Genomic DNA, 72,089 nt, shown 5'->3' on the forward strand with positions numbered 1-72,089 from the left:
TTGCAGAGTCCCTGAGATGCCAGTAAACAGGAATATGCCAGCAAGAGACCCCATTTTAAAAACTGCACCCCTCAAAGAATTTATCAAGTGGTTTAGTGAGCATTAGTTTCCCAGAAGGGAACATGTAAGCTGTACGGAGTACATTGGGTACACTAAATCCCATGCTATTTTCCCACTAGATCCTATGACACGGGTGATGGGGGCATTGTAGGGGGTCAGTGCTGGTGTCTTTTCCCTTGTAAGCTCTAATTCTGTGGTGTACCCTGATATCCACTCATACAGCGTATACATTTCGTTCTTTCTGTAGCCAGTTTTGTCCTAATGATTTGGTGATTTGGGGAGCTTTTGTCTTCAAATTGTACAAGCTAGAGTGTATACGGTATCTTTATTTTCTGGCAATGTGGCCATATGAGGGCTTGATTTTTGTGGGATGAGAAGTACTTTTTAATGACACTATTTTGGGGGACCTAAAATTTGTTGACTAATTTTTATTAACTCTCAGGGTGGGATGTAAAACAAAAAAAAAAATCCAGGATTGCTTTTTACCTTTTTTTTTTTTTTTTTTGCTGTGCTTAGAGCATAAGTAACATGTCACCTATTTTCTATGGGTCCATACAATTATGTACATTACCTGATTTATGATTTATTTATTTATTTTTTTACACATTACTAATTTTGCAAAACATTTTATATGGAAAAATGGGATGTTAGGGGCTTTATTCATTTATTATTTTTTACCACATTTAAATTTTTCATTTTTTACTTTTTTTTTTTTTTGTCCCAATAGGGGACCTGAAGCAGGAATGTTCTGATCGCTGGTTCAAAAGGTATACCTTGCAATACACAGTATGTATTGCAGTGTATGGGAGACTGTCAGCCTATTCAGACATATAGGCTCATAGCCTCCATAATGGGCAGAATAAATCAGGTATGTGGCAGAGCAGACCAGGGGTCACTGATCAGACCCTGGGCTGCCGAATAAGAGCAGCAACCTTAAAAACATTACGGGGGGCAATTGGGGCCTCAATATGTACTAAAACCCTGAGATGCTTCAGTCATGTTTCACTGTGGCATCTCAGGGGTTAACACTCGTGATCAGAGCTCAGCTCCGACTGCAGTGTTACAGGAAAGTGTCAGCTGTGTAGAACGGCTGACATCTGCTAGTCATGGTGCTCACACAGTTTTTGAGTATGCACCATGCTCTCTTCCCCGCTGTGCCGTACTACTATGGCGTATGTCAGGAAGGGGGTGATAAAGGTAAAATGTACTTTACAATATGCCCCTCTCCATGTTGTTCTGCTCATGTACTGCAGAGGGGAGTATAGGAACACTAATAACAAGATCCTATTCAGAAACATGGTAATTTCTAGCCATTGGTCATTATATTTTGGTTTATTTTTTGTTTTAATTAAATTTTTAGTTTTTTTGTAACAAATCTCCTACTCAATCCGCATTATAGCTGTCAGGTCAAAATCTAACTTCAGTGTAACCATGGAGAAATTACAGCTGCAACTGATGCAAAAAATAAATAAAACTCTCATATAACACCCTGAGGTGTTTTGGCCGTGGCAGAAACACTGCATTTCTGGTTAATCCCATTCACACATTACAGGAAAAAACAAATCTGCAGTGGAAATTCTGCGATTTCAAAAAACACTTGCATTTTTTGCAAATGGCAGCATGTCAATTATACCTATGGAAATTGTGGGATGTTCTATATTGGTATTATGGGGAAGTTGACTTGGTAGAAGCAGTGCTGCGGACCCAAACGTTCAAGACAGGGGCACAAAATATGCAGCAAACTGGTTTATTAAAAAAAAAAAAAAAAATACAGGTGGCTCAGTGGTTAGCACTGCAGCCTTGTAGCACTGAGTCCTGGGTTCAAACCCTGCCAAGGGCAACATCTGCAAGGAGTTTGTATGTTCTCCCCGTGCTTGCGTGGGTTTCCTCCGGTTTCCTCCCACACACCAAAGACATACTGATAGGGAATGTAGATTGTGAGGCATATATGGGACAGTGACTGACAATATCTGTAAAGCGCTGTGGATATTATGGTGCTATATAAGTAAGCATAACAGTGGCGTAACTAGGAATGGCGGGGCCCCGTGGCGAACTTTTGACATGCCCCCCCCCCCATCCCAACCAGCGCCGCACCTCCCATGAGGCGACCTGAAGCGAGCGCTTCAGGCAGTGCTATGCCAGGGCCCCAGGGAGGGCGGCATTTTTTCTTACCTAAGCCAGTCCAGGACAAGCTGTCCTGGACTGGCTTAGCATGGAGCAGTGGATTGGGGAGGCCACTGGCTCCAGCAGCCTCCCCTCAGGCAGAGAGCAGGTCTTCGCTGCCCCCTTCGCTAAGCCCCGCCCCTCTGCTCCGCCACGCCCCCTCCTCCCCGGGAGGGGGGGCAGCTTTCTGTCATTCGCTTCGGGCGGCGAAAGGGGCAGGTTCACCCCTGATCCCAACTGACGCCGAAGACCTCGACCGACCCCCTCCTCCGCACTCTATTATGTCCCTTACTGGCCCCTGCACACAGTATTAACCCCAATAGTGTCTCCTGCACACAGTATTAACCCCAATAGTGTCTCCTGCACACAGTATTAACCCCAATAGTGGCCCCTGCACACAGTATTAACCCCAATAGTTGCCCCTGCACACAGTATTAACCCCAATAGTGGCCCCTGCACACAGTATTAACCCCAATAGTGTCCCCTGCAAACAGTATTAACCCCAATAGTGGCCCCTGCACACAGTATTAACCCCAATAGTTGCACCTGCACACAGTATTAACCCCAATAGTGGCCCCTGCACACAGTATTAACCCCAATAGTGGCCCCTGCACACACTATTAACCCCAATAGTGGCCCCTGCACACACTATTAACCCCAATAGTGGCCCCTGCACACAGTATTAACCCCAATAGTGTCCCCTGCAAACAGTATTAACCCCAATAGTGGCCCCTGCACACACTATTAACCCCAATAGTGGCCCCTGCACACACTATTAACCCCAATAGTGGCCCCTGCACACAGTATTAACCCCAATAGTGTCCCCTGCACACAGTATTAACCCCAATAGTGTCCCCCGGGGAATAAAAACATAAAAAAAAAAACCACTGTTGCTTCTTACCTGTTCCCCGGCTCCTGTGCTGTGCTGTCCTCCTGTGCTGTCCTCCTGTGCTCATGTCCTTCGTTAATGACGTCGGACGTCACATGACCCGGGAAGCATGCCGGGTTCATGTGACGTCAGAGACGTCAGACAACAGTAGGACGGAGGCCTGGCAGGATCGCGGAGAGGTAAGTAACAGTTTTTTATGTTTATTACCTCTCCCGATCCGCCGGTCATTATACTCGGGGGTCTGCAAAGACCCCCGAGTATAATGATAGCCCTTGTGGGGCCCACGGTGTCACTTGCCGATCCCGGCCCAGCCAGGATCGGCAAGTGAATAGGGCCCGTAACAGCCTATTTAAAAAAAAAACGCAGCGGTAGCGGCTGTCACCGGGCCCCCTAATGGCCCGGGCCCTGTGGCAACTGCTACTGCTGCTACCACGGTAGTTACGCCACTGAAGCATAATAAATAAAATAAATAAACCTTGACTTCAGGCACAAAATAAACAAAACACAGCCTTAGGGCTCCTTCACGCGGGGGGGCGGATTTTGACCATATTTTGACTCGGGGAGCCAAGTCAAAATATGGTCAAAACCCGCCTGTCACGGTCGCGGCTTCCCCCACCCCGGAGTCAGCTCAAATGAATGGGCCAACGCCGGAGGTTGCGGCGGCTCAGCGAGTCGCGGCTTCTGCCTGAAGAAAGGGCAGATCGCTTCTTCTTTTCCCGCTATCGGCAGTTGCCGATAGCAGAAAAAAAGAATGTTAGTGGTCTCCAAAGACCACCATTGTAAAGGGGCGGATTATGACGTGGATTCCGCTGTCAAAATCCGCCCCTTTGGCCCTGTGTGAACTAGCCCTTAAGTTCAGGCAGAAATAAAATGAAAACCTGCTCTAGTGACTAACTAGAAAGAAGGTTAACCTAACTATACGTATGGCTTACTTCCTGCCACATGGACAAAACAGTCGCAATATTGTCTCACCGGATTCAGGGTTACAGGACAGAACCACACACACCTCATGGAACTGCCATGAACTGTAGGCTCTGCAGCCTTTTATGGGTCAGTAATGAGACCAGGCTCTATATCTGGGCTGAGGCCTATTTCAGATCCGCCCTGGACCACACATATGTCAGAAACCTGGGGCTGATATATCTGGACTCCAGCAGTCTGCCTGTCAACTTCTCACAGGATAATAGAAGCAAAAAGTCTGCAGAAAAAAAATGCAATGTGTTTGCTCCATGGTCTTTTCCGCAGCATTTTCTTGTAGCGATTCACTGTCTGGGATGTTAGCCTAAATGGCTTAAACATAAGACGGTCAGTCTCCTCCCCTAGCTGTACCTATGACATATCAAGGGTGAGTCTTCCTCCTCTTTCAGTCTCATTTCCTCCACTGTAATGACCCTGACCCAAATCTTCATCTTCCTCCATCAAAACAGGGTGATGACATTGACTAAAAGGTGGAATCTGCAGCAAAGCAACAATATTGGTGCTGTTGTTGCTGTAACACTGCCCAGTTTGTAGTTAGTAAAGAGCCATCTAGCGGGATACTTGCTTCAGGATACAGCGTAACAGGTCTTTTGTTGTGTGGCTCTTCTGATCTAGATTCATTAATTGTAAAATCACATGGCATCACTTCACCTTATTTATACTCATGAAACGAAGGGGGAGGAGGAATGGAAACAATGGCTTGCCCTGGTGAAGGTGATGGCAGGAAAAGCTCAGGAGGGGAGGATCATGAGGAGGCAGATGGATCCTGCATGGTTTTGAAACTGGGCTTGCACAATCTGGGTTGTACTAGCACCAAGCCTTGTTGCGTTTCTGAGCTGTGACCACTGCCGCTCAAAATATTGACCTAGTGGGCCATGAAAGCCATGTATTGTCCTTGTGCATAATTGCTGCTCCACGTGTTGACGTTGGTGTACACCTTTCCCCAGACTAACATATAAGGAAGGGCCCACATTCTCCGACACATGGTTATAAAAACTAGGGACAGCTTTCCTATAGAAAACATGGATCTACCATTGAAGTTGAGGGCAAGCTATATGTTTGTCGAACACATTGGAATCCAGTAAGTGGTATGGCAGTGACTGCACCGACAGTAGCATGGCCAGGTGCGAGTTGACACACATTCTCTTATGGATGACTGATGTAGTAGTGGAAGAGGAGTTGTAGGAGAGTGTGTAACAGTACCAATAACAGTTGGTAATGATGATGATGCCAAGGGCCATGTACTAGATGTAGATGTGGCCTGCCTGCAAGGAAGATCATGTGGAGAAGGTGGAGAACAGTCTTGCTTACTTCTCATGCCAGTGTCAATGCCATTGCAATGTCAATTTTCCTAATAAGCTAGTGATACCTTTTCTTGTGAGTACATAGAGATGCTGTTCCTACATTTGTTCCTGCACGGCCATGGCTAAGTTTCTGGTTGCAGATCTTGCACATCGTTAGGGATTTATCATCTGACAATATACAAAAAAAATGTAAAACATGGGAGATGACTACATGTAGTTGTTGCTGCCAACAGCAGTGGAAACATGTCTGCCACTATCACTACCAGTACTACCACCCCTTCCCTGCAGCTCCTAGGTCTTCCCCAGGTAAGCTTTTTGGATGTTGGTCATGAGCAATAGCTGGAATTGTTACTCTGACCACTGCCACCAACCTCTTTATCTGATGTCACTCACCCTGACCAGTTGTCAGGCCCTACATGCAAAAGAATCATCATCGTCAGTGTCATCATCATCTTCCCTGTTTTTTTTTCTTACATTTCATGGCCGTGCACACTCTCAGACTTTCCACCTTCAGATGTCCCCATAGACCCATACCAGATTGACTACCAGTAGTAGTACCACCTCCCCTGCCACTAGTACTTCAGGGATCAGGTTTACTGAAGAATGTAAAGGAGGCAGTTGACAGTCCAGAAAGGCCCTGCCATAAATCACGTGTCATGGAGAAGGAACACACTGAAGTCGGACTCAAGATCACATCACAACACATCACTGTGACATATATATACACTCACCGGCCACTTTATTAGGTACACCATGCTAGTAACAGGTTGGACCCCCTTTTGCCTTCAGAACTGCCTCAATTCTTCGTGGCATAGATTCAACAAGGTGCTGGAAGCATTCCTCAGAGATTTTGGTCCATATTGACATGATGGCATCACACAGTTGCCGCAGATTTGTCGGCTGCACATCCATGATGCGAATCTCCCGTTCCACCACATCCCAAAGATGCTCTATTGGATTGAGATCTGGTGACTGTGGAGGCCATTGGAGTACAGTGAACTCATTGTCATGTTCAAGAAACCAGTCTGAGATGATTCCAGCTTTATGACATGGCGCATTATCCTGCTGAAAGTAGCCATCAGATGTTGGGTACATTGTGGTCATAAAGGGATGGACATGGTCAGCAACAATGCTCAGGTAGGCTTTGGTGTTGCAACGATGCTCAATTGGTACCAAGGGGCCTAAAGAGTGCCAAGAAAATATTCCCCACACCATGACACCACCACCACCAGCCTGAACCGTTGATACAAGGCAGTATGGATCCATGCTTTCATGTTGTTGACGCCAAATTCTGACCCTACCATCCGAATGTCGCAGCAGAAATCGAGACTCATCAGACCAGGCAACGTTTTTCCAATCTTCAATTGTCCAATTTCGATGAGCTTGTGCAAATTGTAGCCTCAGTTTCCTGTTCTTAGCTGAAAGGAGTGGCACCCGGTGTGGTCTTCTGCTGCTGTAGCCCATCTGCCTCAAAGTTCGACGTACTGTGCGTTCAGAGATGCTCTTCTGGCTACCTTGGTTGTAACGGGTGGCTATTTGAGTCACTGTTGCCTTTCTATCAGCTCGAACCAGTCTGGCCATTCTCCTCTGACCTCTGGCATCAACAACGCATTTCCGCCCACAGAACTGCCGCTCACTGGATGTTTTTTCTTTTTCGGACCATTCTCTGTAAACCCTAGAGATGGTTGTGCGTGAAAATCCCAGTAGATCAGCAATTTCTGAAATACTCAGACCAGCCCTTCTGGCACCAACAACCATGCCACGTTCAAAGGCACTCAAATCACCTTTCTTCCCCATACTGATGCTCGGTTTGAACTGCAGGAGATTGTCTTGACCATGTCTACATGCCTAAATGCACTGAGTTGCCGCCATGTGATTGGCTGATTAGAAATTAAGTGTTAACGAGCAGTTGGACAGGTGTACCTAATAAAGTGGCCGGTGAGTGTATATATACATATTTATGAGAAAAAAAAAAGAAATTAATGTTTTTTCAGGTGTAGGGCACATTCACAAACTGAGTTTGTCAGTCATAGTTAGCTATGCTGCTACAAGTTCCTGCATTCCAGCAACCAGGGCTGTTTCAACACATTGGTGGGCCCCCCATCACCACCACTAGAAATACCAGACTTGCGCAAATTCTAATGCACTCTCAATGGCCCCACATAGTATAACACTCTAAAAGGTTAATGCCTCCCTAGTTTCCCCATAATGCCCCTCATAATTTCCCCTTCCAGGTTGCCCCCACATTTTCATGTCCCGCTCACGTATTCATATCCCTCAACCCCTGGTTGCCCCCACATTGTCATGTACCCCCCCAAAGTTGCCCCCACAGTGCCCGCCCCAGGTTTCCCCCATAGGATTATGTCCTTTCAGGTTGCCCCCACAGTGTCATGCTCCCCCCGCTTCGGTTGCCCCCACAGTGTCATATCTTCCAAGGTTGCCCCCAATTGTGATGTCCCCCTCAGGTTGCCCCCACAGTATTATGCCCCCCCTGTGTCATGTCCCCCTCAGGTTGCTCCCACAGTATGTCCACCACACTGTCATGTGCCCCTCCAGGTTGCCCCCACAGTATAATGTCCCTCCACCGTATGGTATTTTTTTGTACACCTGGAGAGTGGGACAGTAAAAGCAGGACTGTCCCGCTATTCAAAGGGGGCCCCTGGTACTATAGGCGGCCCTATGGTTAAAGTGGCCCTGCCAGTGACATACTGTCCAGTGCTGTAATCGCATTTTGTAATAACATTGCAAATACTGTTAAAAAATACCCGATTTTGGTAGCAAATACCTACTTGCATGACTTTTAGTCATGCATGTCCAGATGTGAAAAAAATTTGTCTGTGCAAGAGAACAAAAAAAAATCCTCAAATTGTATGCGTTGTGTTTGTTTGTTTTTTGTTCACTGCATGGGATAAGCATATTTTAATAGTTCACATACATGTGGCAATACCAACAGTTTTTGTGTGTTTTTTTAATAGTAAATGACGAAATCAATTTTTTGAACTATTAATAGTTATTTGTTAAAATTTTAAGAACAGTTTTTAACTTTTGACATGATGTGAGTACACCTAAAGCAAGAAGGAGCGGTACTAGGGAGCAGACAGTGGCCCCTTCACTATCCCCCCTCATACCACTTCACTGGATTCTCCCATATAGTGACCATTTCACTGGTCCGGGACTCCAATAATGTATGGGGACCAGTGATGGGACTACTATATTGAGGATAGACCATAATAAAATGAAGCTTGACAACCCCTTTAATATTCTTCCCTAATGCCCCACACACTTTAATGTCCCCCCACAGGATGTTAGCCCCCATCACTAGTTCCACACGATATAATAGCCCCATTATAGTGTGTGGGACCAATAAAGGGGAGACTGTATAGAAAGGACCAGTGAAGAGGCAATAAAAAAGTATGCTGAGAGGTTGTCCATAAATTAGAGTGACCCATGTGGCGGCCAAGGAGGTGTAAAATTAAAAAATAAAAAAAAAAGCATACTCACCCATCCCCATCCTGCACCCTGTTGTCCCCCGCCAGTGTCTGTTCGGTCTAATGGTGGCACCACATTTCTGGAAATCCTGTATCTAATTGGTCTCAGAGGTCATATGAGGTGCAGCACTCCTAGCAAGACGAAGCTGGCACGAGATTGAATGTACACTAGCAGCAAACAACGGAGCACTGGTCACAGGTTAGTATGCTTTTTCTTATTATTTTTTTTTTTTTATTTTACACCTCCGGCTCACCATGTTTTGTTCCAATTCTGGACAACCTTTTTAACCCCTTAAGGACCAGGCCATTTTTTGGTTTCGCATTTTCGTTTTTCCCTCCTCACATTTCAAGAGCCATAACTTTTTCATTTTTCAGTTCACAGAGTCACATGATAGCTTATTGTTTGCGGGACAAATTGTACTTTGTAATGGCACCATTCAATATGCTGTGCAATGTACTGGGAAGCTGGAAAAAAATTCAGAATGAGGCGCAATTGGAGAAAAAATGCATTTGCGCCATTTTCTTATGGGTTTAATTTTTACAGCATTCACTGTTTGGTACAAATGACATGTTACCTGTGTTCTACGTGTCAGTACGAACGCGGTGATACCAAATTTATATAGTATTTGAAATTTTTTGATACTTTTAAAAAAATGATAAACTTTGCAAAATAGAAAAAAAAATTTGTGTCATCATGTTCTAACACCTGTAACTTTTTCATATTTCCATGTATGGAGCTGGTTGTGGTGTCTTTTTATGCGGGACAAGATGACGTTTCTATTGATACCATTTGGGGAAAGATCCGATGGTTTGATCACTTTTTATTCAATTTTTTATAGGAGGCAAATTGTTGAAAAAAACGCTTTTTGGATGTTTTTATTTTTTTTGCCGCTACGCCTTTCGCAGTACAGGATAAATGTTTTAATATTCTAATAGTTCAGGCATTTTGGAGCGCAGGGATACCTAATATGTTTATGTTTAATGTTCTTTAATTACTTTTATAGCTGATCTAGGGAAAGGGGGGTGATTTGAACTTTTATATTTTTTTTATTTTTTTAATACTTTTAAAAACTTTTTTTTTTCTTCTGTTACATTTATGATCAGACCCCTTAGGTACCTTGAAACCTAGGGAGTCTGATCGCTCATACTATTCACTGCAATACTACAGTACTGCAGTGAATAGCAGAATCGCAGCACTTCTATTAGACGATGCCTCTGGCATCGTCTAATAGATCTAGTGCAGAGACAAGCCTGGAAGCCTTCAATAGGCTTCCGGCTGTCATAGCAACCGATCACCGCCCTCATGTGACGTTCAGGAGGGCGGCGATCGGCGAAACATGGCGGCGCCCATGCCGCCTGTGCTGTTTACACGCTGCGGTCGCGTTTGACCGCAATGTGTAAAGGGTTAACAGCAGCGATCGGCTCGGGCACCGACCGCTGCTGTTAGTGGCAGGTCCTGGCTGTATTATACAGCCGGCATCTGCCGTGTATGGAGCGAGCTCAGCGTGTGAGCTCGCTCCATACATCCCCATGCGACCCATGACGTACAGTTACGTCAAGGGTCGCTAAGGGGTTAAAGGGTTTATCCATCTTTCTAATATTAACCCCTTCCCGACATGCGCCGTAATAGTACGGCGCGTGTCAGGTCTGTAACTATGGCGACCGCCCGGGAGCCGGGCGGCCGTCATAGCCGCCGGGTGTCTACTGCTTTAAGCAGTAGACAACCGGCTCTAATGCTTCCGATCGGTCCGGGGACCGATCGGAGGCATTAACCCCTCCGGCGCTGCTGTCAAAGGCGCCGGAGGCGCCATTTTCCCGGCGGCGCATGGGCGCCGCCATTTTGGCAGGGATCGCCGGCTCCTGGAGCATGCTCTAGGGCCGACGTCATGTTGCAATGACAGCTGGGAGCCTTGTTAAAGGCTCCCAGCCGGTCTGCAAATTCTCTCTTTTGCAGGCTGGTGTATACAGCCTGCAAAAGAGATGATGATTTTTTGCAATGCATTGCAATGCATTAGCATTGTAATGCATTGCATTAGTGATCAGACCCCCTGGGGTTCAACACCCCTAGGGGGTCTAATAAATGCAAAAAAAAAAAAAAAAAAAAAAAGTAAAAAAATAAAATAAAAAAATATAAAAAGTATTAAAAGTTCAAATCACCCCCCTTTCCCTAGAACACATATAAAAGTAGTTAAAAACTGTGAAACATATACATGTTAGGTATCCCCGCATCCGAAATCGCCCGCTCTACAAATCTATAAAAATATTTTTCCTGTTTGGTAAACGCCGTAGCAGGAAAAATAGTCAAAAGTGCCAAACTGCCGTTTTTTCACTGTTTTGATTCTGATAAAAATTTGAATAAAATGTGATCAAAGCAATAACATTTCCCGAAAATGGTAGAACTAAAAAGTACACCCGGCCCCGCAAAAAAAGACGCCCTATGCATCCCCGTACACCTATGTATAAAAAAGTTACGGCCGTCGGAATATGGCGACTTTTAGAAAAAAAATTTTTTAACACCGTTTTGGAATTTTTTTTAGGGGTCAAAATGTAAATAAAACCATATAAATTTGGTATCCCTGGAACCGTACCGAAACACAGAATATAGGGGACATGTCATTTTGGCTGCACAGTGAACGCCGTAAAACCAAAGCCCGTAAGAAAGTCGCAGAAATGCATTTTTTCTTCAAATCCACCCCATTCTGAATTTTTTTCCTGCTTCCCAGTACATTATATAGAATAATTAATGGTAGCATCGTGAAGAAAAATTTGTCCCGCAAAAATTAAGACCTCATATGGCTCTGGGAGCGGAGAAATAAAAAAGTTATGGGGTTTAGAAGGAGGGGAGTCAAAAACGAAAAACGAAATGGATTTTACCAATGTTATTAAAAGCTAAGTTTTAATTTTCACCTGGACCATCTGTTGCTGGACTTTGTCTTTATTCACTGGCAATATGTACCCAGATACGATTCCCTGCTGAGATGTTTTAGTATTGACAGTATAGATAATACAGTACTTAAAGGCTACGCTTGTATGTACAGTACATGCTCAGCAGACAATTTCATATAAGCACACAGTATTATGTCAATTAGTGGCCCCTCCACACAGCATTATCCCCCATAGTGGCCACTCCACACAGTATTATCCCCCATAGTGTCCCCTGCACACAGTATTGTACCCCATAGTGTCCCCTGCACACAGTATTATGTCCCTCAGTGGCCCATCCACACAGTATTATCCCCCATAGTGGCCCCTGCACACAGTATTGTACCTCATAGTGGCTCCTGCACACAGTATTTTGTCCCTTAGTGGCCCCTGCACACACTATTATGTCCCTTAGTGGCCCCTGCACACAGTATTATGTCCCACAGTTGCCCATCCACACAGTATTATACCCTATAGTGGCCCCTCCACACAGTATTATCCCCCATAGTGGCCCCTGCACACAGTATTGTACCCCATAGTGGCTCCTGCACACAGTATTATGTCCCTCAGTGGCCCATCCACACAGTATTATGTCCCTCAGTGGCCCCTCCACACAGTATTATCCCCCATAGTGGCCCCTGCACACAGTATTATCCCCCATAGTGGCCCCTCCACACAGTATTATCCCCCATAGTGGCCCCTGCACACAGTATTGTACCCCATAGTGGCCCCTGCACACAGTATTATCCCCCCATAGTGGCCCCTGCACACAGTATTGTACCTCATAGTGGCTCCTGCACACAGTATTTTGTCCCTTAGTGGCCCCTGCACACAGTATTATGTCCCTCAGTGGCCCATCCACACAGTATTATACCCTATAGTGGCCCCTCCACACAGTATTATCCCCCATAGTGGCCCCTGCACACAGTATTATCCCCCATAGTGGCTCCTGAACACAGTATTATGTCCCTTAGTGGCCCTGGACACTGTATTATGTCCCTTAGTGGCCCCTGCACACAGTATTATGTCCATTAGTGGCCCCTGCACACAGTATCATGTCCCTTAGTGGCCCCTGCACACAGTATTATCCCCCATAGTGGCCCCTGCACACAGTATTATGTCCCATAGTGGCCCATGCACACAGTATTATGTCCCATAGTGGCCCCTGCACACAGCATTATGTCCTTTAGTGGCCCCTGCACACAGTATTATCCCCAATAATGGCTCCTGCCCACAGTATTATACCCTATAGTGGCCCCTCCCCACAGTATTATCCCCTATAGTGGCCCCTCCACACAGTATTATCCCCATAGTGTCCCCTGCACACAGTATTATCCCCCATAGTGGCTCCTGAACACAGTATTATGTCCCACTGTGGACACCCATAAACAATTATTATACCCTGGGGTCTTTTCAGAACCCCAGAGTATAATAATCGGAGACCCAGGGGGAGAAAAACATAAAAAAAACTCTGTTACTCACCTATCACCCGGCTCCTATGATGTTGGCCTCCGAAGTAGTCCATCTTCAATGACGTCAGACGTCACATGACCCGGGATGCAGGCCGAGGTCATGAGACGTCAGACGACTAGACCAAAGCCTGCCCGGATCGTGGAGAGGTAAGTAACAGTGTTTTTTATGTTTCTTACCTCTCCCGGGCCGCCGATCATTATACTTGGGGGTCCGAAAAGACCCCCGAGTATAATGATAGCAGCGGTAGCGGCTGTCACCGGGCCCCTAATGTCCCGGGACCTGTGGCAGCTGCCTCTGCTGCTACAGTGGTAGTTACGCCACTGGTCTGAGTATATCTCATTCACAAGTATTGTCTGCTTCTTATCAATGAGCCTTTGCCTTTTCTTTATCCTCCTCCACCATTACCACCAGATAATTTCCAAGAGGGCCCACTATCTCAGTTTTATGTTTCTTATTTATGTGATTGAAGATAATGTTGGGGTTATTTTTACTTTCCCTGGCTATGAACCTCTCTGTATCAATTTTTGCAGCTTTTCTCTGTTCTTTTTTACACATCTTATTTTCTTCCTTATAATATTTTAGTGCTTCTTCATGTCCCTCCTGTTTTAATAGTTTAAATGCTTTTTTTTTTAACCACAGTGGTTTTCTTTTGTTACTAATACGTTTATTCCCTACATTATATATCTTTTTCACAGTATGTATTTAACATGTTTTTAAAGATGTCCCTTTTAGCCTATGTACATTGGTTTTTAAAGGGGTTGTCCCATCTCAAGGATCCTATCTATACTGGTAGCTTACGTAAAGTGAAGACTTTTCCTAAAAATTTTGTTTTAGAAATGCTGCTTTGTTTGCCTGCTATGAGCTCATTCATCCCATTGTTTACATGATGTTACCATAGCCATGGATCTGTGAGATAGGACAAGTGATATCATTCACTGCCATGCAGGACAATCAGTTCAGCTTGCTGATAAAGCTGATAAAGTCTGTTATCTCTCTTTGTAAATACACAGATAACACTGAGTCAGTTCTCTACAAGTTTGTGCATATTATCTGATCTGCATAAGTATTGTGACACATCATGGTGTCCCGTTCAGCAAGGGGGAGGGGGGTGGGTGTAATACAGGAAGTGAAAAAAACGTAGTATGTTGTGGTCACTATTAAATTATTGGTGATCCCAATTTCTATTTGAATATTATGTCAGATCTGTTGATTAAAATTAGGTCTATAAGGCGCCACCTCTCTTGTTGGGTCCTGTAATTGTAATTGGTAATTGTCTTTGTTGCCAAAAACCTGTTATGTTAGGTTCACATTTGCGCAAGAGTCGTTGTCGTTGGGGTCACCGTCCGCCTGGGGACTATGGGGACTAACAGAGACTCTGGTGCAGATGTGAGCCTAGCCATACATTCATTGGACCTGCAGGTTTCTTTTTCTCAACTAATTTTAAGGTAGTTGAAGTCCCCCATAATAATTACCTCATTATTTTTAGGCGACTCCTTTGTTTGGTCTATTAGTAACCGTTCCCCTTCCTCCACTGTGTTGGAGTCTTATACTTTGTATTCCCCCCCCCCCCCCCCCCTCTTTATTGCCACCTATAGGGACTCTATGTGTTCATTTTTCTCACAGATGTCGTCTAGCAGTACAGGCATAAGGCAGGATTTTATATATAAGCAAACCCCTCCCCCTCTCTTATTTATGTGGTCTCTTTTGAATAGAGCGTACCCCTGTATATTTACAGCCCAGTCATAGATGTCATCCAGCCACGTCTCACTATATCCCTCTTCTAACATTATTGCTTCTAATTTCTCAATCTTGATCAGATTAGATACACTGCTCCCCAGACAGTATCCCACATGACAGGCTTAGATACATTGGTTTAGAAGCTCACTGTCACTAGCCATTACTCTATGATGAAAAAGTGTTGATATAGCTACAACATATCCTGTAGCATTTCTCAGACCCCTGCTGCTCAGCAGCCAGGAGCAGCTCAGGATGCCAGGTTCTGCCAGTCTAACCCAAACCTGGCCAGGAAACTCTGGCAGTGACTGATGGGTGCTAATGACCCAACACAGCTGCTGAAGTTTGTCCCAGTAATCCCTGGGCAGGGTCACAGGCCTGAGGAGGGGGTGGTGGACAGAACTCAGTGTACCGACTCACTGCAGTAACCCTTAGTATGCCCTCTCTGACACATTCTATTAGTGGGAAAGGTTTATAGCATCAGGATGCGGCTGAACAGTAGAATAACAGTCTGGCCTTGGAAGACACAGAGTGGATGAGGACAGGGTTTTAGGACAACACACTCTCATTATCATGTGTATCATTAAAATCCAGGACTGGAAGAATGGGACGTATCCGTTGAATCACATCCAAGTGTGACAGGTGCGTTCCGTGGTAATAACGCAACACGGAGTGTAAAGGATACTCTGCCCACCCACACAGCATTGTATTCCAATCACAGAAATGTCCTCTCGAGATCAGATCAACAACACAGAGGACCACAGAGACACATCCTGCACCTCTTCCCTGAAAAAGCTGCATGGGCATCCCTAAATAAAGGTAAATGCATAGAAGGAAAGGATCCATAGAGCTGCAGATACATCTGTGGTGGAGATAGGTCTGTTTCCCAGCAATGAACAAGTGTTTAGTATAGATGATCTCCTCAGTTTGTGTGTGTATTACTACATATGGGCAGATGAAAGTAGTGATATTACATAATGTCATATATGTGTGCATAGAAATGTGATAGATGGGCATGGCATAGTAAGATGGGTGTTTGATATCCAGATAGATGTGTGATACGGAGATATAAAAAGATAGATACATACAATATTGCTACTATATATAGAATAGAAAGCGCAATAGACAATGCTGCGTATGTAGTTGCTAATAACAGTGGTTATAACGTTCCTAACTATGGGATGGATCTGAGATAAATCCGTAGATATACAATGGAAAGGTAGCTATGAAATAGATAGGATAATGAATAGACCGTGGCATGGTATGTATGATGATAGGAGTTATATTATTGATAGTTCTGCAAATATCTCGATGCTCAAGATCAGGAGCCAAATATTGCTGGTATTTATTGCTGAATGCTGTCACCTATGCTGTTAACCAGTGTGGGAGAAACTGGAGGAACTGGAAATTCTATGACTGTAGCATGCAGAAGCCATGTAGATGTTGACTTAGTAGAATCTTTTTATTGTATTTATGAAGTTTTACAAATATATATTGAAACCGACCAATAAAATATTCCAGACCTTGCAGGAAGAAGTATTCTACAATATACACAGTGAGCACATTCAACCTTTACAGTCCAGATTTGTAGGACAATCGCATTGCATTTCGCTGGTCTACACTTACTAAGCAACAAACAACAACCACATAAAACATAAAGAACACAAAATAATAGGAGTCTATGAGATGGAGTATTCACTGCGTGTAGGAAAAGAAGATACTGCCATGTTCTACCACCACCCCAGGGACTCATACACTCAAACAGGGACATCTCCCAGAATTTCCCTATCTAGGTACCCGGTTGCCAATCTAAAGCATTGTCATATCTTGGTTCCATGTGGTAGTGCCCAAATAAAACTTTACCAGACCTGAAAAAAGCATTGTGTTTAGTCCTTCTGACTTGGTTGGATTTTAAAGACATGGTTATTATATAAAGGGGAATTTTCACTTTGGGCAACCCAATATGTAGGTCACACCGTGTAAATAAAGAATGGCAAGAACATCGTGTCTTTTGTGACTCCGCTGCTACAAATGATCTGGTCTCCTTCCATTCTGTTACATGTGCTGAATATGAAGTGCTAAATAACTTTTACCCATGACTAAAGTACAAGACCCTGATGGAAAAGAGATGTCATTGTTTTTGCCCTTCTCAAGTAGGAAACCCCTCTGACATTCCTGTCATTTCCTTGGTGTCATATTTGAAGGTTCAGGGAGTCCCATCTCTTGGCTCTATGTGTAACTAATGTAATTGATGCCAAATCTAAGATGGAATGCCTGGAGTCATGCCAATGTAAAGAAGGCGAAAATCCTGACGTTCTAAACTTAGGTTTAGAATATGGTTATGTCTGTGTTTTTGGCATTCCACAAGGGAGATGGCAGCTTATACTGAGTAGACAAACTGACTGCAGAGGTACAAGGAATGATGGGAAAGGCATGGGGAATTGGAGGAACTTGGAGAAAACAAGGAGAATAATATTGTGAGTCTTCACATGATGAAACTGGAACCTGAAAGTTGTAATAGATAACTATAGAGTAAACAATGTTTGGATGATAGCAGAGAGAAATAGCAGGATGAGTTGACATATTTTTCCTTAACCGTTTGGGATAGAAATCTTAGATGCAAGGCCAATGAACTGGTAAAAGTAGGAAATTTGAGGCTAGAAAAGCACAGTGCTTTGTATCTTCACTATGTGTCGTAAAATTTCCACATTTTAACTTTCTGGAATTGCCTTATAAGCTCTTTTGGACCTATTCACACTCAGAAGAAGCAGGAGACTGATGACTGCTTCATTTCTGTAAAAAAGTTTGAAGCAACGTCTGTCATCTTCCAGCCACATCTTCCTTTATGATTGTGTATAAGACCACTTGAGTGCTCCAGTCAGTTAAGTTGTGGCAGAAACTCTCTCATTTACCCCGGCCCCAGGAGGAGAGACAAGAGTGCCATTGGCAACTTCCTCTCCTTATAACCCTCGTTCCGGCCATTTCCTCTACTGTATCAGAATATTCCACCTATATGTTTTAACTGCATGTAAATGTTTACCATACACAACCCTATTACAGCATATGGTTCTTGCAGGAGGGATCGTGGTTTTAGTTTGGGACAACTTTGGACAATACCATAATACTGAGCCTTCCACTAGAACAGCTGAGGATCCGAGAAAGCCTCCAGTGGTCACAGACAAAGGGAAGAAGGAAGCTCTGATGGACAACAAATTTCCAGAACAGAGTCCAGACCCTGGACCTTCAGAGGAAACATCTATACTTTCTACTGATCCCTCTCCCGATACCAAGAAAGATGAAGGAGAGAGAAAGGAAGAAAAGAATGTACTCCAGCCTCAGCAAGAACAGGGGTAAGATTTGTAGATGGTGGTACACTATATTTACAGGGGTGGACTGAGAAGGACTTTGAACAATAATAGTCATGAACCTTTATCTCAAAATCACAGACCCTATAGGGTGGAGCTTATTCAAATTTGCATTTGGATTGTCTGTTTCAGGGGCCGGGTTTAAGATTTTCGGCAAATGAAATGAATGAACATGAATAGCACAATGCCTTTAAAGCTGTGGGCACCTTCCCTTGGCCATTGCCCTGTTCCCTGAATGATTAGTTATTTATAATGCTTAGTTATATAGCGCCATCATATTCCGCAGCGCTTTACAGATATTGTCAGTCACTGTCCCATATAGGGCTCACAATCTACATTCCCTAGTTTACATTGTTTACTTGTAAACTCTTGATTCATCAAGTCATTTCCGGGAAAGCTGGATTACAATTACAGATGGGCAAACCAATTTTCATGAGCTGGGTGTGACACAAATATTCCAAATGGGGTGTTTTTTTTAATGAAACTGAACAAATGGCGATTCATCTCGGACAAACTAAAATGGCCGCCTACTCATGTATTGCGCAGGTAAAATACAGTCACATGTCTTGTGAGTCACTGTAGCATTCTGGTGCCACCAGCCAATCGTCAGCGGTAGGTGGACACAGTGCTGATGTCATATGCCAGTGATGGCTAACCTTTTAAGCTTGGTGTGTCAAAATTTGTACAATTCCCCCCCCCCCCCCAAAAAAAAAACCTACCTGTGTCATATCTAGAAATATCCATAAAAATGTAATATTTGTACTGCTAGTAAAAAAAAGTTATATTTTTTATATATGTATTTGTTCTGTATGTATTTCTGGCCCATCACATGGTATATGACCTCCTTTTTCTGCCCATCACATAGTATATGACCTCCTTTTTCTGCCCATCACATAGTATATGACCTCCTTTTTCTTCACCATCACATGGTATATGACCTCCTTTTTCTGGCCTATCACATGGTATGTGACCCCTTTTACTGGCCCATCACACGGTATGTGACCCCTTTTTCGGACCCACCACACAGTATATGACCTCCTTTTTCTGGCCTATCACATGGTATGTGACCTCTTTTACTGGCCCATTACACGGTATGTGACCTCCTTTTTCGGGCCCATCACACAGTATATGACCTCCTTTTTCTTTACTATCACACAGTATATGACCTCCCTTTTCTGACCCCTCACACGGTATGTGACCTCTTTTTTCTGACCCCTCACACGGTATGTGACCTCCTTTTTCTGGCCCATCACACGGTATATGACTCCCTATTTTTAGCCCCACATATGATATATTACCCCCCCCTTTTTTTTTTTTATCCCCACACACTGTATATGACGCATTTTTTTGCCCCCCACAATATATGACCTTGTTCTTTATGGCCACTCACAGTATATGATCCCTTTCAAATGCCACCCCCACAGTATATGACACCTTTTTTTAATCACCCACAAAACATATGATTCTCCTATTTATGGCCCTCACACAGTTTATAGCCACCTTTTATACCGCCAAACAGTATATGACCCCTTTTTTAAAGCCCATCCGCAGTATATGACCCCTTTAATCCCCCACACAGAGTAGTGGCTGATAGTTTTCACTCACCTGTCCATTCTGCAGTCCTGGCTGTTTTCTGTTGCCACCTCCAGGATGCGTTGTAGCCAACACTGAAGAATGCTGAGACGCTGTACATAGCGTTCCGCTGTTCTTCAGTGTTGTGACGTCAGTATAGCATCGCCTAGGGGAAGGTGGCCAGCACAGAAGCGTGGACAAGTGAGTAAAAATTATCGGCAGCTACTTATTGTAATAACACAATAGGTAGCTGCCAATGTGTGTCACCTAAAAGGTCTGTGTGTCACAGGTTCGCCATCACTGTCATATACACTGTATAAGGTGCTGTGTGCTTGAACACAAAGCGTAGCAGTGCTGGTGGGTGTAGGGATGGATGTGTTATTCATCTCACTGCATGATACAGAGCACTCAAAGCTTACAAATTGCAATAGAGCTACAGAGTCTTAGGCCCGGTTCACATCTGTATTCGGTATTCTGTTTGGGGAGTCCGCTTGGGGACCCCCTGAACGGAATACTGAATGCATTAAAAAGCGGTGAGTAGTGAAAGCACACGGACCCCATATTTTATAATGGGGTCCGTGTTTTTTCCGTGTGGTGTCCACTTGAGTCCACAAGTAGTTCTTGAAGTACTTTTCTCTCCGCATGACTAACACACGGACCCCATTAGAGTCTATGGGGTCTGTGTGTTTTCACTACCCATTCAGGGTTTCCCCAAGCGGACTCTCACAATGGAATATCGAAATCCAATGTGAACTAGGCCTAAGGAATAGGAAAGTTTAGTCAGATTTAATCAATTACAGGCAGATTAGTTATAGAAATAATAGATAAGAACAGCCTGCAGTAATATAGACAAAGGACGGTTAACCTTTTCATTGTCAATAATCTAATTTTGTCCACCACTCATCCAGACATGTCTTTCGGTCTGGTCCATCATATAATACCATGACATACTGCCACTCTTGTTGCCACAACTGCCATTACTCAGCCGGGCATATCTTGCGGCATGGTCCATCACTAGGCTCATAGCCACAAATTTGTATTCCAAAAAACAAGTCTGGGTTCCTCTTAATCCAGGACAATGCCAGACCTCATGTGGCTGGAGTGTGTCAGTAGTTCCTGCAAGATGAAGGCATTGAAGTTATGGACTGGCCTGCCCGTTCCCCAAAGCTGAATCCGATTGAGCACATCTGAGACATCATGTCTCACTCCATTCACCAACGTCACATTGCACCACAGACTGTCCAGGAGTTGGCAGATGCTTTAGTCCAGGTCTGGGAGGAGATCCCTCAGGAGACCATCCAAAACTTCATCAGGAGCATGCCCAGACATTGTAGGGAGATCATACAGGCACGTGGAGGCACACACACTACTGAGCCTCATTTTGATATGTTTTAAGGACATTACATCAAAGTTGGATCAGCCTGTAGTGTGTTTTTCCACTTTAATTTTTGGTGTGACTCCAAATCCAGGCCTCCATTGGTTAATAAATTTTATTTTCATTGATGATTTTTGTGTGATTTGTTGTCATCACATTCAACTTTGTACAGAACAAAGTATTTCATGAGAATATTTCATTCATTCAGATCTAGGATGTGTTATTTGAGTGTTCCCTTTGTTTTTTTGAGCAGAGTATAAGGCAACTAAACTGGTTAACATTTAGGCACAGATAAAACTCTAAGGTTTTTCTTTATTTCTACCATGGTAGCCCCCAACAGTTGTGGCTGTACAGGCATGAGTTGTAGTTTTGCATACCTCAAGGGTCACAGGTTGGAGATTGTTGTACTGACACTTGCCTTCTTTCCCAATAGGTCCGACATTAAAATAAGCAAGAATGAACGATCTCCTGGAAAAGATGATAAGCATCTAGCAGATGCCCCAAAACTGAAATCCAATCTTAAACTGTCAACAGGAAACAATGCAGAATCCAGCAGGGTACCTCTAGAACTGGGGGCTGTTGATTTGTCTCTGCTGAGCCCCGGGATTAAGTTTGGCGTTCCACTAAGTCCTGCAGCGCTGGAGAGAGAATTGCAGAGCCCAGTGATCATAATTGGACAAGATGTCTTCAAAATAATAGGTGAAGATGGAAATTTAAAATTGGTACTTTATGAGGTTACTGAATTTTTTGGTCAATAGAGGGGGAAGGGCTTAGGAGAGTCTGCACATCCGTGTATTACATAGGTAGCTAATTGATTTCCGTGGAAATTGTGTAGCACTTATATAAATGTTCCAGTTTCTATAATGTATCTTAGTAGAGAACAAGGTATTATACATATTACTGTCCAGCGCATTTTGCTCACACATTTTTATGTTATCAAAGCAGTAGTCTTTCTCTAAAGACTGTGAAATGCATCCATAGAATTTATAGGGGGGGACTTAAAGGAGTGGTCCCATTATGGACACTTATCCCCTTTTCACAGGATAGTGGATAAGTGTCTGATCAATCGGCAAGTCCCCCAATGATCAGGAGGATGGAGGACCAGAAGTTAACTTTCGTTAACCAGGCTCCATTCACTTCCATGGAGCTGTGGGAGAATGTAGAACTGAATGGAACTGAAGTGAATATAGTGCGGTATTGCGAGTGCACAACCACTCCATTCACAAGGAGGCCTTAGGCCTTTTGTTCCCCTGATCACTGGGAAATCCAGCAATTGGGCCTCCAGCAATCAGACACTTATCCTTTGTCCTGTGGATAGGGGTTAAATGTCCATAACGGGAAAACTCCTTTAATACTGTAGTACTAAACATGGCGTTAGTCATGTGATCCTCAAATAGGTCATGTGACATTTATTATTCAGCTAAGTGCAAAACATATTCCACATAACTTTACAAATCAGAGGACACATGAACAGACAATATAAGACATTACAATGTGACAAAGAAATAAACATATCAAACAGTAGGTGTGAGGGCTCTGCTCTTAAGAGCTTACGATCTATGAGGCGATAGGGGGACACCATAGGTCAGAGGGTTTGTTTGCTACAATGGTCCAGCCATCTTTTAATAGAAAAGGTTATGTAACTGAAGCTGTATAAACCCGTCACCAGCCTGTATCTGTGAATAAACAGATACTAAGTGTAAGGAATGTAGTGTAACTTCTAGATGGAGAGGAGAGGATCTGAGGAACAGAGGAGGAAGGATAAAAAGTGTTATTGTTCTACACCTCCGCACATTACACTCTGATCAGGTCATGTGATAAGCCGCACTATACAGATGTGATTTTAGGGCAGTTTTAAAGCTGCTGTAGTTGGGGTAAAGCATTCTAGAGCACCGCTGCAGCTCAAGAAAAGTCTTGGAGACAGGAGTGGGATGTTCAGATAACAGAGGATGCAAGTCTAAGGTCATTGGCAGAATGGAGAGGACAGTTAGGTCGGTAAGCAGTTTTAAGAAGAGGAGATATAGGGAGGCGCAGGACTACGGATGGATTTGTGGAGTGTAATAATTTTATATTGTATTGTGTGGTAAATAGGCAACCAATATATCGACTGACACAAGTTAAATGCATCTGTGTACCAGTTTGACAGAAAAACGAGTCTGGCGGCTGCATTCAGAACAGATTGTAGTGGGGAGAGTTTAGTAAGAGGAAGCCCAATTAAGGCCGAGGCCCCACATTGCGGAAACGCAGCTTTTTTTGTTGCAGATTTTGCTGCCAAAGTTAGGAGTGGATTCAGCAGAAGGTAGAAGTATAAGAACTTCCTATATACCGTATATACTCGAGTATAAGCCGACCCGAATATAAGCCGAGGCCCCTAATTTTACCACAAAAAGCTGGGGAAACTTATTGACTCAAGTATAAGCCTGGGAGGGGGGGGGGGGGGATGCAGCAGCTACTGGAAAATTTCAAAAATTAAAATGGTCAGAGTCTTTGGGTGCAGTAGGTGCTGGGAAAGGGTAGGGGGTGTTTTGGTTGTCTGTCTGTCCCTTCCCTGAGCTTGAGGACTGTTTTTTTTTCCCCCCTACTTGGAATTCAGTCTGGCTGAATATAGGGTATCTGCAGTGCTCCTATTAACCTCTTCCCGACGGAACAGGAGCACTGCAGCTACCCTATATTCAGTAGACCGGGCACTTTCAGACACAGGGATACCTAATGTGTATGTGTTTCACAGTCATTTTCTACTTTTGTATGTATTCTAGGGAAAGGAGTGATTTAGAACTTTTATTTTTTTTTAAATCTTTTTTTTTTTTTTGCACTATTTTATGGGAGATTCTATACATTAATATTGTGGCTGGTCATAGACCCCCCTCGAGTATAAGCCGAGGGGGGCTTTTTCAGCCCAAAAACTGGGCTGAAAAATTTGGCTTATACTGGAGTATTTCCGATTCCTTTTATAGCCATTCTTTGTTTTGGGTAAAAAAAAAAAAACCACAGCAAAATCTGCAACAAAAGCTGCATTTCCGCAATGTGGGGCCTTAGCCTAAAAGAGAATTGCAGTAGTGAAGATGAGACAGAATCAGAGGGACAATGAGGGTTTTTGATGTTTCTATGATGAGAAAAGGGCGAATTCTAGAGATGGTTTTGAGGTACAGGTGGCAAGAGCGTTAGCCAAATCTGTTGATGGTTTGTCCAATTGGGTCTGTGTACAGAAAGAAGATGAGGGGCCTAGGAACGAGCATTAAAGAACCCCAACCGTAAGGGGAAGAGGAGAAGAAATAACACTAGCAAATGATACACTAAATGTGACAAGAAAGATAGGAAGAAAACCAAGAGAGAGCGGTGTCCCTAAGACATATAGAGTGGAGCATATTGAGAATTTGGTGGTCTACAGTGTCAAATGCTGCGGTCACATCCAGAAGAATAAGTAGTGATTAGTTCCCTTTAGATTTACGTGTCAGAAGATCGTTGGTGACTTTTGTGAGGATTGTTTCTGTAGACTGTAGTGTATGAAACCTGATTGTAAGTGTCCAGAAGAGAGTTAGCAGAGACATAGCGGATTAGGTAGAAATAGACCAAGCGTCCCGGGAGTTTCGAGACGAAGGGGAGGTTAGCAAAGGGTCGGTAGTTAGCAGCACAGGATGGGTCAAGGGAGGGTTTTTTCAGTACTGGGGTTATGACAGCATGCTTGAAGGAGGAGGGAAAGATTTCAGAAGAAAGAGAATTGTTAAAAATTTTAGTAAGATGAGTTGTAACAGTAGGCCAGAGAATGTGTAATTGGATTGGATCACTTGTGCAAGTAGCAGGGTGAGAAGAGGAAAGGAGTTGGGAGACTTCTTCTTCTGTTACTGGGTCAAATAATAGTAGTTCACAATAAGGATCAAGGAAGGGATGGGGACTGATGCTGCTTGGAGATTGAGCTATTTCCTGCCGGATGTTCTAGATTTTGGAGTGAAAGGTGTCAAAGAGTCATTTAGGTTATTCAAGATGAGAGTGGTGAAGAAAACTTGTTTGGTAAGGTGAAGGGCAGACTTATAGGATTTGAGCATAAACTTAAAGTGAAGATGTGTTAGATTTTCACATCTTGAGCACAGCTGAAGAAAACATGTCGGAGGAGTGTGTCAAGGTTGCTGGTGTTTCTGTTGGGATTTTCGGATGGTCAAGGGTGCTACTTTATCCAGGGTGGTTTTGAGAATCTCATTGTAGTGTTTGGTGGCCATTTTAAGACAAGAGAGAAGAGATGGGAGACAGTAATGACTGTAGTGTGTCTGAGAGGTGCTATGTGTTTCTGTGATTTCTGTATGTGCGGTAGGTCAGTGTGCTTTGCGAAGAACCAGGAGACAGGTTAATAGCAGTACACTGACACACAGAATACATAAAATATTATTAAAGCATCATCTGATCATCAGTTCTGTCATTGTATATAAAGTATTACTACATACCTTCCAACTGGTCCGTATTCAGTGGGACAGTCCTGGATTCCGAGTCTTGTCCTGCAGTTCCAGTCGGCAGGAGGTAAGTCCTGGTATGATCTCATTTGCGGGCGCGATGTGATGATGTCACTGACATCGCACCTGCAGGTCTCTGAACTGTCTGGGACAAGAGATTTCACAGAGCAGCAGGGGAGCAAGGAGAGCTGAGTCTCAATATTTTATTATGCTTAATTGGAGACAGATGAAGGGGGCATTAAACTGAAGCCAGATGACATTAAATTGGGGGCAGATGGAGAGGGGTATTAAACTTGGGGCAGATGGAGTGGGGAACATTCAACTGGGGCAGATGGAGGGGGCATTAAACTGAGGGGACATGAAGAGGAATATTAAACTAGGGGGGCAGATGCAGGGGGGATGCTAAAAGTGTGACATTAAACTGGAGGTAGATGGAGGGGGTATTAAACTGGAGACAGATGGAGGGGGCATTAAACTGGAGGCAGATGGAGGGGGCATTAAACTGGGGGGGTGCAGATGAAGGGTGACATTAAGCTGGTGGCAGCCTGAAGGGGACATTAAACAGTGGGGTTCGCTGAACGGGGATATTAAACTAGGGGTAATTTGGAAGGGGACATTAAACTGGGGGCAACTGGAGAAGGAAATTAAACCATGGGGGTAGCTGGAGGAGGACATCTCTGCCTGTAGTTGCCCCCTGTTTAATGTCCCCATTGAACTACCCCCAGTTTAATGTCCCCCTCCAGCTGCCCCAGTTTAATGTCCCCCTCTAGTGGGGTAATTGGAGGGGAACATTATAATGTGGGGGCATATAATAGGATGACTGTAGGAAGATTATACTGTGTGGGGGCACACAGGAAAATGGATGAGAATAGGTGTAGTGAACATAGAAGTGAGTGGAGTTAAATTTCCAGTGGCGCACATAGAGCCCCGCACATTCAGTCCCTCTTTCTATCTTTTGAAAGTTTCGAGGTAGTTTGTTGACATTTTTCAATTAACTTTATTAGCAACAATACAACATTATAGACAGACAGATATGTTACAAATGACTGCTGAGAACCTCGACTCTTTTTAGTGAGCTGGATGATTTGGATCTTCTCACTAAAAAGAGCCAGTTCTTTTGACTCCTAAATGGCTCCTTATACATTACTGCTGCTTACCAAGTGTGGACAGTCAGAGACCCCCATCCACTCCTCCTTTAAACCCCTGGCTGCTGTCAGTCAAGGGACTTCAGAAAGTTATGGCGGGGTTAGACCAGTAGGGTCGGGATTAGCCACCTATGGGGTTTGTCATTAATGGGGCGTTGTTTTAAAGGGGTATTCCCACCTCGCATACTCAGTAGTCTTTACTGCTGTAAAATCTTCTTACTTCCTGGTTTTTTTGCATCATTTGGTGGGCGGGGTTTCACATGCAACCTGCCGTTTAGCTCCGCCCCCAAATTAGAGTGTAGCTCCGCCCACCCATATTGGACTATGAAGTACAGGCGGCAGCAACTCCATTCTGTGTTACATACAGAGACTGCCTGTCTCTGCCATAATGAACACAATTGCATTAGCTAGCCTGATAACTGGGAGAACAGAAGAAATGAAAGCAGCTCCTCTCCCCTATCTGATAGCAGGAAGCTAGGTCACGTGGTGTAGACACAGGAATAGCTAGATACACAGGCTCGCTCCTGTGCACTTAGCCCCTCCTCCCTCCCCTGAAAGCAGCAGATACATCACTTGACTCATGAGCAGCTAAGTCAGGGCTGTGGCCACAAAGAATTGAATAAAGTAAGATAGTGGACAAACAAAGCAGTTTTGCTGAAGCAGTGTATTTAGGAAAAGTCTTACATCCACATTAACAAGCAGTATAGATAGGATCCTTGTGATGGGACAACCCCTTTAAAGAGCTTGTCCAGGATCCCACAGGCTGATTACATAAATTCACATTCAGGTGGGGTGTGAAGGGGGAATGACTACCCTCCCCTCCCCAGTAGAGTGGCCAAATGGAAAGGGAGCATGACTATGCCAGAATCCTCTACTTTCCAGATAGGGGACCGCATATGTTTGATTAATACTTCTCTGAAGATGAAATATTAATAAATAAAATGTATTTGCATTATGACAGATGACTGCCCTCCGCCCCCAGCTCCTTTTCCTCACCGTATGGTAACTCTCCGAACTGGAAATGTCACTGACCTGTATGAGCTGAACATGGATGACATCATTGGAGGGTGAGATAGTTTATCCAGGTACACAACATGGAGAAAAGTAAAGCCCCCCCAAGTTAAAATGTAGTTTTGGAGAATGCTTAAAGAGATTAAAGGAAGTTGCAAATTTATTTAGCAAGAACTGCAGGGCAACCTATCAGATCAGCTTGTCAATGTTATCAGAGGCTCTAAGGCCAACTTTTATATTTCCCTTTTATAGTAAGGACCACATAGTAAGACAGTGTAAAGGATTGCAATGTGGCATCCTGGTATATCCCATAATTCTTTGCACATGAGATGGTACAACACAGTGGTGCCTCAGGTAGTCACTGAGAGGTGCATTATTTTCAGTGTTATTAGCTGGGACAAATTTTGATGGCCATTTCTTCATCTAGATATATGCAATATACCACATCTTTGGGCAGTTATTCCATGGGGCGTATTATGACAAACATTAATCATATTAAAGAAACATTCCCACATATGTGATACATCTGGACTAACCCTTACTTTTTGAGCAGGGGTCGGTTTGGAGAGGTCCACGTGTGCACAGAGAAGTCGAGCGGCCTCCAACTTGTAGCCAAAGTATTGAAAATTCAGAGTGAACGAGATCGGGTAATAAGGAACTTCAGCCTTTACTGAATGTGCAGTCTTCTCTTCATTTGCAATGCAATCTATTGCTCTCTGTTATCAGCCATAGATGATCATGTACTCCACTACTTTATGTCAAAATAATCCCAGTATTGAGAGAGAGATTTACTTCCATGGCTGTGACTGACACAAGCCAACTTTCTAACAACTGTACACTTATAAGCCCATATCATCAGTGTTGGGGGCCCTGTATGTAACAACTATAATAACATTTAGGTTCACACATGGCAGAAGATTGGAAACGCAAGAGAAAACTTGTGACAAATCTGCAACATAATTGACGTGCCAATATAAAGAACAGTATGCTCAATTTTCTGCAGAATTTTTTCTGCTAGATGTGGAAAGGTTTTTGAAAACCCTGTTCACAAATCTTGTTCTGTAATTTTTGGAGTGGAAAGTCTGCAGTGTTTGAATTTAGCCCTACCACGCTTTGTAGATCCTGCCTCACATCCAGCATTATGGCCCCACTGAGAGGGAGCCCTCATACAGCTTATGTGTATATGTGTGCATTGTGTGTGTATATGGTATATATATATATATATATATATATATATATATATATATATATATATTATATATATACATATATATATATAGCTATTATTGAATCTCTGTGTTTTGCAGGAAATGGCACTAAATGAGATAAATGTAATGAACCAGCTGCATCACCCGAATATCATCCAGATGTTTGATGCTTTAGAAACTCCAACTGAACTTTTCCTGTTCTTGGAATAGTAAGCTATATACAATGCAGAATACAGATATAATGTTTTTAAAGGTTAAACATGCTTGTGGCAACTTATTTGTGCTTTATAATTCTCCTAAATGTATTATTTAGGAAAGGAATCATTTGTTTGACTCCAGTGTCAGCCATACTAACTGTCAGAGGGTCATAGAGGATTTCTCTACCAGGGCTCGTTCACACGGTGTAACGTGCCGCGTGATGTGGCATGTGTACGCCGCGTGACCCTTTGCGTGCCGTACACGCTCCCATTCATTTCAATGGGAGCGGGGATCGTATGCGCCGCGCTAGTTTGCGGCCGTGCATTTATTCACGGCCGCAAACTAGCGCGGCACATACGATTCCCGTTCCCATTGAAATGAATAAGAGCGTGTGCGGCACGCAAAGGGTCACGCGGCGTACACGTGCCACACCACGCGGCACATTACACCATGTGAACGAGCCCTTAGTTCTTTCTGGCTCTGAATCACATGTTGACTGAATATTTGCCCATAAACTGTAGCACGTTGTCAATATGTCAAGTAGCTATGAGCCATCAGTGAGGCAGGAAGTAGCTAACTTCTCCTCTTTCTACTAATCATTGCTTGGGACGGCAGTGGCGTCTTTCATAGAGGCAGCACATGCCTTTGTTATAGTCCCCAGCAGAAATGTGGGCCTGGTGATGAATTGTGCTTGTGTTAAGAGCCAAAATAAGTTCTAGGAGTTGTACAGGTTATTTTAGTGGCTCACCCATCCCCTATGCTCCAGTGTCCCCTGCCACTATCTAGTCCAACGAGGCCCAGGGGCTTGTTCCAGTCCTAACCACATGTGACCACTGAAGCCACAGTAGCCTCAGTATATACAGGAAAGGACACGGGACGTCAATTGTAAAAGTCACCAGTGACATCTTGGGTCATCTCCTTGGACTGCTGAAACCACTGATTGGCCTCAGTGGTCACATGCAGCGAGGACATACACTAGAACAAGTCCCCTGGACAGCGGCAAGTGACACTACAGCATAGAGGAAAGGTGAATATGTTTTTTGTTTATTCAGGGTTTCGTCTTCCCTGGTCTCCTGCCTCAGCACTAAAATATCCAGGACAACCCCTTTAAGGGACTTTTTGTAACAATCTCTGAATGGCCAAGGGGTATGCAATTAAATTGGAATTCCTATTGTGGCGAAACATGAGTATATGAGGCTCGTTCTCTCGATCACCAAGTTAGGAGTAACGGATTGAAATGAATGGTGCTGTTTGACATTGTTTCCTATAGAAATAAATAGGTGTTTCCATAACTGCTGTTAACCCCTATGGGAATTTTGGAAACAGTGTAGAATACCCACATTTGTTTCCCTTACTCCAGATTACCACCTGAAGGCTGAGACAGGAATAGACAAGGACAGAACCTGGCAGCCAGTCATAGACAATCGGTTTTACCAGTGTAGATTAGACATAAAGTAAACGCCATCATCTTATTAGTGAACCCTGATTCTTATATTCTGTCTGTTTTCTTCATTCAATCCCCTTTCTCTCTGGTATCACAACATTACACCCATGCTGTGCAGTGTAGGCGGAGGGGAGCTATTTATGAGGATTATTGATGACAGTTACCAGCTGATGGAAGTGGATGCCATGGTCTTTGTGCGCCAAATTTGTGAGGGAATCTTCTATATGCATCAGATGTATGTGCTTCACCTGGATCTAAAGGTATGTCAGTGATATAATGTCCTAACCTAGTTACATCAAAGCTAAATTGTGAATTCTGCCATCTATGACAGACACATTCACAGTTAAAGGGGTTGTCCAGAAATTACAGATTTTTGCCAGGAGGCAGGGGAAGGTGAAAAATACCAAGTCCTTTTCTTAGTCCTCATTGGTCTTAGTGGTCACGTATGGCAAGAACTTCCACCAGAAAAAAATATGTCATTTTAAGGAAGAATTTTGCAATTTTCTTTTGACTGTTAGGGGTTAAAGTGGTTTTCAGGGACTAAATTATTGATGACCCACTGTTACAATGTACAGGTCTATGATCCATAAGCATTGCATAGATCGGAGCACTTGTTTGAGCACTGCGGTCTCCTCAGACAGCTGGTCAGTGGGGGTGCTGGCTGTTGGATAAAGATAGGTAATCAATAACTTAGTAACAGAAAACACCTTTAATATACGGGTCTCTTCACATCTTTCTTATACTTACCAAACATTACATTTCATACGAATAATCCCCTCCACATCATCCTGCATCCATGACGCACTTTTCTATCACAGGCCTATATGTTCCAGAAGCTGCAAGATTTTTCAATTTTAAAAGACTGTCAGAATCTGAACCTTTAGTAACCCTACGGCTCAGATTCCCACCCATGTCAGATTCTAAGTGATATATAGTCACAGGCCTGTTTGTGAAGCCTCCCTAAGGGTGAAGGAGCCTAGGCATATTAATAGGAACCTATGAGACTCCTAGGATACAAATCCCCAGGGATTAGGTGGAGAGCTCCATCAGTTTACTTACAGCATAAATGACCTGTAACCTTTGCGAAATACTCACAGCAAGTTGTTTCCCTGTAACCAAGGACCAGGAGAAGATTTGCTGGAGGGGAGATCTGTTTATTGCACATGCAGGCTCTGGACAGCTCTTGTTATCAATGTCCCCCAAGTCTACACAGTAGCTTTATTTATCGAGTGACATCTAACACCAGTGTACTATTAGGTTAGGGAGCCTTCTGTCTGCCTGCTTACAAGTCTAACACTTTCCCACGTCCTGGCTCAGGACCAGAGGATGGCACCAGCTGCCATTAATGACAGATATCTACAGGGGTTTAATCGTGAGACAGAAAACTTGCTAAAAGGGTTAATCCCCCACCCATCGGTTGTAACTATATGCTGGTCTTGGTCTTGAATGGAAAGCAAGACCTACAGTGTAGACCGACACCTGAAGATGATAGAGGGAGGAAATTGCGGTGCATAAAAATGTGAAATTACTTAACATTCAGGTGTTGTGGAAAGCTGGATGGGAATGAAAAGAAATGCTTCGTTCTTTTCTTCATGAACAGAATTACAAACATCCAGTAAAGACTGACACTAGGTAAAATAGTAGGAAAGAAGTGGCAGGGCATCGTAATGCTGAATAAAAATATAGCATTATTATCTATGTAATATCTACATTTTTCACGTTCTCTTACTCACAGCCAGAAAACATAGTCTGTGTGTCTCCCATCAGCCACAAGGTGAAAATCATAGACTTTGGCCTTGCCCGAAGGTGAGTTCTAAACACATTTCTCTGTAGTATAACTTGGTGCCATTTTTCTGTGTAACTATCCTCATCTGTCCCATAGGTATAAGCCGCAAAACAAGCTAAAGGTTTCATTTGGGACGGCCGAATTTCTGTCACCAGAAGTCATCAACTTTGACCACGTCTCATTCCCAACAGACATGTGGAGTGTTGGTGTCATCACATACATGATGTAATATTATATGGTGTGACATGTCTATATACTCTACTGTACCTGTGTGGGTATATATAGTTTGGAGATATATTATAGTAACTATAGGGTACAGTATTATTCCTATGTTTTTGTGCACAATTGGCAGTATTAGGGTTACATTACGTAACTTTGTTTTCTGTCGTGTTAATACAACTTAAGGCCTAAATATATAGCAATAGTATTGGAAACTTAGCTATATTGTAGTAGTATTGTAATTATATTGGTGTTCAGTATTTCTGGGCAGTATTATAATAGGTATATCCTTGTACATAGGAGGCAGTATTACAGTAATGTTATCCCTGTGTGCATGTAACTATTTGGTCTCATCTACCATTTCTTGGGTCCCTGTAGGGTAAGTGGATTGTCTCCATTTCTGGGAGCCAATGACACTGAGACAATGAACAATGTGTTGCTGGGAGAGGCAGACTTTGATGAAGAACCCTTTGAGCTGGTATCAGAAGAAGCCAAAGACTTTATATCCCATCTACTGGTGAGAGACAAGAGGTCAGAACCCAGATGTTCTAATAAAAGTCTTTTATCTTAGAATGAATGATGTGCATTATAGCGCCACACTTCTGGGGGTGGGTGCAATAACCGATTTCACCACCTCTGTACCCACATTGTCACCCACCACTAATATATATATATATATTGTAAGGGGTTCAGCTCACCCGGTTGGGAACGGCAATGACACCATGCAGACAGGTAGTACGATAAACAAGTCCAGTGTTTTATTTGGGTTTTCGGCATAAAACACGGTGCCAGCAAAGTAACAAAACAACAAAGAAAACCTAAGCCTTGTCCGGCTCTACCTAAACAGCAGGTTACCTCTCTGACCTAGAACAGGTTGAGTCACCATATAAGCAGGTCCACATCCACACAATACCTGCTTGTCTCAGGAGTGTTTTGCTCACACTCCTTGTGTGTACCAGGCTCCTAACTGAGCTTCCTTCCCCAGTAAATAGTCCTGAGGAAGCCTCACCTGTGAATGCCCCAGACTCAGGGCAAAACCCGTGGTGGAGTAAGGGTGTGGACTGGAAGGCTCCCACTACCAACCTGCCCTCCAGTCCAGAAAAGCCAGCCCATAATAAGGAACAAGAGTTCCAGCAGACTATGCTCTGCTAGAACATGATTACCCTGGCTTTCCTTTATCTCACCTGGCTGAGGAAACCAGGCGAGATATACACTCCGTCCACCACCTTACCGTACACTTTACCACATATCCCCCCCCTCTTCTCCAGACCAGAGGTCTGGGCATTTTTACTGAACAGACAGCAGACCCTGGACAATGCATCCGCATTTCCTTGCAATTTCCCTGGTCTATGTTCAAGTTCGAAACAGAAGTTTTGTAAGGAGAGAAACCATCTGGTCACCCTGGCATTTCTCTCCTTATTTTGCTTCATCCAGGCCAGTGGAGCGTGATCTGTCACCAACACAAACTTTCTACCCAGCAGATAATATTTTAGGGACTCTAGGGCCCACTTGATGGCCAGACACTCTCTCTCCACTATGGCATAATTTTTCTCCGCTGGGGTCAGTTTCCTACTCAGGTACATCACTGGGTGTTCTTCCCCATTTACCACCTGTGACAGGACGGCTCCCAACCCTGTATCAGATGCATCAGTCTGAACCAGAAACTGTTTTCTGAAATCTGGGGAGATTAGCACTGGCTGTTCACACAGAGCGGACTTTAGACTCTGAAAAGCCTTCTCAGCCTCTGGGGTCCATTTTACCATGACTGACTTACCGCCCTTTGTTAAGTCCGTCAATGGTGATGTAATGGAAGCAAAATTGGGCACAAACCGGCGGTAGTATCTGGCAATGCCCAGGAAGGCCCTGACCTGTTTTTTCGTTAGCGGTCTGGGCCAATTCTGTATCGCCTCAATTTTATTTATCTGGGGCTTAACCAATCCCTTACCAATAATGTAGCCCAGGTATTTTGCTTCCTCCAGACCCACTGCACACTTCTCAGGGTTTATGGTCAGGCCTGCATCACTGATGGCATCTAGGACGGCCTGTACCTTACAGAGGTGACTTTTCCAATCAGGCGAAAAAATGACCACATCGTCCAGGTAGGCAGCGGCATAATCACGGTGTGGTCTCAAGATCAGATCCATCAGCCTCTGAAATGTAGCAGGGGCCCCATGTAACCCAAATGGCATCGCTACATATTGGAACAGGCCTTCCGGAGTGGAGAATGCAGTCTTTTCTTTTGCCTCATCAGATAATGGTATCTGCCAGTAACCCTTTGTAAGGTCAAGTGTTGTGATGTAACGGGCACTCCCCAGCCTCTCTATCAGTTCATCCACTCGGGGCATGGGGTACGCATCAAATTTTGAAACCTCATTTAATTTCCTGAAGTCATTACAGAACCTCCATGTCCAATGGGCTTTAGGATTAGTACAATGGGGCTTGACCATTCGCTGTTTGACTCCTCAATAACTCCCAGTTCAAGCATGCGCTTGACCTCAGAGGATACTGCCACTCTGCGGGCTTCTGGTATCCTGTACGGCTTCAGGCTCACTTTAGTATGGGGCTCAGTTTTAATATGATGTTTTATCAGGTGAGTACGGCCGGGTATGTCAGAAAACTTGCCCCTGTTGTGCTGTAGGAACTCCTTTACCTCCTGCTTCTGGTGTCCTGACAGGGCCTCTCCTATTCTTACTGGGGGAATTGGCTGTAACACTTCCTTAACCACAGTCGGGGTGGCTACCAAAGCCTCTCTATCCTTCCACGGCTTGATGAGGTTTATGTGGTAAATCTGGAAGGGTTTTCTCCTGCCTGGCTGATGCACCTTGTAATTCACCTCACTCACCTTTTCAACAATCTCATAGGGACCCTGCCACTTTGCCAGAAACTTACTCTCAATGGTGGGAACTAGAACTAGGACCCGGTCCCCTGGATTAAAGGTCCTCACCCGGGCAGACCTGTTGTAAATCCTGCTCTGGGACTCCTGAGCTTTTTGCATATGCTCCCTGACAATGGGCATCACTGTCTCTATTCGGTCCTTCATCTGGGCCACGTGTTCAATGACACTTTTATATGGGGTGGCCTCAGCCTCCCAGGTCTCTTTGGCAATATCTAGCAAACCCCTTGGATGCCGGCCATAAACTAACTCAAAGGGGGAGAACCCTGTAGATGCTTGGGGTACCTCCCTGATGGAGAACATAAGATATGGTAACAGACAGTCCCAGTTCCGGCCATCCCTTTCCACTACCTTCTTCAACATGTGTTTGAGGGTTTTATTGAACCTCTCCACTAAACCATCAGTTTGGGGGTGGTACACTGATGTACGGATATGCGCGATTTTAAACAATTTGCATAGTTCTTTCATAACGTTCGACATAAAGGGGGTACCCTGGTCAGTAAGTATTTATTTGGGAATACCTGTGCGAGAGAACATGAAAAACAATTCTCGAGCTATATTTTTGGAGGCCATGTTTCTTAAGGGAACTGCCTCCGGGTACCTGGTGGCATAGTCTAACACAACCAGAATGTATTGATGTCCCCTAGCGGATTTGACTAGAGGCCCCACCAGGTCCATTGCAATTCTTTCAAATGGTACCTCAATGATGGGAAGTGGCACCAACGGGCTACGGTAGTGGGGTGTTGGGGCACTTAATTGGCACGTGGGGCATGACTCACAGTACCTCCTCACCTCTTCATATACCCCAGGCCAAAAAAACCGTTGGAGGACTCTCTCTTGTGTTTTACTAGTCCCTAAATGACCACCCAACACATGATTATGAGCCATATCTAGCACCATGCGACGGTACGGTTTTGGCACCAAAAGCTGTTCCACAATTTCATTGTTACACTTGGTGACTCGATACACCAGGTCCCTATTCATAGAAAAGTGTGGAAATTTGTGGTCAGCTTCGGGATCCTGTGGTACACCATTTATTACCGTGACATTTGCACGTGCAGTACTCAAAGTGGGGTCTCTCACTTGCTCAGTCCCAAAGTTACCCCGAGACACTCCTAAATCTAGCACCTGCTGCCCTGGTGGGGAAGTTTCTTCTTCTTCCCCGGCTAGCACTTGCAGGGGGAACCATTCATCATTGCACACCTCAGGTTCATTCACATTTTTCCCCAAATTAGTTTTACCATTTCCAGGGGTCCCTGCACATGAACCATTATTTTCAGAGAAAGGAACAGATTCTGCTGGAGTTACTTCACTGGCAGCAGGAGTGTTACCTTTCTTCCATAATTCCCAAAACAATGGGAAATCACGGCCCAAAATCACCTCATACATGAGCCGTTTTACCACACCGACCTCATAGGTCACAGTCCCAGAGGGAGTTACCAGTTGAACTGAGGCCACAGGGTAAGCTATAATATCCCCATGGATGCACAATACTTTCACCTGTTTGCCTGGTATATAGTCCCCAGTCACAAGGCTGGCTTTAACCAAAGTCACTGAGCTACCAGAGTCCAGCAGGGCTGTTGCCGAGCGGTCATTAACCCTTAACATGCATGCATGTGGCTCAGTCCCTGGCATGGCTGCACACACCGGTACAGCAAATAGCGACTGCCGCCTATTAGCGTCACACTCCATGAGCTCTGAAGTAAGAGGGCAATGGGCGGCCACATGTCCCCACTCATAACACCTCCAGCACTGGAGGGACCCAGGCCTTTTCAACAGGGAGTTTCTTCTAGGACCTGTGGGCCGCTTAGGTTCAAGTTCAGTCTTTTGCCCTCGCCCGAGGTTCAGAGCCCTGTTCCCTCTCGCACTTTTCCACACTCCTCCCACTGTACCCTTCTTACCCACCGATGTCACGGGACGGGCAGTCCTGAGAGGAGTAGGTGCTGTGGGAACATCATGGAGGAAGTCCTCGGTCGCTATGTACCTTTCCACCAGGTTGACCAGTTGATCAGCAGTCTTGGGGTCCCCGTGTCCAACCCAGCGTTGTAGCTCTGCCGGCAGCGCCCTGAAGAAGCGATCGACGACCACCTTTTCCACGATTTGGGCGGGTGTGCAGGTCTCTGGTTCCAGCCATTTGCGTACCAGATGGATTAGGTCGTACATCTGGAACCTGGTGGGTTTGTCAATGGTGTAGGTCCAACTGTGCACTCTCCTAGCGCGAACTGCTGGTGTGACACCCAGGCGAGCAAGGATCTCAAACTTTAGTTTGGTATAGTCCCGGACATCCTGCTCCCTGAGGTCATAGTAGGCCTTTTGGGGTTCACCGGAGAGGAAGGGCGCAATCACATCTGCCCACTCTGCACTCGGCAGACCCTCTCTCTCTGCCACTCTCTCAAACACCGTGAGGTAGGCCTCGGCGTCATCATCGGATGTCATTTTCTGCAACACCTGCTGTACAGCCCTCTTTACCTTGGCAGTCTCAGGCAGGCTTACCTCCATTCGTCGGGCTTGAGTTGTGCCAGACTCTCGGAGCGCAGCCAACTGCTCCATTAACAGGCGGTTTGTTTCCTGTTGCTGCGCCAGGGCCTGTAGTTGTTGCGCCTGGGCCTGTTGTTGCTGCGCCAGGGCCTGTTGTTGTTGCGCCTGGGTCTGTTGTTGTTGCGCCTGGACCTGTTGTTGCTGCATCTGGACTTGTACCAACTGCTTTAATACCTCCTCCATGGTATTGGACTGTCCTTGCAAAGTTGCAGCAGCTTTCACCCAGGACATATACCTCTGGCTCCTTTAATGTCTGCCACACACAACTGTCCAGACTTCTGTTATGCCGTTGTGCCCCGCGTCCTCCACCAATTGTAAGGGGTTCAGCTCACCCGGTTGGGAACGGCAATGACACCATGCAGACAGGTAGTACGATAAACAAGTCCAGTGTTTTATTTGGGTTTTCGGCATAAAACACGGTGCCAGCAAACTAACAAAACAACAAAGAAAACCTAAGCCTTGTCCGGCTCTACCTAAACAGCAGGTTACCTCTCTGACCTAGAACAGGTTGAGTCACCATATAAGCAGGTCCACATCCACACAATACCTGCTTGTCTCAGGAGTGTTTTGCTCACACTCCCCATGTGTGTACCAGGCTCCTAACTGAGCTTCCTTCCCCAGTAAATAGTCCTGAGGAAGCCTCACCTGTGAATGCCCCAGACTCAGGGCAAAACCCGTGGTGGAGTAAGGGTGTGGACTGGAAGGCTCCCACTACCAACCTGCCCTCCAGTCCAGAAAAGCCAGCCCATAATAAGGAACAAGAGTTCCAGCAGACTATGCTCTGCTAGAACATGATTACCCTGGCTTTCCTTTATCTCACCTGGCTGAGGAAACCAGGCGAGATATACACTCCGTCCACCACCTTACCGTACACTTTACCACAATATATATATATATATATATATATATATATATATATATATATATATATACAGTGGGGCAAAAAAGTATTTAGTCAGTCACCAATAGTGCAAGTTCCACCACTTAAAAAGATGAGGCGTCTGTAATTTACATCATAGGTAGACCTCAACTATGAGAGACAAAATGAGAAAACAAATCCAGAAAATCACATTGTCTGATTTTGTAAGAATTTATTTGCAAATTATGGTGGAAAATAAGTATTTGGTCAGTAACAAAATTTCATCTCAATACTTTGTTATATATCCTTTGTTGGCAATGACAGCGGTCAAACGTTTTCTGTAAGTCTTCACAAGGTTGGCACACACTGTTCTTGGTATGTTGGCCCATTCCTCCATGCAGATCTCTAGAGCAGTGATGTTTTGGGGCTGTCGCTTGGCAACACGGACTTTCAACTCCCTCCAAAGGTTTTCTATAGGGTTGAGATTTGGAGACTGGCTAGGCCACTCCAGGACCTTGAAATGCTTCTTACAAAGCCACTACTTCGTTGCCCTGGCGGTGTGCTTTGGATCATTGTCATGTTGGAAGACCCAGCCACGTTTCATCTTCAATGCCCTTGCTAATGGAAGGAGGTTTGCACTCAAAATCTCACAATACATGGCCCCATTCATTCTTTCACGTACCCGGATCAGTCGTCCTGGCCCCTTTGCAGAGAAACAGCCCCAAAGCATGATGTTTCCACCCCCATTCTTTACAGTAGGTATGGTGTTTGATGGATGCAACTCAGTATTCTTTTTCCTCCAAACACGAAAAGTTGTGTTTCTACCAAACAGTTCCAGTTTGGTTTCATCAGACCATAGGACATTCTCCCAATACTCTTCTGGATCCTCCAAATGCTCTCTAGCAAACTTCAGATGGGCCCGGACATGTACTGGCTTAAGCAGTGGGACACGTCTGGCACTGCAGGATCTGAGTCCCTGGCGGCGTAGTGTGTTACTGATGGTAGGCTTTGTTACATTGGTCCCAGCTCTCTGCAGTTCATTCACTAGGTCCCCCCGCGTGGTTCTGGGATTTTTGCTCACCGTTCTTGTGATCATTTTGACCCCATGGGGTGAGATTTTGCGTGGAGCCCCAGATCGAGGGAGATTATCAGTGGTTTTGTATGTCTTCCATTTTCTAATTATTGCTCCCACAGTTGATTTCTTCAATCCAAGCTGGTTGCCTATTGCAGATTCAGAGATTCAGTCTTCCCAGCCTGGTGCAGGGCTACAATTTTGTTTCTGGTGTCCTTTGACAGCTCTTTGGTCTTCACCATAGTGGAGTTTGGAGTCTCTGTTTGAGGGTGTGCACAGATGTCTTTTTATACTGATAAGTTTAAACAGGTGCCATTACTACAGGTAATGAGTGGAGGAAAGAGGAGACTCTTAAAGAAGAAGTTACAGGTCTGTGAGAGCCAGAAATCTTGATTGTTTGTAGGTGACCAAATACTTATTTTCCACCATAATTTGCAAATAAATTCTTACAAAATCAGACAATGTGATTTTCTGGATTTGTTTTCTCATTTTGTCTCTCATAGTTGAGGTCTACCTATGATGTAAATTACAGACGCCTCTCATCTTTTTAAATGGTGGAACTTGCACTATTGGTGACTGACTAAATACTTTTTTGCCCCACTGTATATATATATATATATATATATATATATATATATATATATGATGTCATAGTATAACATGTTTGGTAGGTCGAAAAAGACATATTGTAAGTCCATCCTGTTCAGCAATGTTGATCCAAACAAAGGAAGGCAAAAGCCCAATGAAGAATCCAATTTTCTTCATTTTACGGGAAAATCCATGTATCATCTGTCAATGAGAATAAAACCCTAAATTAATGATCCACCACCAGAAATCGAATAATCACTAATACCTGTGATAAAGTGACACTCAAGAAAGACATCCAGGTTCTTTAATGATTTTGGCATCACTGGGAAAGGGTTTCATAGTCTCACTGCTCTTACGAATCCCTTAAGAATCGCTCTTCTGTGTCAGTGTAGAAACATTCTTTCTTCTGAACATAGAGGATTCCCCCTTACAGTTCTAGTTCTGGGCATGAGATTATAAGTTTGGTCGTTCCCAGCTTTTTTTTTTCTATACAGAATAACATTAGCTTTGACAATCTTTCTGGGAACTGTAGTCCACCCATTCCATTTATTACTTTGACTCCACTCAAGCTGTCCAATGTCTTGTTTGTGCACAGGAGCCCTAAACTGTACATAACAGAGGTATATAGGGGTATATAGGATATGTATAGAAGTTACCAGTATGGTTTCCATTTGGGATGCCTGTGACAATAATGAACATACTGCCAGCTCCAATCGAGGGCTCTATACTTTTATATAAAAATAGAATGGAGACCTTCTAATGTGTGACCGAGCAATGTCTGGGCATTCAATCTCTTAAATTCCACCGCCATCCCATGATACCATCTCTGATGAGTGCTGACAACTACATTATTTAGCAACTGTCACTATGTGACTACAGTGGAAGACAAACCGTCTCTCGTACAAATGGAGTTGGATACAATACAGATCTCTTACATGAAGATCATAATTATCATAGGCAGCAGTATTATGGCGGTTCTATGTCTGTACATAGGGGTAGTATTGTACAAGTTATACACTTGTACATCAGAGGCAGCATTATAGTAATTTTCTTGTTTATAGGGGCATAGTTAATAGTTATATTGTTGACTATAGAGGGTAGTATTATCTACCAGTAACTACCTCTATCTGTATTCTTTCCACAGTGGGCGTATGAGTGCAGCTCAGTGTCTAAAGCACCCGTGGCTCAATGATCTTGCAAGGAAGGCAAAACTCTGCAACCGTCTCCTGAAGTCTCAGATGGAGCTAAGGAAATATATGATGAGGAGACGCTGGAAGGTTTGTGTTTACAGCCTCCTTAATCCTGCACTTATCAATTTATGCTTGTCAATTCAATGGAGGAATCTTCTTGGCACAAAACCTCAGGAATCACACTACGCAGTATACTATCAATAAATACAGTATGTTACTCAACTTCCAATGGGAAAAGACATTCACTTTATTATGTTCCCATTCACAATTATCAGCCAAAATCCGTCATCAGCCAATTACTTGTCCTTTTCTATGACACAAGGCACAAAGCTGGTTGGTAACATGAATGCATACAATGAGGTTTGGGATTCATTCAGGAGTTTGGGAAAGCTAGTTAGTAATGAATATATCTACTATTACAGCTCCCATAAGTCATGTCATCCAGCGTTTCCAGATATCTCAATTGCAAACCTAGTTATAAAATCTATGTAGCTGTTCCATGCCCAGGATCCATTTGGAGTTGTGGGAAAGCTATATTTATATGACATTTCCAACCTTTTTTCTTTGTTGTCAACAGAAGAACATATTTGCCGTGACAGCAGCAAACAGATTTCTAAAGACTGGAAGCTCTGGATGTTTGACCTCATTGGCCGAATGAGGATCTGATGGAGAACCGAGGAAGCCAAGCCATACTTCTATAGCCATAATGACTGACCACTAGCCTCTTGCACCTCCAATATCTGAACTTGCTTTAAGGAATATTCTAGATGATCGCATGAAGGAGGGGCATAGTTAGGCTTTAGCCTCTGGAAAAAGATTATGGTCCTACTGCCACCTCTTTGAAGACGACATCCTTGGAAAATATCTCAGTAGAACCTTATAGATATCCTCTTGCTGGCTAGGAGATCTTGTGAACATACTCTGGAACTGATCCTACAATGCTTGACTGTAGATCTGGATAAATAGCTTTTTGCTTGAGATCTGATACAAACCTCAGGTCTTGATTGTTGCTCTTCGACCCTGGTGCAAAACCCATACTACTTACCCAGAGTGCATACACTGCCTTATGCAATAATGTCACATTGTATAGGAGGCATATGCATTCTAAATATTAGAAACATTCATTTGTACTGGGATTTACAGATGTAGCAAAAGTGGACTTGTCATTTGCCTGCATTGCTCAAGCACTGTGGCATGAAATGTTATGTTCAGCTCTGCTACATCTGTAGAGTCTTCTCTTTTAATTATCTTATTGATAAATTAACAATGTGTACCACGGAGATTCTGCACTGTCCATTTATAGAGCTGACTCTTGCTCATGTTCCAGGGGACCTTGTGGATTTTTAGACATAAGGGAAAAGGTGATTGCAGACACTACATCCTTACTACTGCAACATCAATGTAATTTCTCCATCCTATTGCTTTCCCCTGAAACCTAGGGCATCTTTCACACCCTGTAATGTCCTGCGGGAGGACAGCATGACTTTCTACAGGAGCTTTTTTTTCTAGTTTATCAATGCAGAAGATGTGTGGAGGGGGGATAGAATGGTGACAGCTTAAAGGCTATGTACACCATAACAATGTTTGTGTTATTGATTTGTATGTAGCTAAAATAATTTTTGTACTTGGGTTAAATTAATTTTTTTCTTCATTTTGCTTCTACATCATAAGCATTACAATAAAGCTGTAAAATGGTGTTTATTCGCTAATCCATTAGACTGACTGACCGTCAGCTCCTTGTTCTGCCTTTATCAGACCTCTCATGAAAGATCTTTAAGGAATATTTATTTACTTTGCTTATTTATATAGTGCCATTACATTTCACAGCGCTTCACAGAGATATTGTCAACCAGTAAGGGCTTCATTTATATTTCACATTATTTATTACAAAAGTTGGAACAAAAAACGTTTTTCGTAACATGAGGCCTCTGCATTAGCCCCCTTGCAGATGGCCGTATGTCTGGTCAGTGTGCTATCCAGATAGTTTCCATATAGCACACTGACCCACTAATTTCTATGGGCCTGTACACATGACCACGAATGACATGATGATTTGTGTGGGCCAACAGTCCAGGCTGCAAAATATGGAACTGGTCCTATTCCTGTCTGATTTTGCGCTCCTGCTTCCGTGGCTTCTATTCATTGAATGAAAGGGGCCATAGAAGCCCAGCTGGCACACAGGTGATATCTGTTCTACCCGTGCCATTCATTGATGGCCACCGGTTAGCAAATGGTTGTGAGCAACCGGCTTACATTAATTTATGACCAGATCAAAGTTGAACCTTAATCCGGACATAAATCAGCCCAAACTTTTGTTCAGAAGAATAGAAAGAAGAGCTGCAAAAGAACCATTGGACAGTCAGTCTTAAGGATTAGCTAAGAAACCTAATGTTTAAAGGTTTTTTTTTATAGTGCTTATACATGCAAATTGTAAAAGACAAATGAAGAAAAAAACCAAACCTAATTACAAAAATTGTTTAGCCCAAAATACATACAATTAATCATGTACATAAAAAAATGTAGCATATTTGTACTTATATTTAAGCAGGACCCCACCTTTGCACAAAGCAGCTGCTACTGCCGCTATAGTACATCTACACATGACTTCCCCTTCACTCCAATATCTCAGGTAGTTGCAAAAGCAAACACATACTACCTGGGTGCATTGCACCTATCAACACTGCCATGTTGACATTCAGACCCAAATATAGCAGCTATGAAATGAGGTGTGTCCGTAAGTGGGTATATGGTTTACTGCAAATTTGCACGTTGGTAGTAAAACCTATTAGTACAGCTAACTAGGCCAATCGGAAACTGCACTGGAATAATCTGATTGGTAGCTGCAGGATCCACATTGTAGCATTTGGTTGAAGCAACACTGAAATAGCAGATATAGTGTGCTATGCCTAATGCAGGACCTGGGGGGGGGGGGCAAACATGGCACAGAGAATCACTATGAATCCATTTGTCAGGATATGCCCCTTCATGTCCTGCACTAGGCATACCACAGAGTATCTGTTTTGCTTGGAGTGTGTATTTAAGCAAATAGTACAATGCATTGCGGTAATGGGTCCCCAGCTAGTGTGGAACTCCCTGGAGCTGTCAGGGCATGCTGAAAGTTGCAGTTCCACAATAGTAAAAGGACCACTGATTTACAGCATCCTGTAGGCTTTTTCCATGTACATATGGAATGTGTGTTGCAAAAATGACTAAATAGATGATATATTGAAACTTAGATGCAAAATGACTTTGAAGGAAGCCAAAAGTATGACTTGTAATAAATGAGATCTATATCTATGTACTCTGGCATCATTATGGAGCAGAAAATGGGGGGGGGGGGAAGGGAAAGAATGACAGGCTGTTCACTGCAAAAAAAACCCCTTTATTTATATGTTTAAGCCAATTTGCTTTTTACAGTTTCCAGAGTTAGTTGTTTTTTTTAGGAAGTAAAAGGGCATCAAATAAACCAATGTGCCATGCTCCTTTCTTGCATAAGCTTATATTTGGTTGTTGAAATATCTGTCTAACTGAACCCTAAACTTCTTGCACATAGGCAAATACAGCCTGGAAAATCAGAACCGTTTATTGGCCGCATTTCCCAAACTGAATCTGGGCCATCAGAGGCCATGACTCCTTCCATCAATGTGATCTATGTCCTATAGTATATATAGTATGGGACAGAGCTGTAGGGAGGCAGGGAGGGACTCCTAGTATCATAGAACACTATAAAGCAAGGAATCCTAATCTCCAGACCAGATTCAGTCTGGGAAATGCAGGTCTAAAGGTGGTCTCCCCCTTTAAATGGTTTGTTCACCAAAGAAGTGTATTCCCTATTGACAGGATTAGGGAGGGTTCACACGATGTAACGTGTCGCATGATGTGGCACGTCTACGCCGCGGGACCCTTTGCGGGCCGTACACGCTCCCATTGATTTCAATGGGAGCGGGGATCGTATGCGCCGTGCTAATTTGTGGCCGTGATTTTGCGGCCACAACATCACGGCCGCAAACTAGCGCGGCGCATACGATCCCCGCTCCCATTGAAATCAATGGGAGCGTGTACGGCCCGCAAAGGGTCCCGCGGCGTAGACGTGCCACATCACGCGGCACATTACACCGTGTGAACCCTCCCTTAGAGATACATTGTAGGTTGGTGAGGATTCGACTCCTAGAACTTCCACTAAACATAAGAACAGGATATTTTTGCTCCTCAGTCTGAATGCAGCAGTTATTGGAAATATGCACCCCTGCTCCATTCATTTCAATAGGACTACTGGCTGGAGACAGCCAAGTGCTGGACTTCAGTTACCTCTGACAGTCCCTCCAGCTACCTTTCTGACCACTGCCCCATTCAATTGGGTAGCAAAATATTACCATTATCGTGATTGGTGGGGGTCCCAATGGTCGGATCCCCATCAACCCATTTCCTGTGGATAGGGGATATATTGCTTTGGTGGAACAACACCTTTAACAATTGTATTAATATAGAAGAACGCCATAAATACCTGATTTTACCTGAAAAACCTACAACATTCTCTGCTTTTATAATCCACAACTGAATTTTGACTGCACGTGTAAATCTCTCATATCCTAGTTCCTTTTGCTTAGTGACAACAAAAAGAAACATTTTTGCTTACATTCAGAGACTGAAAACCCACCTGACCGTGTCCTTCTCACACAGCTGCAAGGCTTGTTATCATGTTTGCGAACCCTAGGCAAGCTTTTACTCCTGTTCCTGTACTGATCACTGTGACAACAGTTCTACATACAGATAGCGAATAGGAGTTATTTCCCCCTACGCCCAACAGCAGCACAACTGGGGTATTCCTGCCCCTATGAGCTGTTAGGACAGGTGGAATTTTTAATTACCTAACAGCTTTGACCCCTATAAGAGGTCGGAAGACCGACTCCCCCTTGTGTTTTTTTTCTGGCGGCCTGTGGGACAGGACAGGTGGTGGGGAGAGGTGTTCTGACCTCTTACTGGGGTCAGGGCTTTCCCTCTCCCCCCTACTTCTTACCTTCGGCTTGCTTCTGGTCCGCGCTCCTGCCTGTCGGCCCCCCTCCGCAGCGTGCGCCCACTGCAGAATGAGATCTTGAGAGTCTGGAATCACAGTCCTTCGGGACTACAGAAGCCTATCCAGTTAACCATCAGCACTAGCCTGGTGGTCCCATCTACGCGATGGGCAGTCCTCGGTCAGGTGCACCTCGACCCTGTTGACAACAGATGCCTCCCTCACAGGATGGGGAGATAATCTGGGGGAGACCCCGGCACAAGGTACATGGAATCATCTGGAGAGAATGCACTCACCCAATTGGCGCGAGCTTCCGGCAGTTCACCAAGCACTTCTGACGTTTGCGCCTGTTCTGCGGGGGAAAGCAGTCAAGATTCGGACAGACAACCTGACGGCAGTCCATTACATCAACAAGCAAGGGGGAACCAGGTCCCCCTCTCTACTGCAGGTTACCAATTTAATCTTCGCCTGAGCAGAACAGAATCTTCTCCAGTTGACAGCCGTACACATCCGAGGTTGTCTGAATATCCTGGTGGATCAACTCAGCAGAGGGATGACAACCTCAGGAGAATGGTCTCTAAACCAAGACATCTTTCACCATCTCACCGAGATGTGGGGTCTCCCCGAGGTGGATCTGATGGCCACCCAATACACCGCCAAAGTAGAAAGGTTTTGCTCCCTGTATCGGGAAGACAACCCTTTGGCGGTGGATGCCCTGTCAATACCTTGGAGGTTCAAACTGGCAAACGTTTTTCCTCCCATTCCGATGATTCCGAAGGTATTGGTGAAACTCAGGCAGGACCAGACCTCAGCAATAGTGATCATGCCGTTCTGGCCAAAAAGGGCATGGTTCACTGACCTCATCCTTATGAGTCGAGGGAACCACTGGAGGCTTCCAACTGTCCAAAACCTGGTAACTCTAAACGGCCGGCTGTACCAGGGCCTGGACAAGTTCAACCTCACTGCCTGGAGGTTAACAATGCCGTATGTGGAGAGGGAAGATTGTCCCAGGGAGTGCTAAGGACCCTAGCACATTCAAGAGCAGAAGCAACCAATCAGAGCTACCAAAGGATTGCCCGGATATTCCAGAGTTGGTGTACAGGTAAACAGCGTAACCTTAACAGAGATTCAGTCTTGGAGTTCCTACAAGAGGGCCTAGAAAGGGGGCTAGCTCCCGCTACCCTGAAGGTCCAAGTATCAGCTCTGTCTGCTCTCCTGGAGACCAGATTATCTCAGGATCCTCTTATCAAACAGTTCCTGAGAGGGGCTACTAGGCTCCGCCCACAGGTACAACCTCCTGTTCCTATCTGGGACTTAGCGGCAGTGCTACAGGGTCTCTGTGTTCCTCCCTTTGAACCCTTATCTGAAGTGGATTGGAAGTACCTATCATACAAAGTAACGTTCCTGTTGGCAATAACCTCCGCCAAGAGGGTTGGCGAGTTACAGGCCCTAGCGGCCTCCGAACCCTTTCTAACTTTCTTTCCAGAAAGAGTACAGCTGAGGTTCGTCCCAGGATTCTTGCCAAAGGTACCCACTCTTCAGAACATCAACCAGGTAATTGTCTTACCAGCCTTTTTTCCTTCCCCCACCTCTGAGTGGGAAGAGAAGATGCACAAGTTGGATTTGGTGAGAGCATTACGTATTTACCTGGAGCGTACTGCGCCCTTCCGGAGATCAGAGAATTTGCTAGTCAACAAGTTTGGCCACAGTAGAGGTGCCAAAGCATCCAAATCAACTCTGTCAAGATGGATCAAGGAAGCCATCATCTTCTCCCTACGTTTCCAAGATCTTCCAGTGCCAGACTTTGTCCGTGCCCATGACACCCGTGCAGTGGCAACATCTTGGGCCGAAAGGTGGTCCCTTTCCTTGGAGCAGATATGTGCCGCGGCTTCTTGGAGTTCGCATCTAACATTCGCCAAGCATTATAGACTGGATTGGCGGACGACGGAGTCTACAGCGTTTGGACACTCTGTGTTGGCATCAGCCTGCCAGGATCACCCACCCTAGGGTAAAAGTGATACTTGCTAAATCCCCAGTTGTGCTGCTGTTGGGCATAGGGGGAATGAAAGATAATGAATGATAATCTGTTTTCCCTTAGCCCAAACAGCAGCACAAGGCTCCCTCCCTATGCTGTATTGTGTACTATGTTGTACTATTTTGTATTATTTCTATGAAATATACGCTGTACTTTTACTTGCTACTAACACAAGGGGGAGATGGTCTTCTGACCTCTTATAGGGGTCAAAGATGTTAGGTAATTAAAAATTCCACCTGTCCTAACAGCTCATACGGACAGGAATACCCCAGTTGTGCTGCTGTTTGGGCTAAGGGAAAACAGATTATCATTCATAATCTTTCATTCTTTTCACTTTGTCAGCACTTATTCATTTCATTAAAGGGACAGGATGACCTGCTTTTGGCATATTCCTCATTTATGCTTTGGTTTATATGTAAACTCCATAACCCTGAATTGCCCAAATTGTACCCTGAGCTAAATGACAGATTAAGGCTAAGGCCCAATTTGCAGAAAAAATTGCTTTTTGTTGCAGATTTTGCTGTGGTTTTTGGAGCTAAAGCCAAGAGTGGATTGGGCAGAAGGGAGAAGTATACAGTCTTCCTAAATATTTTCTATTCCTTTTGTACCTACTCCTGTGTTTGGCTAAAAAAAAAAATGCAGCAAAATCTGCAACAAAAATAGCAGCTTTTCTGAAATGTGGGACCTTAGCCTAAAGGGGATTTCCAGTAGTTATTAACCAAAGACCTATCCTTTGTCCCTTGGCCGATCAGCTGAGTAGGGTGAAGCATGTGTGAGAGCGCTGCAGCCTCTCCAGTACTTACCAAGCAAAGGGTCACTTGAATGGGACTAACCTGTGATCAGACCATATGACCAATGAACTTGACGACACAATGCCTGTGCATCACTGCCTCTGCAAACAACTGATCCATGGGGAGCCCTTGTGTTGTTCCTCCATCGATCTTCAACTGATGGGCTACCCTAAGAATAGGTCGTCAATTTAAAAAGACCTGGAAAACGCCTTTAAGACTCCTTCTCCTTCAGTTATTTCCTAGTGTGAAAAATTCTATTCAAACATTTTCTTAGGTAAAGGGGTTTTCCGTGCAAAAAATCTTTTTCTCTTTTAAAAAAAAAAAAAGAAAAAAAAAAAAGGTCTGTTATTGCCATTAATGGGTTACAGGTACACCCATATAACTTTACCAGTGTTTTCTGGGATTCTGTGGGAGCTCCTGGCATACTCTGCATTTGTTTACATGGCGTTAGCTTCATGTGATGTAGCTTCCTGTATTCCTTCCACACTAACTCCCTGTCACTCAGCCTTCCCACCTCTCACATTCCTTTACATCCCTTCCCTGTCTCTATAACTAAGTTATCCCGCCCACTTCTAGCCCCCATCATACTTAACTAGCTTCCTCTATGGGAGACGGCTCCAGCGCTTGCAGAGACAAAGAGGGCATAAGCTGTTCCGGACACAGGAAGAAATGTAAGTATTGATGGGGTTGGGGGAAGGGGAGATGTTCCCTTTTGGTGGTGAAATGGAACATCACCATATCTGAAAGTGTCCCTGGGGCAGTCATATGAGTAATTATAGATTTATTTATTTTTTAATAGAAGTAAATTAGAAGTAAGGCAGGTGAAGGGGGTTTAGTTTAGGCGTTAATGGAAGATTATGAATGATAATCTGTTTTCCCTTAGCCCAAACAGCAGCATAACTGGGGTATTCCTGCCCCTATGAGCTGTTAGAACAGGTGAAACTTTTAATTAACTAACAGCTTTAACCCCTATAAGAGGCCACAAGACCTCCTCCCTCCTGTGTTAGCACCAAAGTATAATATACAAAAATACAAAATTTACAACAACAAGAATTAGGAGGGAGCCTTATGCTGCTGTTTGGGCTAAGGGAAAACAGATTATCATTCATAATCTTCCATTCCCCCTATGCCCAATCAGCAGCACAACTGGGGATTTAGCAAGTATCGCCATTACCCTAGGGTAGGTGATCCTGGCAGACTGATGTCAAGACAGAATGTCCAAACGCTGTGGAATCCGTTGAACACCAGTCCAGCCTATAGTGCCTAGCAAAAGTCAGCTGCGAACTCCAGGAAGCAGTGGCACATATCTGCTCCAAAGAAAGGGAATGCCTTTCTACCCAGGACGTCGCTACTGCTTTGGTGGCATGGGCACGAACAAACTCTGGTACCGGAAGGTCTTGAGCACGTAGGGAGCAGATGATGGTTTCCCTGATCCATTTTAACAGGGTGACTTTAGATGCTTTGATACGTCTGTTGTGGCCAAACACATTTATCAGCAGATTTTCTAACCTTCGAAAAGAAGCTGTGCGGTCCAGGTAAATACGTAGTGCTCTGACCAAGTCCAGCATGTGCATCTTCTCTTCCCACTCGGAAGTGGGAGAGGGAAAAAAGGCCGGTAAGGAGATTACCTGGTTGATATTCTGAAGGGTAGGTACCTTTGGCAAGAATCCCGGGACAAACCTTAGTTGTACCCTGCCCGGGTAAAAGGTTATAAAGGGTTCGGAGGCTGCTAAGGCCTGTAGTTCTCCAACCCTCTTGGCGGAGGTTATTGCTAACAGGAAGGTAACCTTGTACGACAGGTATTTCCAATCCACTTCAGATAAGGGTTAGAAGGGGGGGGGGGAGCAGAGCCCCTGTAGAACCGCAGCCAGGTCCCACTTAGGGACTGAAGGCTGTACCTGGGGGCGGAGCCTGGCGGCCCCTCTCAGGAATTGCTTGATTAGAGGATCTTGTGATAGCCGAGTCTCCAGGAGAGCGGACAGAGCTGAAACTTGAACCTTCAGGGTGGCTGGTGCTAGCCCCCTCTCTAGACCATCTTGAAGGAACTCCAAAACCGAATCTCTTTACAAGTCATGCTGGTTATCCGTGCACCAGTTTCGGAATATTTGGGCGATCCTCTGGTAGCTCCGGTTAGTTGATTCCACTCTTGAATATGCTAAAGTCCTTAGCACTCCCTGGGATAATCCTCTATCTCCACATACGGTGCGGTTAACTTTCGGGCAGTGAGGTTGAACCTGTCCAGGTCCTGGCAGAGCTGTCTGTTTAGAGTTACCAGGTTGTGGACTGATGGAAGCCTCCAGTGTGTCCCTCAACTCATTAGAATGAGGTGGGTAAACCATGCCCTTTTTGGTCAGAACGGCATGATCACTATTGCCGAAGTCTGGTCCTGCCTGAGTTTCGCCAATACCTTCGGAATCATCAGAATAGGAGGAAAGACGTACGCCAGTCTGAACCTCCAAGGTATTGACAGGGCATCTACCGCCAAAGGGTTGTCTTCCTGATACAGGGAGCAAAACCTTTCTACTTTGGCGCTGTATTGGGTGGCCATCAGATCCACCTCGGGGAGACCCCACATCTCGGTGAGACGATGAAAGATGTCCGGAGAAACAAGCCGCGTACTCCGGGTTCCACCTCGGAACTCGGAGCAATGTAGTTCCTAGCCCGTCTCTCTCCCTGCAAGGGGCAAGGGAGAGAGAGCCGGCTCGCAGCGGAACGCCGCCTAATAAAGCAAGCCGGACAGCAGGTAGGCAAACACACAGAAACCGGAGGGAGAGGGGGCCCCTATAGGAGACCGAAACACCTCTCCCCCCCCTCCACCTGTCCTGTCCCACAGGACAGAAAAAAACACAGGGGAGAGGAGGTCTTGCGGCCTCTTATAGGGATTAAAGCTGTTAGTTAATTAAAAGTTCCATCTGTCCTAACAGCTCATAGGGGCAGGAATACCCCAGTTGTGCTGCTGGTTGGGCGTAGGGGGAATTCATAGTTTATCCCAGAAAACCCTTTTAAATCAGTCTCAAGAAAAGATGGGTGACAATTATGATTAATGTTATAGAGTACCTAGCTTTTCTAGGGTCCTGCATGAGAACTAGTAAAGTAATAACACATCCCTCCCCACTAACAATTCAGCCATTTGGCATTCTAAGTGGAAAGCCCTATAAAAGCAGGAACAGCAGCCATGTCCAGCTTTTCCAGAATGAGAGAGAACTAACAAATGGGAAAGTTCATAACAAAGTTTAGGTTTAATCATCATAGTACAGGTTGTTCCATGCAGAGGTGTCTACTTGCCAGATGAGGGCTGAGAGAAACTAATGGGTTTGCTGCTCTTCCTCAGATTTGTCTTTGCATTTACTAGCAATTCTCTGGCAAACACCGGTTCCACCTTTGAATAAGGAAGATTAACATGTCAGATGGTGCACATACAAATGGAATGACAATACCCTATATGTATACCACAGATTGTATACTCACATGAGCAGTTATTAACTTTTTATGGCTTGGTGCTAACCCTGGATATTCCTCTCCAAAGCAGAGCTGGATCTGATACTGGGGTTCAGGGCCTTCGTTCTTGATATAAATCTGAAGCTCTATAAATTAAAGATAAGAGGAGAGAGATCTTATAAGTGAAAGGCATAGAATGAAAGTACAAAGTTATAATTAAAATGTAGGATTTATTCTTGGCTTACACTGGGAAGGGCTAAGGTCCAGTCATAACTATGCCCCCCCCCCCCTCCATTGGTCTTACAGTAGTTGCTTGATTTGCAACTCTCCCTTGCCCCTAAGTCATTCTGCTCTCTATGCACTGTGCATTCCTGACAAGCTTGGGTTTGTAAAAGCAGGAAAAATAATAAGCAGTGCTGCAGTGTAAAGTACAGATGTAGCAGAGTTAACCTGAACTTCTGCAATTGGTTAAAGTACTGCAGCGTGATATCTTATCACAGAAGAGAACAAATACCAATGAGGAGTCATTGCAAAAATATTTCCCAATCACCTTTTTAACCACTTGCAAATTTTCGGGTTAGCTCTGCTATATCTGTATATTGAAGAACAAAGTAGTAGCACAAGTCTCAAAAAAAAAAGGAGACGGAGTTAAGTCCATTAATAGGCGCTGATATTAAGTTGTGGCTACTAATCATAGCTGTGTCTTAATATAGCAGATGGCACTGAAGAAAATACTGGTGTTAACTGCCTGATGGATACTCTCCATGTCATAGTAATAAGACATTTTATTTATATAGTGCCAACATACAGTATTTCGCAGCAGCACTTTACAAATCGTAGGGTTAAAGTACTGACAAAAGGAGACATTACAAAGCAATAAATCAATTCACACATTAAGACTGAGAGTCCTACTCCTAAGAGCTTACAATTTTTGAGGTAAAGGGAAGACACAAAGGGTAGCAGGGGCGGCATCGGAGGTGGCATTGCTTATACAGTGGACCAGACATTTTTATGATAAAAATTATATTAATTACAGAAATTGATACAGCTGTATGAAGGGTCACCAGCCAGTATCCTTTCAGGAATGGATCCAAAGTGCCTTGATATACAAAGTGACAGTGCAATAAGGCATAATATCCTGTGAGATATTGGGGGAACTTAAACATAGGAAGCTAAGTTTTAGGAAGCCTAACTGCAGAAGGATTTAGATTTGGAATTGTGACAGGCCTGCCTGAAGAGATGTGTCTTAAAGATGCCCTTGAAGATATAAAGGTTGAGAGTTAATCTGATTGCCCAGGATAGAGCATTCCAGGGAAGTGGTGCAACTTGGGAAAAGTCTTGGATACAGAGGTAGGAGGTTCTATTATTGAAATGTGCATAGATAAAGAAATACATATATATATATATATATATATATATATATATATATATATATATATATATCAGTCAGCTGACTGCTACAGGAGCAAGCAGAATTATGAATGGAATGTAGGTCTGGGTGTCATTTGAGTTGAAGACGTGTTGTCAATGGCGTTGAGCCAAAAAAGCTGTAGAACAAAATGTGAAAATTCCACAGCTCTCATTATTATTCCAAAAAGTGTCTGGGATATAGTAGGACGTGGCCTCCCACAGCCTAACATATTTATTGTATGTTATACCAGATATAATACATTGTACAGAAAATCAGCTTACAACTGGCATAGATTTAATTTTCTTGAACATGTACAGGCAAAGATGCAGCAAATGTACTAAGAGGACTGTGTCTCTGAATAAAGCTTACCCTAGCACAGTTTGGACTAAGACCAACACAAAAAAAGCTGGTATTAGTAAAATCCTCCAGTGGTGCTCAAACAACACAATCTGATTGAAATGACTTATCAGTTAACTGCTCTTACCATGCATGAAGCGTTCCATGTCCAGCATCCTGCAAGTCTTCTCTCTCTCCAATTTGTTAGGCTGGTCGATATTCGGGGCCAGGGGACCACTCCAATAGACACGCACTTGACATTGGCGCTTTATGTAGACTCCATCGGGTGCCACCCACAGGAATACCCCTTTGTCCAGATGTACCAATAACTTCTTGATAACCATCTGCATCTCTAGCGAGAGAATGCCAGACAGTTTCTGGGGCGGTGGAAGAGGAATATCCTCTAAAGGATGTGGTGAGCCCAGGTTGTACTCATGTTCGGATGAAGGTAGTGGGATTATGCGACACCCCTCAGCTGTCTGTGTGGTGACTTCAGTAACCAGCTTGCCCTGGTAGTACAGGCGGACGTGCAACCAGTAATCTGTGGCAATAAAACATGAACATGATGACAGATGAGATATAGGGACAACCATCCTCATACTAGCAAGGGGTCTATGTACAGAGCCACAACTGGAAGCTCTTCAGCTTTATATAATATATAATATGTCTTCATGTGAGAAGCATTTGGACTCCCTCACGCAGGGGGGCTAGAGTGCAGCTGCTATCTCTGCACCATATTAGTTAAACCCATGTCTATCTATATGGAAAACTCAATGGAAACCCCTAAATGTATAATCTTACTATGGACATCTCACCTGAAGAAGATGATGTTGGTGGGATGATAATGGCTTTCTCCGAAATGTCTGCTACTTTATGATCAATATTTTGGGTCCTTAAAACGATTGGAGAAGAAAAAGTCCCTAGACATGAAGGAAAGTGACATATAAATTAGAAATGGAATAATGGTAAAATGTAAGATGTTTTCTTAAAGAGGTTGTGCCGTTATGGACACTTATCCCCTATCCACAAGACAGGGAATAAGTGTCCAATCACTGCAGCTCGAACACTGGGTCCCCCAGTGATCAGGAGGATGGAGGACTACAAGTTCCTAAAGAGCCCCATAGATATGAAGGGAATACCTTCATTGGCATTGGCACTCAATTCACAAAGAGGCTTTCATGTGACTTTTGGGCCTCTGTTTTCCTGATCAATAGGGGACTAGTGGTCAGGCCCCTAGCGATCAGACACTTATCCCCTGACCTGTGGGTAGCCAATAAGTGTCCATATCGACATAACCCCTTTAAGTAATGCTAAGTATTGCACATTGTATCAGCAGTTATGAGGAGTGGAAAAAGGAAAATGACAACTGCTCTGAGAATAGTTCTGTCACACAGAGGCTATGTGCATATTTGCTCTGCTCGCTATGCCCGCCTGAAATCGGCAGATGAAAAGTCCTGCACACATGGCTTTTTTCGTTTGCCAGTTTTAGTTTTAAAATGATAGAGCTCATTACTGAAACTGACAAACACATCCAGCTTTAGTCCTTCCATGTCATTCATTCATCAGACTAAGGCTAGGACAACTTTGGCCGTGACACACATTCAGCAACAAGAATGCCGCATTGCTCTTCAATCTCTTCATTCATTTTAGTGAATGGAGTTGCGTTGCAACCCCTCAGGTAGCAACACAACTCCATTCACTAATGTGGGTGAAGGAGTTGCAAGCTGATCTGTGATCAGGGCGATCTGTGGCCATAGCCTAAATGTATGATCCAATGAGGCTTCACCCGGCCAGTACAAACGATTTCCAGAAGTTGTAGAAACCAGACCCTCAGGTGGCTTCCATCTAAATAGGGGTTGTATTTCTCAAAAAAAAAACCTTTAAATGAGGCTCACCTCCTTGCATTGGGCTGTTTGGACTTTTCAGCTGCAAATGTTTGCAAGAAACATGAGTGTTCAATGGACCTTCTTTCGTCTGACTCTTTGCCTATAATTGGAACATAAGGACAGGAATAAAATTATACGAGCTGCACTTCAGTTTTTACAGTCTCTACATCGGCAGCATTTTCCACATTATGGTGTCTGGGACTCAAAGTATCATCTGTAATGCTGTGAATCATTGCCTTACTGTTGCACTGGTCTTGTACAGTAATCCTTCTGCAGTGAAGCAGTGATTCACACGTGCTGTTTGTACCTGTATTATCTTATGTGCTGTTTCTGAGGCCACGTGTTGTGAAAAGATGCGCATATCACATTGAAAGCAATAGGTAAAATAGCCTCCCATTGAGTTCAATGTGTAGCGCGCGTAAGACCAAACCCATTGAAGTCAATGGGATTCTGTTTTACTGTGCTCACTCTGACACGTGTTTATGTGTCAGAATGAGCGAAGCGTTACTCTGTGTGAAGCAGCCTAAGGCTCTGTACACACAGCTCAGAGCAGGGGGCTGATAAGTGCCAATATAACACACTGGGGGTTATTTGTCATCTCATATTTTTCGCAGGTGTGCTTTTTTCAGACTACTTTCACTGTGGCGACTATTTGTGATGTAGGCACATTTTTGTTGTAAAAAGACTCAATGGCCCCTTTTTTTGTTAAAAATGGCACAATTACCAGTTTTGAATACTGTCTGACACAATGGGCTTTTTCATAATGCCCATGTACTGAAGTACATTTGTGCCATTTTTTGCCCCTTTTTAAAAAAGGCACAAGTCATAAATATAGTGTCATACAGAACAGAAAAGACCACAAAAAGGAGCAATGTACGGCAAAAGTAGATTAATATTTGTACACGACAGAGTCCCGTCCATTAAAAAACAGTCCGTGTGTGGGCCAAGGTACCTGAACTGAAATCAGTTGTGTGCATAGAAGTCACTATATCATGTCAGTTATGATGCAATGAGCAGCCCAATCGCTACAGTAATGAAGTGACAGCGCCATGTCAGTTGATTACTGTAGTGATTGGGCAACCCTTTTTTTTAACCCTTTCCCAACATCTGTTGTACTATTACAGCCAATGTTGGGTGTTTAAACATGGTGGCCACTCAAAGCTGACTGCAGCCTATGGGGCTCCACAATTTTGGCGTGGATTGCCTTTTGCCTGAACAAGATCCTAAGGCAGTGATCTATTACCATGACAGCCAGGAACCTAGGCGTGTCTGTGCTAGGCAGCCTGTAATAGAAGTATAGGGATTTTACCATGCATTGTATTAGTGATCAGAGCCCCTGGGGTTCAAAACCCCTAGGGGATCTAAAAGTGAAAAAAATAAAATAAAAGTTTAAAACATCCCCCTTTCTTTAGATCACATATAAAAAAAAAACCTGAAAAACACACATTAGGTAAAAAGAAAAAAGCCGAATCACATTTTCTTGCTGTTTTGTCTCTCCTAAAAATTTGAATAAAAAGCAATTAAAACGGTATTAATAAAATGTAAATTTGGCTCTGTGCAAAAATGACGTTATGCAGCCCCATACACTGAAATTTATAAAAGTTGCAGGTGTCAGACAATGGCGACTCCAAGTTTTTAATTGCAGTAACGCCTAGCACATGTTACTATGTAAAGTCACCTATTAGCAATTGACCAGTACATCGGAAATTTAATGATGATTAGCAGCCTGGTGAAGTGCATAGTAAGGCCGGGTTCACACAGTTTTTTTTGGTTTGAAATATGAGGCGGAGGCGGCCTCAGATTCCGGACAAAAAAACCGTAGTTGCGACTGGATGCCGATGCAGTGCACTGGCATCCAGTCGCGGCATTCCACTCCGGATTAGGCCCCAATGAATGGGCCTAGTCGGCAGGAGGGAGTGTCTTCAGGTGGATATCGCGAGGCGAATCCACCTGAAGAATGAGCATGTTGCTTCTCTTTTCCGGGAGCCGGAACAAACCGCTCCCGTAGAAAAAAACTGACCGGCTGCCATTGATTTCAAGGGGAGCTGTTTTTTGGTCAGGATTTTGAGGCGGATTCCGCCTCAAAATCCTGACCAAAATAACCAGTGTGAACTCAGCCTAAGATGTGTTTGATATCTTCATTTATAAAAGCCCAGTGTAAACCCAGCCTAACAGGATCTTAAGTAATGACAGGAAGTAAATGATGGTTACTTTAATCATGGCTATTTTTGATGGTTCTTCCTTCTTCAGGTTCTTTGTTGCTTCTTTGGATCCTTCGTCTGAAACACAGTTTCAAAGAGCTTACATAACTATCACAATACATAAATGACTACTTTCTTTATTTCAAATTGATTTACTAAACTATAGAATTCTGGACCACTTACTGGAAACAAGGACAACTCTGCAAAATGAATGTTTAAGATGGAAACTTACAAGTTTTTTCTTGATGTTCAGACACAATGCAATAGCGTTTGTAGGGTTCACCAAAGTCTTGACAGCCATCTATGACCTCCCTAAAGTCTGGACTTTTGTTAAGAGCACATCGGAGTCTTGTCTTCCAAACTGAAGGATCTTCCCTGGTCGATCCCTCTCGAAACTTTCCCTTATACATAGCCCAGGCCTGACAATACAAAACAAACACTTTATACCCTATAGCAATGCATATCACCTGGCAGGATTGGGAAAGTTATAGAACTTACATATCTTACAAATTATTATTATAGATAGTAGTAACAGAGGTACAACTTGATAAAAACAGAAAACACAGAAGCTCCAATCGCCAAATGGTGAAATATTGTTAGGGTAAATACGCTAAGAAGAGTAGAGAGATTCTCAACTTTTTGAGTTCTGAAAAAGCCCACAACTACTTGTATGCGCTTATAGACACATGTCAAGTGGATCAAAGCTTGGAGAGCAGCCAAACACCTTCAATTGCGTCATGTTACGTATCACACGTCAAATAGATCCAAACAATGGGAGAAGAATTCTCCAAGCAAAAAACAAGGTCCTTGGCACTGATCTGGTTGAACAACTTTCATTAGCATATACACAATGCGTTTCGGTCTTACAAAGGCATTTCTCAAGTGTAAGTATGGCAGTAAACTCTGATATAAGTTGTTCCGGTGGATCAGCGCCCTAGTTTTTTTTCTTGGGGAATTCTTCTCCTATTGTTTGGAGTAGTAATAGAGGAGCATGCTTCTGAAAGTTACACATTCCAGATTTGGTTCATCTCTTACCCTGAATAAGGCAGCATCTTCTTCTTCTTTATAGTTATGTTTGGCTGCATGTTTCCATGGAATTCTGAAAATTGTTTTCTCTTGATTTTCCCACCGAAGACCAGGGTAGTTCCCACTGTCAATCTGAAGTATGAGCCATTCTTTCAATCGTAAAGGCGGAATTCCCTTTTCACTCATCTTTAGGTGAAACCAGTCTTAGTCTCCAAGTTCTCCACTGTTAAGACCTGTGGACAAGACTATTTGTTACTATGCATAACATACTGTCTTTTTCTCTAGAACCATATCACTATATTTACCATAGCTTTTCTACAAAACTCCTGGCTATGTTCTTATAAACCTTTTTACTTTCAACTATCATTTCACTCATCTTTCTAGAATAGCCATACCTTTTCCCTCCATGCACCTCTCATCTCTCCATATCTATCCTTTACTTCTAAACCTGCTTTGCATCCAGAACGATTCTTGCTTACTTTTCTGAAAAAGTTTTTCTTTTAAACATAGTCTACACATGGCCTTCTTTCCTACTCTCCAGAGCTTCACTTTCTAGACTTGGATTTAGTGCCAAAACCTTTTTATCTTTCTTGGAAAGTTCTATTAGTTCCTTTACATCAGTCCAGAGTCCCATTTTTTTCTACCGTAAACTTTATTTTCTGCTTTTTAAACCCTCCCTCCATTTCCTTTTATCATCCACAGCATATCTCCGTTCACTGTAGAACATCCCTTTTCTTCGTCCTGAACCTTCACTGTTTTATCAAACTACTTTCTTTGTATAATTCACTGAGAGGAAGAATACAGTGCATACATAACTTTTACTGATATATTAAGATATAAATAGATCTCAGTTTACAATTTAAATGAAAGAAATGCACCAGCTGAAACTAAATTATTGTTCCTCTAATCATGTTCCTCAACGCATTTCGCTGTAGCTCATCAGGAGGATAATATCAGAGTACAAACGTAATGCATAAATGCGCTCATTTCGCCATTAGAAAGATGATCTATGAGTAGCAGCGTAATGCATAAATGCACTTATTAGAACCCAGTTAGATCACTTAGTGTTAGTTTCACACTTCAAAAGGCTACTGCCCGGGCTAATATGTTGGAGGAGTGAAGGGTTGCTTGTGGATAGGCTTGGAATAAAATCCACCATTCATAGCTATTCAGATATGTATATTCTCCAGGTCAAATAATTGAAGTCTCATACTACTCCATATGTAAAGCTATTTTGTTCTTTTGGGTGCAGTCACAAGTAGTTTTGTGGCGCTGTTTTTACCACAATAACTTGTGTAAAGAATCAGCGCTGCAAAACAGAATCCCATTGAGTTCAAAGGGTTCTGTTTTATGCACGGTACAGATTGAAATCAATGGGATTCTGTTTTGCAGCGCTGATTCTTTACACAAGTTATTGTGGCAAAAACAGCACCACAAAACTCTGTGTGAATGCACCCTTAAAGTGGTACAAATCCTTTCAAAACTGGATAGCTGTAAATTGACCTCAATGAGTGGATAGGAATGATAAGAAATTGTGAACACTTGGCTCCACCCTGGGATGATGCCTGTGGGTGCGATCAATTGGGTGGCGCTGCGTCAGTTCTGGGGGCTGTACTGGAGGTGTGGCCTGACCATGCTCAGCTGACATCGAAGTCCTGGCACCCACTTTTAGAGTGCTAGGAAGTGCAGTTTTTACTGCAGTTTCTTGTCAGGACAATCTCTCTTGAATGGGGCAGTTTTGGAGTGGAAGTCGGGTGTTCATGCATGGAATTAGTTATCTCCATAGCAGGTGTAGGTAAACTTGTGAACTGTGAGGCTGATACTCAGTAGCCATTTGCATTATATGGGGGATGGTATTATTGCTATCCACTCACTGTGGCCATAATCATCAGACATTTTTCCACCCATCCAGCTTTAAAAACTCACCTGAAATCCTGCCTGTATTTAATTAGAAAGAGGGATTTGTACCATATGCACTTATAGAACAAAATACACATGGAGTAGTATGAGACTACAATTATTTGACCTGGAGAATATAGTTGTCTGAATAGCTATAATGGTGGATTTTATTCCAGGCGTATCCATTAACAACCCCTCCACTCCTCCAAAATATTAGCCCAGGCAATAGCTGTTTGAAGTGTGAAACTAACACTAAGTGAGCGAACTGGGTTGTAATAAGTGCATTTATTCATTATCCTGGCACTCATATATAATCTTTCCAATGAGTTATGGCGAAATGAGTGCATTTATGCATTACGTTCATACTTAGATATTATCCTCCTCATGAGTTACAGCAAAACGCATTGAGGAACATTATTAGAGGGACAATAATTTTGTTTCAGCTGGAGCACTTCTTTCATTTAAAGTGTGAATTGAGCTCTATATTTTCTGAATATATTAGTAAAAGTTATGTTTTAGTGTATTACTCCTCTTAGTGAATTATTAGATTATTTGAGTAATCGGTCCCAAAGTGAAAAACATTTTTCTTCTTATAGTCTGATCTCTGCTTACTTATTTTCTTCTTTACAAAACCTCATTTTCTCTTATGTTTTTGCATGATCTTTCCTTTGCCTCTTTTGTATCATTCAAGTTTTTCTTAACACTTTGGTCCCATTTCACCATAGAACTTCCATTCCTTGATCCACAACTTTCCCTTTCCCTTCATCTTTCCAGTTCTATTCCTTTATCTGAAACCTGTTACTCTGAAACCTCCATTCATTTAACCACAATTCACCTTTTACCTCCACAGCTGCCCCTTTACCTTTGAATACATTTCTTTATACACAAACTTCCCCTTAACATAGAAACGCTATAGCTTTATCTACAAACTTCCATTTAACCTATAACTTCAATTTTTTTAAATCTATCTTCTACAACCTTCCTTTTACCCTATAAATTTCATTTATTTATCCCAATCCTTCTCTTTAGCCTAGGACTCCCATTCATTTATCCACAAACTTTGCTTTAATATCAGAACATTCATCCTTCTATTACCTACAAAACTTCCCTTTACCCCACAACAATTTTTAGAACAATTGCAACTATCCCGTCAGCACAGAGCCACCACTACCATATCTGCAATCTTCCTGGTATTCTGGAACCACCATTTATCTATCTGCAGTCCTCCCTTCAACCTAAAACCTCCATTTATTTATCTACAATCTTCCCTTTACCCCAGGATCTCCAATCTTTTATCCACACCTTCCTATTAGCCTAGAACCTATATCCCTTTTGTCCAAAATTTTCTATTTTTTCCATAACCTTAATTTCTTTTATTCATAGGCTTTCTTCCTGTTTTCCTACCATCTTTAAGTTTCTCCATAACCATCCTGATTTATATTTACAACTTCCTTCCCTTCTGGACCCAATGTATTGGTCCTACTCATGCCTATACCCAGTAACTACAGCCGTACTGCTTTCTGCTTCAGTAGATCTTACCTGTACCGTCCAGTCTTGTATTTAAGGCACTTTTTCCTTCCTACTGCACCTTCTCGAGATTGTGTTCTTACCAACTGATATGAAAAGTGAAACTGATAATCTTTACTTTCAGTTTCCAGCTTCGCAATACGTAGAACCAGAAACTTGCCTGCCTCAAGTTATAAATAGGAGACAAACATGTCCAAATACAATGTTTTCTTAAATGTCAAAACTTAAAAATTATGTTACATGTAAACTATTGATACATGGTTTATGACTATGTGGATATGCATATGTTCCCAGATACAATGAACACTGCAAAAAAAAGTTATGAAAGAGAACTTCTCAAGAAGGTGGAGCCTAAAGAGGAAACAGGTATGAGAATTTGGAGAAAAAAAAAAAAAGTAACCCTAGAACAGCAGTGTGAGACTTGTAGCTTCTGCGGTCTTGCATAAACACGTGTTAAGACCAAAGGAATTTACAACAAACCACAAAGCTCTTAATGTTTTTTCTTAAAAATTGTGCAATAAAGAACAATGGTGGAGATTTATGATTATTTAATGCTACATTTCTGATGTAAAAAAAATTGCAAACCTCAGGTTTGCTACATTTTATATGCCAGTTGCTAGCTAAATTGTTGCAATGGGCATTTCTATATTTCCCATGCCAGCTTTCTGAAAAGGGAGCATGGTAAGAGAGTGATGGCCCCGCCAGATTTAGTATCACTTACATCAGAAAACTGTTGTAAATAATACTGGAAATCTACACCAGATATGAGCTGGCATAGATTTTACTCCAGGAGCATGGCCCCGGTGAAGGGTGTGCCTCAGTAATGAAGAGGCAAGCCCCTTATGATAAATCACACGCACTCACCCCCCAAAATCGCCTCCAAAAAAGCCTCCCAATAGAAATCTACTGGGAAACTTTTTTTTGGAGGCTGATTTTGAGATGGATTCAACGTCAAAATCAGCATCAAAAAACTCTGTGTACACTGACCCTAAGTAAAATAAAGCTTTGTTCCATTCCCATTGAAATCAATAGGAAGTCGAGGTATTGCGTGGATGTTCTGGGTTTTCCACAGTGACCCAGGATTACCATAATTGCTTTCTGAAGAGGTAGGGGGCTCTACATTAGGAAACTCCATTAACCCTTTGGCTGCGTTCACACGGAGTTACGCGCCGCTCATTCTGGCACGTGAACACGTGTCAGAGTGAGCACAGTAAAACAGAATCCCATTGACTTCAATGGGTTCGGTCTTATGTGCGCTACCCATTGAACTCAATGGGAGGCTTTTTTACCTATTGCTTTCAATGTGATACGCGCGTATCATTACATTACATGGACCATCATACCTCTATCTCTCAGTGATGGAGGTAAGATGGTCCATGTAACAACGTAATGCTATAGGAGCTACTCCACCCTTGACTGCGCTGTGTTACCGTTATCCGGTTACGACCACAGACAGAGGGTGGCGCTCTCTCTGAGAGTGAACACTTTTAATACCAGTGGGTAGTAGTAATAGGAACCTTTAACAGCATCCATGTTTTGAATGAGCCTAAGCATTGGATTCAGATGTGCGTTGCAGGAACTCACGGCATAGGAATGACTACTTTTATGTAGTCACATTCATTGACATTGTAGTGACTTGCATCCTTTCACACTACGATACATGGAGTTTGTCGCCCATTTGTTTTAACTAAATTACCAATAAAAGTTATATTTTAGTATTTTCTGAGGGTACACAGTTCTTTCTTTACATTTGATTTCTGGTAGTCCCTTATCCAGTGTATTACTGTACTTTCTAAAAAACGTAAATATGTGAGGAGTGAGGAGCCGTCTTGTCGGAAGAAGCCTGGATGAGAAGCATAATGGGGTGGATGGGAGGAGATAAGTAGTGACGATTAGAGATGAGCGAACACTAAAATGTTCGAGGTTCGAAATTCGATTCGAACAGCCGCTCACTGTTCGAGTGTTCGAATGGGTTTCGAACCCCATTATAGTCTATGGGGAACATAAACTCGTTAAGGGGGAAACCCAAATTCGTGTCTGGAGGGTCACCAAGTCCACTATGACACCCCAGGAAATGATACCAACACCCTGGAATGACACTGGGACAGCAGGGGAAGCATGTCTGGGGGCATAAAAGTCACTTTATTTCATGGAAATCCCTGTCAGTTTGCGATTTTCGCAAGCTAACTTTTCCCCATAGAAATGCATTGGCCAGTGCTGATTGGCCAGAGTACGGAACTCGACCAATCAGCGCTGGCTCTGCTGGAGGAGGCGGAGTCTAAGATCGCTCCACACCAGTCTCCATTCAGGTCCGACCTTAGACTCCGCCTCCTCCGGCAGAGCCAGCGCTGATTGGCCGAAGGCTGGCCAATGCATTCCTATGCGAATGCAGACTTAGCAGTGCTGAGTCAGTTTTGCTCAACTACACATCTGATGCACACTCGGCACTGCTACATCAGATGTAGCAATCTGATGTAGCAGAGCCGAGGGTGCACTAGAACCCCTGTGCAAACTCAGTTCACGCTAATAGAATGCATTGGCCAGCGCTGATTGGCCAATGCATTCTATTAGCCCGATGAAGTAGAGCTGAATGTGTGTGCTAAGCACACTCATTCAGCACTGCTTCATCACGCCAATACAATGCATTAGCCAGTGCTGATTGGCCAGAGTACGGAATTCGGCCAATCAGCGCTGGCTCTGCTGGAGGAGGCGGAGTCTAAGGTCGGACCTGAATGGAGACTGGTGTGGAGCGATCTTAGACTCCGCCTCCTCCAGCAGAGCCAGCGCTGATTGGCCGAATTCCGTACTCTGGCCAATCAGCGCTGGCCAATGCATTCTATTAGCTTGATGAAGCAGAGTGTGCACAAGGGTTCAAGCGCACCCTCGGCTCTGATGTAGCAGAGCTGAGGCTGCACAAGGGTTCAAGCGCACCCTCGGCTCTGATGTAGGAGAGCCGAGGGTGCACTTGAACCCTTGTGCACCCTCAGCTCTGCTACATCAGAGCCGAGGGTGCGCTTGAACCCTTGTGCACACTCTGCTTCATCAAGCTAATAGAATGCATTGGCCAGCGCTGATTGGCCAATGTATTCTATTAGCCTGATGAAGTAGAGCTGAATGTGTGTGCTAAGCACACACATTCAGCTCTACTTCATCGGGCTAATAGAATGCATTGGCCAGCGCTGATTGGCCAGAGTACGGAACTCGACCAATCAGCGCTGGCTCTGCTGGAGGAGGCGGAGTCTAAGATCGCTCCACACCAGTCTCCATTCAGGTCCGACATTAGACTCCGCCTCCTCCAGCAGAGCCAGCGCTGATTGGCCGAATTCCGTACTCTGGCCAATCAGCACTGGCTAATGCATTGTATTGGCGTGATGAAGCAGTGCTGAATGTGTGTGCTTAGCACACACATTCAGCTCTACTTCATCGGGCTAATAGAATGCATTGGCCAATCAGCGCTGGCCAATGCATTCTATTAGCGTGAACTGAGTTTGCACAGGGGTTCTAGTGCACCCTCGGCTCTGCTACATCAGATTGCTACATCTGATGTAGCAGTGCCGAGTGTGCATCAGATGTGTAGTTGAGCAAAACTGACTCAGCACTGCTAAGTCTGCATTCGCATAGGAATGCATTGGCCAGCCTTCGGCCAATCAGCGCTGGCTCTGCCGGAGGAGGCGGAGTCTAAGGTCGGACCTGAATGGAGACTGGTGTGGAGCGATCTTAGACTCCGCCTCCTCCAGCAGAGCCAGCGCTGATTGGTCGAGTTCCGTACTCTGGCCAATCAGCGCTGGCCAATGCATTCTATTAGCCCGATGAAGTAGAGCTGAATGTGTGTGCTTAGCACACACATTCAGCTCTACTTCATCAGGCTAATAGAATACATTGGCCAATCAGCGCTGGCCAATGCATTCTATTAGCTTGATGAAGCAGAGTGTGCACAAGGGTTCAAGCGCACCCTCGGCTCTGATGTAGCAGAGCTGAGGGTGCACAAGGGTTCAAGTGCACCCTCGGCTCTCCTACATCAGAGCCGAGGGTGCGCTTGAACCCTTGTGCAGCCTCGGCTCTGCTACATCAGAGCCGAGGGTGCGCTTGAACCCTTGTGCACACTCTGCTTCATCAAGCTAATAGAATGCATTGGCCAGCACTGATTGGCCAGAGTACGGAATTCGGCCAATCAGCGCTGGCCAATGCATCCCTATGGGAAAAAGTTTATCTCACAAAAATCACAATTACACACCCGATAGAGCCCCAAAAAGTTATTTTTAATAACATTCCCCCTTAAATAAAGGTTATCCCTAGCTATCCCTGCCTGTACAGCTATCCCTGTCTCATAGTCACAAAGTTCACATTCTCATACGACCCGGATTTGAAATCCACTATTCGTCTAAAATGGAGGTCACCTGATTTCGGCAGCCAATGACTTTTTCCAATTTTTTTCAATGCCCCCGGTGTCGTAGTTCCTGTCCCACCTCCCCTGCGCTGTTATTGGTGCAAAAAAGGCGCCAGGGAAGGTGGGAGGGGAATCGAATTTTGGCGCACTTTACCACGTGGTGTTCGATTCGATTCGAACATGGCGAACACCCTGATATCCGATCGAACATGTGTTCGATAGAACACTGTTCGCTCATCTCTAGTGACGATGCGTTTCCGGAAATGGGGAAACATGACACTGAGCGGTGAGGAACGCCCCTCCCCGACATAGACTAGTACTGTAGGGTGGGGGGCGCGTTCCTCACTGCTCACCATCATGGCTGGGTGGTAAAGAACACCCCCTCTGACAGAATAGCACTACAAACAGTACAGTCAGGAGGGGCGTTCGCAGATAGACTGTCAGGAATGCCCTTCTGACGGTGAAGAGCTATCGGTAATTGCACCGATATCTCTTCCCCCCCGGGGCACATAACGGAAAAGCCGACAGTGTGCTGAATTCAGCGAACTGTTGCCTTTCTAGCAGTATATAAAACCGCATGTGCCCGAGGACATGAAAGGTCTGCTTTAAGGCTCTTCTCATAAATATCCTATGGTCCTACTGATCAACCAATAAGATGAAAAGGGGTTCTGAGGTGGATTTTGTTAGACTATAGTGGGGTCCCCAAAATTTATGCACAAAAAATCGTCAGTAAAAATATCCTGCTTGCACTGTCGTTACTATACTACCTGCCCTGGTTGTCCTAATGCATCATGCAAGGAAAGGCGGCTTGTTAACAGAACTAGTGAGTTCCCCTTCGTTGTTACTGTGGTCCTCATGCATCACCTCCTGAAACATGCCCATCAACCTGGTAGCAAGGACCTAGGTCTATATGAGTCTGGTTTAATTGGATCCTTCCTCAATTCAACAATAAGACCAAATAACTTTTCACATAGATTGAGGTAAACAACCACCACACACTTCCTTCTGGATAGTTGAAAAGAAGTATGAGAGGAACAAGTCATCCCCACACCCTTCCTTACAATGTGTGTGGTGGTGCCGCTGTTCTTATTCAGCAGCCCAGGGTCCGATGAGTGACCCTGGGTCTGTCCCACACTGTCCCCCCCACATACCTGGTTGATCATGCCCTTAATGGAGGCCGTCAGCAAATGAATAAAGCCCCAAAAATCAAATTTTCCCATATAAAATGTTTTATGTGAAATAAATTTTTTTAATTAAAAATTACATATTTGGTATCACCGCATCCGTAAAAACTAAAACATTATTTAACCTGCACACTGAACAACATTTTAAAAAACCCCATAGAAAACTGCATGAAATAATGATTATTCGCCATAGTGTCTCACAAAATGTTCAATAGAAGGTTGTCAGATGAAAACCAAAATGGTCCCAATAAAAAGCACAGGTCGTCCCGCAAAAACTAAGCCCTCAACCTGCTCTGTCAACAGAAAAAGAAAAATATTATGCTTTTCAGAAGATGGGCACACTGAACAACATTTTAAAAAACCCCATAGAAAACTGCATGAAATAATGATTATTCGCCATAGTGTCTCACAAAATGTTCAATAGAAGGTTGTCAGATGAAAACCAAAATGGTCCCAATAAAAAGCACAGGTCGTCCCGCAAAAACTAAGCCCTCAACCTGCTCTGTCAACAGAAAAATAAAAATATTATGCTTTTCAGAAGATGGGCGTTACAAAAATTGATTTTTTTTTTTTTTACCTAAATGCAATTTTGTTCTGCACGTTTAGCAACACATAAAAAACAACACAAATTAGATACATATGTAATTGTACGGACTCGCAGAATAAAGGCAACAGGTTACTTATGCTATACACTGGACAGCAAAACAAATTAAATGTTAAAAAGCAATGCTAGAATTGATACCACTAAGACAAAGTCACGAAAAAACAATATCAAAATCACTTTAGTCAGTTAAAGTTGTTGGGGACATTAAATTGTCCTCATAAGAGTATGTTGCAGGGTTCCAAATTAAATAATTAATTAACAGGCCTAGATGGGCTACCACCCATTGGGCCTGGAGAAGCCACTGTTAGGATCACATCTTCCATCTTGTATTCTGTCAGCCATTTTGTAAGCATTTTCTGTTATAAGCTTCATAAGGATGTCTGTTTAGAGTCTAAGAGACCCCTTTAGGGGATAAGGCGTGTGGAATGTTAATGGTTGGGTTATAACTCCTTATCTATTTGTGGTCATCTTTGAGGGTGGGTGTAGAAACCGGTTCAAATAACCGGTTTGGTCGTTAGCCCCAAGGCCGGAGCGGACCAGTATGTGATCATTATCTCTCTTGCTGTGATATACATCTAGAACTAGTGTATGATGTTGGCTTACACATAAATATCTTAGATTCTTTTTCATGTCATGAGAAAGGTCATCCCAGGTTGGAGTGTAATAATGATATGCAGACCTTATCCAATAGTCATGTGCCACAGCTTATGTCATTAGAATAGTCCAACCTGCTTTTGTCTGTATAAATATTGACTCTTGTAACAATAAATCAGAACTCTTGATACACAGCCATCTTGTGTCATTAATCAGTTCTCCAGGCTTAAAAGAAGATGGCTGCAGTCCATCTAGGCCTGTTAATTAATTATTTAATTTGGAGCTCTGCAACATATTATGAGGACTCTTTAATGTCCCCAACAAATTGGCGCTTCCAACGTGCGGCTTGAGAAATAAGGAGACGGTTTACTGATCCCCCGGACGACCAGTGATTACAGAAGTTCCTGGAACCACAGATCCAAAAAGTCAGCAGCTGCAGGTAAGAACTTTTTTTCTTACCAATCTGATCTGTGTTTCTAAGGACTTCTTGTACTCCTGTCCGAGTGTGAGGTAAACACATATGTTCCTTATATAGATATCTCAAGCTTTTTGCAAAGAACCTAAGAGCAGTATGTTGTATGGGTGTTGCTAGATAGAAACTTGGGCTAAAATCTATTGTGGTTGTGCATTCATTGTAGTCATTTGTGTTCTGTGGAAAGTAAGTAGTCACGTGACAAAAGGGACATAGTGATCCCTAAAACCCTTCATCTGACCTTGATTAGTCACTTTTGATTTAGATACAGTAGTATCTTGGAAAAAAAAGGGCAAGAAAAAGGCAGAAAAATCCTCTAAACTGATCTTGAAAGTCTCCATTGAATAGGAATTTGGGGCAGGAAGAGACAGTGTGTAGTAGGAAAGCATGCAGAACAGAATGGGAGAAGTGCAAAGTCAGCCAGTATGGAAATCGGCCCAAGAGATAGTTAGAGAAAGAGCAGGGAAGAGAGCAGTTGGAAGAGGATGCAATAAACTGTTTAAGAAAGCAAAATGTAGTGCAAATGGAGTGTTAAACAGCAGCCATTGGGAAGGATTTGCCTCTCAATACAGAGGCTGGGTTCAGGATCAAAAATTAAGTAAAATGTTGAAAAGTTGGACGCAGGTAAGCAGGGAAATAGAAAGGGAGGGGTATAGAAATAAGGAACATGAGGGAGTCATGTATTATGCCCCCCCCCCTGAGAAAAACCCATCTCCCTATGGGCAAAACTCTGCACCATCTGCTCCAGGTAATCCTGATGGGTGGACATGTGCTAGATGTGGTCAGAAAAGAGCCTGTAAACCAAAATGGCGGCATAGTGAAGCCCCTGCCTTATTACAAGCTGCCAAGGGCCTTGAGTTAGATCACAGGTCTGAGAAGGAGAAAAAGGTATTGCTTGCCTTCAATAATAAAAACTCTGGCCAGAGAACTCACAACAGACAAGGAGGCAAACAAAAACACAATTACAAGTGTCATCACTGTAGGAAGCCAGGCCATTTTATAAAAGACTGTAGATTTTTAAAAGCTAGAAACCCCCCAGCTCAGGGCACTGACCAATGTGCCAACACCCCTCAATGAGGAGTTGGCAACCCTGTACCAGTCCTCCCTGCAAAAACATCAGAAGAAGGTGTGGCAATAATACATAAAAGTGGAGGTATTGGGGGAAGAAATCCCCTTCTTAGTGGATACAGGGGCTGCCATTTCTGTTGTTAAAGGATGCCACATACCTTATGAGCTGAGGACTGATAAATCTCAATCTTGTGTTGGATTAGGAGGAAAAAGAATCATTTTAAAAGAAACAGTGCCACTCAATCTGAAACTTAGAGGGCAAAATGTTGTCACCAAATTGCTTGTTAGTGACGATGTGCCAAC

The 72,089-nt window shown here is 43.7% G+C and overlaps 2 protein-coding genes across 2 annotated transcripts; one reads left to right on the forward strand and one right to left on the reverse strand.

Moving 5' to 3' along the window:
• Positions 1 to 15,496: 15,496 nt before the first annotated feature.
• On the forward strand, positions 15,497 to 45,242 carry MYLK2 (myosin light chain kinase 2). Its single transcript, XM_075279056.1, has 13 exons — positions 15,497 to 15,509; positions 15,606 to 15,830; positions 18,088 to 18,361; positions 21,757 to 22,022; positions 27,872 to 27,977; positions 28,475 to 28,568; positions 29,229 to 29,338; positions 30,890 to 31,031; positions 32,507 to 32,577; positions 32,654 to 32,782; positions 33,155 to 33,307; positions 41,871 to 42,003; positions 42,494 to 45,242. The coding sequence occupies exons 1-13, from the start codon at positions 15,497 to 15,499 to the stop codon at positions 42,572 to 42,574; spliced, it is 1,797 nt and encodes a 598-aa protein (XP_075135157.1). The 3' UTR covers positions 42,575 to 45,242.
• Positions 45,243 to 53,001: 7,759 nt separating this feature from the next.
• Positions 53,002 to 63,568, reverse strand: LOC142208432 (interferon regulatory factor 4-like). The gene is made up of 9 exons (XM_075276940.1): positions 63,490 to 63,568; positions 60,061 to 60,284; positions 59,258 to 59,444; positions 59,036 to 59,103; positions 56,834 to 56,924; positions 55,754 to 55,858; positions 55,087 to 55,479; positions 53,222 to 53,337; positions 53,002 to 53,132 (listed from the first exon to the last, which is right to left on the reverse strand). Exons 2-9 carry the CDS (start codon positions 60,235 to 60,237, stop codon positions 53,031 to 53,033), a joined length of 1,239 nt encoding a protein of 412 aa, XP_075133041.1. The 5' UTR covers positions 60,238 to 60,284; positions 63,490 to 63,568; the 3' UTR covers positions 53,002 to 53,030.
• Positions 63,569 to 72,089: the final 8,521 nt, after the last annotated feature.

The sequence above is a fragment of the Leptodactylus fuscus genome, chromosome 6 (genome assembly GCF_031893055.1).
Source record: "Leptodactylus fuscus isolate aLepFus1 chromosome 6, aLepFus1.hap2, whole genome shotgun sequence".
Lineage (NCBI taxonomy): Eukaryota > Metazoa > Chordata > Amphibia > Anura > Leptodactylidae > Leptodactylus > Leptodactylus fuscus.

What these genes read in the sequence shown, in the direction of transcription:
- MYLK2 (XM_075279056.1), top strand. An exon ending in ATGGGCATCCCTAAATAAAG is followed by an intron (nt 15,831 to 18,087) that starts GTAAATGCATAG and finishes TGGTTCTTGCAG; the next exon opens with GAGGGATCGTGGTTTTAGTT. An exon ending in CAGCCTCAGCAAGAACAGGG is followed by an intron (nt 18,362 to 21,756) that starts GTAAGATTTGTA and finishes CTTTCCCAATAG; the next exon opens with GTCCGACATTAAAATAAGCA.
- LOC142208432 (XM_075276940.1), bottom strand. Translation starts at nt 60,237, where the DNA reads ATGAGTGAAAAGGGAATTCCGCCTTTACGATTGAAAGAATGGCTCATA. An exon ending in AAGATGCTGCCTTATTCAGG is followed by an intron (nt 59,445 to 60,060) that starts GTAAGAGATGAA and finishes TTGTATTGTCAG; the next exon opens with GCCTGGGCTATGTATAAGGG. An exon ending in CATGGAACGCTTCATGCATG is followed by an intron (nt 53,338 to 55,086) that starts GTAAGAGCAGTT and finishes TTTAATTTATAG; the next exon opens with AGCTTCAGATTTATATCAAG.